Source organism: Oryctolagus cuniculus, chromosome 21 (assembly GCF_964237555.1).
Source record: "Oryctolagus cuniculus chromosome 21, mOryCun1.1, whole genome shotgun sequence".
Classification (NCBI taxonomy): Eukaryota; Metazoa; Chordata; class Mammalia; order Lagomorpha; family Leporidae; genus Oryctolagus; species Oryctolagus cuniculus.
The window spans coordinates 16,682,614-16,751,675 of record NC_091452.1 but is presented as its reverse complement, the minus strand read 5'-3'; the positions used below and the strand labels follow the sequence as shown (position 1 = coordinate 16,751,675).

At 54.0% G+C, this 69,062-nt stretch overlaps 3 protein-coding genes across 4 annotated transcripts; all 3 read right to left on the bottom strand.

The window, feature by feature from the left end:
* Positions 1-8,649: 8,649 nt before the first annotated feature.
* On the bottom strand, positions 8,650-22,383 carry ACADS (acyl-CoA dehydrogenase short chain). The gene is made up of 10 exons (XM_051835850.2): positions 22,227-22,383; positions 21,107-21,270; positions 11,362-11,511; positions 11,108-11,219; positions 10,594-10,745; positions 10,184-10,354; positions 9,961-10,098; positions 9,734-9,829; positions 9,539-9,595; positions 8,650-9,410 (listed from the first exon to the last, which is right to left on the bottom strand). The coding sequence occupies exons 1-10, from the start codon at positions 22,270-22,272 to the stop codon at positions 9,258-9,260; spliced, it is 1,239 nt and encodes a 412-aa protein (XP_051691810.2). The 5' UTR covers positions 22,273-22,383; the 3' UTR covers positions 8,650-9,257.
* Positions 22,384-26,674: 4,291 nt separating this feature from the next.
* Positions 26,675-39,976, bottom strand: UNC119B (unc-119 lipid binding chaperone B). The gene is made up of 5 exons (XM_051835841.2): positions 39,685-39,976; positions 35,109-35,222; positions 32,015-32,126; positions 31,715-31,887; positions 26,675-30,131 (listed from the first exon to the last, which is right to left on the bottom strand). Exons 1-5 carry the CDS (start codon positions 39,926-39,928, stop codon positions 30,019-30,021), a joined length of 756 nt encoding a protein of 251 aa, XP_051691801.2. The 5' UTR covers positions 39,929-39,976; the 3' UTR covers positions 26,675-30,018.
* Positions 39,977-48,129: 8,153 nt separating this feature from the next.
* MLEC (malectin) lies at positions 48,130-65,595 on the bottom strand. Of its 2 annotated transcripts, none has more exons than XM_070066009.1 (5): positions 65,406-65,595; positions 56,168-56,346; positions 55,145-55,321; positions 54,984-55,041; positions 48,130-53,423 (listed from the first exon to the last, which is right to left on the bottom strand). In XM_070066009.1, exons 2-5 carry the CDS (start codon positions 56,330-56,332, stop codon positions 53,194-53,196), a joined length of 630 nt encoding a protein of 209 aa, XP_069922110.1. In that variant the 5' UTR covers positions 56,333-56,346; positions 65,406-65,595; the 3' UTR covers positions 48,130-53,193. The 2 variants fall into 2 exon arrangements, with proteins under 2 accessions (XP_069922110.1, XP_002719841.1); XM_002719795.5 differs by lacking the exon at positions 65,406-65,595 and adding an exon at positions 64,945-65,341.
* Between the last annotated feature and the right edge of the window lie 3,467 nt (positions 65,596-69,062).

Sequence of the window (69,062 nt, the reverse complement as noted above, 5' to 3'; positions counted from 1 at the left end):
GGAGCTAATGGTTTTGCTATCATGTTGTAAAGTAATTCCTTTATTGTACATTTCACTTCAAGAGAAAAATAAAATGCAAACATTTACATATCCAAACCTATAGAACCTATTCTGACAAAATCCAAAATCCACATAAGTGGTTGGTTTTACAGGAAAATTAATAAAATTAACCCAAAAGGGGTCAATGTTATGGCAAAGTGGGTAAAACTGCCACCTGCGACGCCGGTATCCCATATGGGCACTGGTTCAAGTCCTGGCTGCTCCACTTCCAATCCAGCTCTCTGCTGATGTGCCTGGGAAAGCAGTGGAAGATGGCACAAGTGCTTGGGCCTCTGCGCCCATCTGGGAGACCCAGAAGAAGCTCTGGGCTTTAGCCTGGCCCAGCTCTGGCTGTTGCAGCCATGTGGGGAGTGAGCCAGTGGATGGAATATATCTGTCTCTCCCCCTTTCTCTGTAGCAAAAGAAATAAATCTTTTCAAAAAAATGAATCCTAAAGAAAGCAGAAAAATAGACCAATGTGTCCAGCACAAATCAAAAAACCAGCAGAAAAAAAAATCTGCCCTTGTAAAAGGCTCCTGTAGCAAGCCCGGCAAGAACGCAGAGCAACTGAAAGTCTCTGTGGGCAGGAGGGGAACCGGCACAAGCACCACGGAGCACTGCTCACCAGTACCCTCCACAGGTGGGCCTCCAGGGCCAGCAACTCCGCCTCTAGGCCCACACCCAGCAAAGCAGCACTGGTGTCCACCGAGAGCCATGGCCAGGACTGGGCACCACAGCCTCCTCTAACAGGCAAGCACTGGAAACAAGACAATCCAGCAGCAGCAGAGTGGGTGAGACAGTGGCAAACTCCTGCGAGACCAGAGCCATGAAAAAGTGAGGTACAGGCCACAAGCGAGTAACACAGCAGACCGCATGAACACAATGCTGAATGCAGTTACACTCCAGAGTGCGTGTTGGGGGGCCGGCGCTGTGGTGCAGCGGGTACAACTGCCGCCTGCAGCACCAGCATCCCATATGGGCGCCAGTTCGAGTCCCAGCTGCTCCACTTCTAATCCAGCTGTCTGTTACGGCCTGAGAAAGCAGCAGAAGATGGCCCAAGGGCTTGGGCCCCTGCATCAGCATGGGAGAACTGGAAGAAGCTCCTGGCTTCAGATTGGCCCAGCTCTGGCTGCTGTGGCCATTCAGGGAGTGAAAGAGCAGATGGAAGATCTCTTTCTGCCTAATTCTTTCAGATAAATAAATCTTAAAAAAAAAAAAAAAAACCACGCATGTTGTGGGTTCGTGCTGTGGCACAGTGGGTAAAGCCACCACCTGCAACACCAGCACCCCACATGCGTGCATGTTCCAGTCTGGCTGCTCCACTGCTAATCCAGCTCTCTGCTAAGGACCTGGGAGAGCTGCGGAAGATGGTCCAAGTGCTTGGGCCCTTGCGCACACATGGGAGACCTTGAAGAAGCTCCTGGCTTCGCCCTGGCACAGCCCTGGCCCAGCCCTGGCTGTTGGGGCCATTTGGGTAGTGAACTTGCAGATGGAAGCTTGCTCGCTCTGCCTTTTGAATACATCTTTTTTTTTTTTAAGTGCATGTTGTATCACTGCATTATCTGAAGTTCAAATACAGGCAAACATCAACCGACGCTGACAGAAATTATGACCGTGGTTACCTGGAGGGCTCCCGATAGGCACAGGGGAGCCTTGCGGGGCCCGGGACATAGTTCCTATTCTGATCTGGTCAGTGGTTCTTCTAGCACGTCGTGTGCGACAATTCACAAGGGCTGTATACTCACAATGACACCCAGTGGGCACGAGGGCAAGACACAGTGACACGGCGATGTGGGAGCTGGGATTTAGGACGCAGGGGTGGGCACTTGTCCTCGCCGGTGAGAGCTGCTGAGCGCACCCATGCTGGAGTGCCTGGGATGGAGTCCCGCCTGGGTGTCTGTCTCCAGCTTCCTGCCGATGCACACCCAGGAGGCAGCAGGTGATGGCTCTAGTACTTGGGTCCCAGCCACCCATGTGGGAGACCCAATTGGGTTCCAGGCTCCTGGCTTCTGCCTGGCTGTTGCAGGCGTTTGGGGAGTGAAAAGACAAGCAGTGTCAAAGATGTGGAGAAACCTGAACCCTCAGGCGCTACTGGCAGGAACACACGCTGGGGCTGGGGCTGTGCAAACCAGTAAGGTGGCGGCTCACGAAATTAAGACTACTCTAGGGTCCAGCACTTCACTTGCAGGTGTATACACACAAACGGAGCAGACGCTTACCTGTACAGAGCAGCCCTGACCCAGTAACCAAAGCTGGACGCAATCCCAAAGGCATGGTCTTTATGGAATGTCACACAGGCTTGAAAACAAATGCAATTCTCGGGGCGAGTGCTTGTGGCGTAGCAGGTAAAGCTACCACCTGCAGTGCCGGCATCCCATATGGGTACCAGTTTGAGTCCTGGCTGCTCCTCTTCCAATCCAGTTCCCTGCTAATGCACCTGGGAGAGCAGCAGAAGATGGCCCAAGTGTTTGGGTCCCTGTACCCACATGGGAGACCTGGAAGAAGCTCCTGGCTTCTGACTGGCCCCAATCAGGCCACTACAGCCATTTGGGGAGTGAACCAGCAGATAGAAGACCTCTGTCTCTCCCTAACTCTTTCAAATAAATAAGTAAATCTTTAAAAAAAAAAGAGAGAGGAAAAAAAAAGTAATTTTTAAAAGATTTTTTATTTTATTTGACAGGTAGAGTTACAGACAGTGAGAAGGAGAGACAGAAAGATCTTCCTTCTGTTGGTTCACCCCCCAAATGGCTGCTACAGCTGGAGCTACGCCGATCCGAAGCCAGGAGCCAGGAGCTTCCTCCTGGTCTCCCATGCGGGTGCAGGGCCCAAGGACTTGGGCCATCCTCCACTGCCTTCCCGGGCCACAGCAGAGAGCTGGACTGGAAGAGGAGCAACCGGGACTAGAACCCGGCACCCATATGGGATGCCGGCACCACAGGTGGAGGATTAGCCAAGTGAGCCACGGTGCTGGCCCCCAAAAAAAGGTAATTTTGACACCTGTTCCAACAAGGCTGAACCTTGAGGTCATGATGCTAAGAGAAATAAGCCCACCACAAAAGGACCACTCTGGATGATTGCTATAATTTTTGTGGTCAAGGACATGGAATATAAATTAATCACTGGGGTGGGGCCGGTGCTGTGGCATACCAGATAAAGCCTCTGCCCGCAGTGCTGGCATCCCAAATGGGTGCTGGTTCAAGTCCCCGTTGCTCCACTTCAGATCCAGCTCTCTGCTATGGCCTGGGAAAGCAGTGGAAGATGGCCCAACTCCTTGGGCCCCTGCCTTCATGTGGGAGACCTGGAAGAAGCTCCTGGCTTTGGGTCAGCCCAGCTCTGGCCATTGTGGCCATCTGGGGAGTGAACCAGCAGATGGAAGACCTCTCTGCCTCTCCTTCTCTCTCTGTGTAACTCTGACTTTCAAATAAATAAATCTTTAAAAAAAATAATCAAGGAAAAAACACCAATAAACATTCGAAAAGATGTTCAAACTCTTGGGAACGACAAATCAGGAAGTCAGGTCATATCTTCTCCCCAGATCAGCAAGGATGGGATGCTTGCCAATGTAGGAAGGAGGCACCTCCCGACAGCTGGCGGGAGGGAACTGGAGACATCAAATGAATGCTTCCAAACAGTTAAAAGGGGGCTGGGTGCTGTGGTGCAGCGACTTTAACTCTGGCATCCCATATGGGCGCTGGTTCCAGGCCCGCCTGCTCCACTTCCGATCCAGCTCACTGCTAATCTGCCTGGGAAAGTAGTGGAAGATGGCCCAAGTGCTTGTGCCCCTGCACCCTTCTGAGACTCCTGGCTCCTGGCTTCAGCCTGGCCCAGCTCTGGCTGTTGCAGGCATTTGGGAAATGAGCCAGTGCGTGGGAGATCTTTCTCTGTCACTCAGCCTTTCAAGTCAATAAATAATTTTGAAATAGGTACGAAGACGGGTCCTCAAACGTACTAAGGCGGGAACTTGCAAAGGGGAGGACAGGAAGCCTGGTCCCACACACTGCACTGGCCCCATCTGTGGGGTGAACTCGGGAGGTGTTTGCAGATCGACAGGAAAGGTCTGGAAGGAGGTCCCCAGGCTGCTCCCGAGAACATGGAGCAATTTGAAACATTTGCACAATACAGATAAAACTGCTAAAACACTTTCTTCAAATGAATATGAAGATGTAAACCCATTTAAAAAGACAGTCACGCTGAGGGCTTTTCCAGCTATGCAGCTGACAAACCAGCAGTTAGCACCCCGGACGGCCACATGGGACAGGTACGAAGCAGGAAGGAAAAGCTGCCCCCAGGGGAGACACACAAACAGCCGCGCCCAGCCAGAGCCACAGTGGTCCACGAACACGGGCAAAGGCGTGCAGTTCCTCCAGCGGAAAAACCAGAGGTGGAAGAAAAGTTGTAAGATCTGATGGCACCCAGGTCTGGGGAGAATGAGGCGTCCCAGACACACGGCGGGTTTCTGCTGGTCCGGCCTCCGCAAAGGGCGATCCGGCAGTGTTGGGTCCTACAGTAACGAGAGCACCTGGGATGAGCCCCAGCTCCCATCCGACTCCAGTTTCCTGCTACTGTGCACCTGCAGCAGCAATGATGGCCCAAGTAGCTGGGTCCCTGCCACCCACCTGAGATCTGGATGGAGCTGCTGGCTCCCAGTTTCTCTGTGGGTGTTTGGGGGAGTGAACCAGTGGATGGGAGAGCTCTGTCTCTCTGCTTTTTAAATAAATAAAATCTTTTAAAAGTTGCTGCAGGCCGGCGCCGCGGCTCACTAGGCTAATCCTCCGCCTAGCGGCGCCGGCACACCGGGTTCTAGTCCCGGTCGGGGCGCCGGATTCTGTCCCGGTTGCCCCTCTTCCAGGCCAGCCCTCTGCTGTGGCCAGGGAGTGCAGTGGAGGATGGCCCAGGTGCTTGGGCCCTGCACCCCATGGGAGACCAGGAGAAGCACCTGGCTCCTGGCTCCTGCCACCGGATCGGCGCGGTGCGCCGGCCGCAGCGCGCCGGCCGCGGCGGCCATTGGAGGGTGAACCAACGGCAAAGGAAGACCTTTCTCTCTGTCTCTCTCTCTCACTGTCCACTCTGCCTGTCAAAAAAAAAAAAAAAAAAAAAAAGTTGCTGCAACACAGAGTCGAAGGCTCAGCAAGGCCACTGGGTAGACGCTCAGAGTTCTCACGTGAAGACACACTCCAGAATGTTCACTGCACTGTGGTTCGTAACAACACAACACTGGAAGCTTCTACGTGCAGCAGTCACGAGGGGGTGGCACATGGCAATCCAAGCCAGAGACCACGGCGACCCGCATGGACGCGGACCCCAGGACTCTCAGATAACGGTCAGTTTCTACAAAAAGCAGCAGGAGCACACGAGGCAAACCTGGCATACTTCAAAGCACCTAACGCAGATGTTTTGAGACCACGTATGAAGGCAGAAGCCAGTAACAGCAGGTGCGGAGTCTCCCCCGTCGGGGCGCGGAGAGCGCTCCAGGGGTGCACGGCACTGCAGGCGTAGCAAACTCTCGCTGTGAGGCCACTCAGCGCCACGTGTCCCCGGAATTCTTAAGCAATCAGTCGCAGTAATCCCCTAGGAAAATCTCGCGTCACCACCACCATGACGGACTTGGGAAAGCAAGTGATAGACAAAGCAGACACGTGGAAACTTAAAAGACGCAAAAGCCACTGTTAGAGGCAGAAGCGTAGCTCTGAGTTCATTTACTATAAGGCAGACGTCCACCCCAGGAAGCTGGAAAAAGAACGGCAAATTAAATCCATAAAAAAGCAGAAACAAACACAACTCAAGAGTTTTTCCTTAAAAATTTTTTTTATTTGAAAGATAGAGTTAGGAAGGGACCACGAGATTGATCTTCCATCCACTGGTTCAGTCCCCAAACAGTCACAACGGCCAGGACGGGGCCAGGCTGAAGCCAGAAGCTTTATCCAGCTCTCCCACGTGAGAGCAGGGGCCCAAGGACTTGGAGCACCCCCCACTGCCTTCCCAAGCGCATCAGCAGGGAGCTGGATCAGAAGTGGAGCAGCCAGACTGGAACAGGTGCCCACATGGATGCCGGAGCCACAGGCAGCGACTTTACCCGCCTTACCACAGCACCGGCCAGTCAAGATCTTCAAAGCAATATGGAATATCAAAAAAACCCAAAGTTGAATCTTTAGAAGGACTAGTAGGGTTGATAGACCTTAGGGGATTAATTAAGATGGAAAGCAAATGACCATTTCAAGAAGAAAAGGAGGCCAGCAGGGGTAGGTGTGGTGGTAGGGGGATGGTTAAGCCGTCACGGGGGACACCTGTGTCCCGTACTGGAGTGCCTGGTTCAAGTCCCAGACACTCAGTGCTTCAATCCAGCCTCCTGCTAACGGCCCAAGAGGCAGCCACTGCCGGCCCCGGTACTTGAGCTCACGGCTCCTGGCTTCAGCCTGGCCCAGCCCTGGCCGTCGTGGTCATTTATCAAGTGACCCAGCAGATGGAAGGAAGGACGATCTTTCTCTCTCACCCTACCTCAAGTAGATCCTTATAAAAACAAGAGGACATTACTGCATCATTTTGGCAATAGCAGAAAACATATCCCATGATTGTGTCAGGAAGGAACCACCGCACGAATCTCGGAGCAACAGTGTACAAAAGCCAGCAGCCGGGCCGGTCACACGGGAAACGTCGTGAAAACCCAGTCTAACTAGGGAGCGTCCCAGATCCTAGGAGCCCGACAGTCTCAACACAGCCCACAGTCCTGGGCCTCGAGTCGATTTCTGGGCTCAGCAGATGCGAGTTTGCCGGGCTTAGAGGCGATGCCATCTAAGCAAGTGTCCGCGTTCCCAGGACACGCACGCTGCGACCGAGCTGCCAAGGGGCACCGACACCACAGCCCACGTCCCCGTGGCTCAGGACGCGCGGAGCCAGGGCAGGGACCAGGAGCGGCTTTGACTCCCAGGCCAGAGGATATGTGCACACGACTCCACCTACACTGGAGACTCCGCCCACATTGGTGAGAGCCGGGCCTCCGTGCCATGACAGCTTCTCAAAGCACCCAAGACAGAGCGTGCAGACTAGACCTTGGCTCAAAGCCCTCGGACAGGCCCGTGGCCCTGGGCTCTCCTGCACGGTCTGGGAAAGGCACCGGCAGCTCCCAGCAGCAGGAACAGCTGAGATCCACTTGGAGCACGCTGCCCACTTCTTGGCCCCAGAGAACACGGCGTGGCTCAAGCTGACCTCTCAGGCCCTTGGAGGCCCAGCACTCCCGGTGGCAGCTGGGTCAGAGTCCTGAGCAAGGAGCCCTGGGCCCCCAGGCTGCACTGCCTGCGGCTCAGTGGGGTGCCTCCTGCACTCTCTTCTGAACCTCGGTGCCTCGCCCCCTCCCATGGCAATGGCCCCCAAGACAGCTTCAACCCCAGAAACTGATCCTCCCTCCCTCCCTGGGCCAGGAGCCGGACTGCCGAGGCTGGAGGGGCCCCCGGTGCCCTCTGAGCACCTCCCCCTGCTGCTCCTGGGCTCACAGCGGAGCTGCCCCACCCTGGGCTTGCCCTTAGCCCCGGTGGGAACAGGCAGATCTAGGAAGCCCAAGAGGAAGGCACAGGCACCCGAACATTTGCGAGCTGCCCAGGCCACTGCCCACCTCAACAGTATCGCGGGAAGTTGCTCCCAGAAGCCACAGGTGTGCGACGTCAGGAAGACGGCACCTGTGGGCCCTGCACGGCACACCACGCGCTGGCTGGCAGAGCCCACCTGGGCAGCGGGCCTGACGCCCCACAAGCACGTTCATCCCTGCCCGCCCAGGCCCTGACCTGCGGCACCGCCTCCACCCACTCATGCAAGGCCAGGGGTTCTCTCCCCGCCCCGTTCCCCAACAGCGGCCTCTCCCGTGGGAGCTCCTTGTGTAACAGGCAGGGCCTGCAGGGGGCGCAGTGCAGGTGGGGCTGGCGGCTCTTGAGTCTTGGGTGCGAGTCCTTGGCAGGGAAGACACCACCTGTCAGTCCTGAGCGCCTGCCCCCCCGCCGCCCCGCCCGTGGTGGGGGGAGGGCGGAAATCAGGACCTCAACTTTCTCCAGGAAGCTTCTCCCACCGTGGGAACCCGAGGCCTCACACAGCGACCCCCACGCAGCAAAGGCTGGGCGGGGGTAGCCCAGGTCCCTGCTGACCACGCCAACGGGCCCGGGCCCCTCCCCCTTCCTCCCTGCTCTGCGAAGCTGCCCCGCACCCTTCTAAATCCTCCGTGCTGCTCGTTCTTCCAGATGCGCCCTTCAGGTCACCGACGCCAGCTCTGGCTTTGGAGGAGGTGGCTCGCCCAGGGCCTGTCCTGCCGGGCACCAGGACCTGCGCAGGTCCGTCTCACTGGCGGGCTCAGGGCTGCCACTGGAGCACTCAGACAGCAAGCACTCCCCTCACTGCAGGGCTTGGCCGGCCGCCCCTCCCCCAGCACATGGCGCCCTCCTGGGCAGGGCCTGGCAGGCTGCCCTCCCTGCTGGCCACTCTCGCAGACACTCACCCACAAATGGAGCCTCCGCGTCTTCCTGAGCAGCCAGCCCTGTCTCCGGCAGGAGCCCGGGGCTCTCCCAGGGCAGGGGGCTGCTCCCCAAGGACCCAGCCGGGTAGACGTGTCGAACAAGGTGCGCACAGACGGAAGACCCGGCGGCCCGGGGCCAGGCGCGCTTTATTAGCCATGGTCGTCCCCACACACCTGCATACACTTGGCCTTCAACAGCCGGCCCTTGGCCCCACCCCACCGCAGGCCTAAGACTGGGGCCAATGCATCTGAGACCACAACTGCTGCCGCTTTGCCAAAGGCTCTAGCCCCTCCCCCACTCCTCCTCCTGACCCCTGACCTCAGGGCAAAGAGCTGCTCCTCCTGGGCCTTCCTGCCAAGCAGCAGGCCCCGGGGAACAGACTTGGGGGTGCCATGGTGTCACTCAGCCCCCTCCCCGCAGTCCCTCCTCCAGGAGGCTGCGGCCACAGACGAAGCAAATGAGGCACGGTCGGTTAGCAATGGAGAAGAGGCAGCCAGGTCCAAGAACAGCTGCAGGCGGCCTGTTCCAGCACTCAGGCCACAGCCTCTGGCCTCGCCTCTCCTCCCCCTGAGTCTTATTCCCGCCTGGTTTGATCTGGAGTGGGGTGGGACCAGGGGGGCCCACCCTGGCGCCAGCTGGTCTCTGGCTCTGAGTCCTGCTTAAGGCCCGGTGGCTCCAGCCCTCCCCCCGGCCCTGGCTGGCTGGCTGGCGGCCCTGCGAGGCTCAGCCCCGGTAGCTCTTGAGCAGCTGCCCGGCGATGACCAGCCTCTGGATCTCGCTGGTGCCTTCGTAGATCTCGGTGATGCGGGCGTCGCGGTAGTGCCGTTCGGCCGGCATCTCCGACACGTAGCCCATGCCGCCCAGGATCTGGATGGCCTACGAAGCAAAGTGAGCAGACCCCTCACTGGTGGGCAGGACAGGGCAGGGGCGGCCACACAGAAGCAGCGGCTGGGGGCGGAGGCGGCTGGCGCCCTCGGGGCCCTGGTCCACGCAGAGACACTCACCTGGTGGCTGATGGCGGTGGCTGCCTCCGATGCGGCCAGCTTGGCCATGGCTGCCTCCTAGCCACGGGGACGGCAGAGTCAGCGCCTTCACCTGGAGTGAAGCCCCCTCCCAGCAGCAAGAAACCCACGGGCCCATGGGAGAGGCCCCCCAACTCTCCCTCAAAGGGCCCCCGGGGAGCCCCTGCCCATGGGTACCTTGGTGAAGGGCTTCTTATTATCCTTCAGCATGGCGGCGCGCCAGGTCAGCAGCCGGGCGCTCTCCAGGGCCAGGGCCATGTCTGCCAACTTGAACTGCAACAGCCCAGCCCCACCCCCTGTCAGCAGCCACCCCTCCCTGCTCCGAGGTGGGGCGGGGGGGGGATGACAACAGGATAAAAGGCCACGCCTCCCTCCCTCAGGTGCCCTCGGCTGCACCCTCTCACCTGGACGGCCTGCAGCTTGGTGAGCGGCGCCCCAAAGGCCCTGCGGTTCTCGGCGTAATTCACAGCACAGTCGAGGGCAGCCTGGGCGATGCCCAAGGCCTGGGCGGCGATGCCAATGCGGCCCATGTCCAGAGTTTGCTGTGGGGACCGCCCTGGTCAGCAGCTGCCGGCCGGGGCCGGGGCCGGGGCCAGGCCCAGGGCCCCACCCCACGGCCAGGCTCACCATGGCTATCTTGAAGCCCATCCCTGGCTCCCCCAGCAGGTTGTCCCTGGGGATGTGACAGTCCTCGAAGATGAGGTTGGCCGTGGATGACGCCCGGATGCCCAACTTGTCTTCCTTCTTCCCCAGGGTGAGCCCAGGCGTTGGCATGGGCACCAGGAAGGCACTGATACCCTGTAAGGCCCCAGACAGACCCAGCGACTTCTCAGAAGCTGGCCAGGGGAACAGAGGCCCTCCAGCCACCCCCAGACCCCACACAAGCCCCTGGGGAGCCACTCCGCCAGCTTCGGAGGAAGGTACAGGCTGCAGCCGTGCCAGGGAGGGAAAGGGGGAGCCCCTCCCCCAGCACCAGGCGGCCACAGCCCCGCAGGGCCGAGGAGAGTCCAACACGGAAGCTGGATCGGGAGCCCCACCTTGTTCTGCAGGGCTCTGTCCATGCTGGCAAAGACCACGGTGGCCGAGGCCTCCCAGGAGTTGGTGATCCAGGCTTTGGTGCCGTTGAGGACCCACGTGTCACCCTCCGCCCGGGCTGTGGTGGACGCGGCTCCGGCGTCGCTGCCGTTCCCTGCCCCGTGCACAGACTCAGGACCCCGCGCGTGACCCCACTGCCACCAATGCACCAGGGACCCCAGTCTCTCCCATCCCCGCCCCGGCTGCTGAGCAGGAAGACCCAGAGTCAGGGTGCTGGCTGCAGCACGCAGGCCCAGGGCCGCCCTCCAGCCTGGGTTTGCAGGCACCCTGGGGCCCAGGTGGCAGGCAGGAGCAGGGATCATCACGGCCAAGGGGCTCCAGGCCAAACCTGCAGCTCAGCTGGGCCACAGAACTCTCTCTGGCCATGACAGGGAGCCAGGCTCAGCCCACAGAGGCAGCCACGCCCCGGCCTCAGGAAGCCACCAGTGGCAGGTCGAGAGGGCATGGGGCAGGTACCTGGCTCGCTGAGGGCGAAGCAGCCGATCTTGTCGCCACCAGTGAAGGGGGTGATCCACTGCTGCTTCTGCTCCTTGGAGCCAAACTTCAGGATGGGCCCCAGGTAGAGGGACTGGGGGGACGGAGGGGAGCAGCTGGAGGCCTTGGGGCCTGGACACATTCTGTTTACCCGCTGGCCGGCAGGCCCCACCCAGCAGGACCAAGTGCCAGGGCCCGCCCGCCCCGCCCACCCAGGGGCCCAGCAGGGGCCTCACGTTGTTGACGCTCATGATGACGCCAGCGGAGGCGCAGCCCCGGCTGATCTCCTCCATGGCGATGGCGTAGGCCAGGTAGTCGAGGCCGGCCCCGCTCAGCTCCTCAGGCACGTCCATGGCCAGAAGCCCGAGCTTGCCCATCTCCTTCACCTGGCCCGGGGAACAGTGTCACGGGGAGGGGCTGCTGGGGGCCGGTACCCGCCTTCCCCAGCCCCCACCCCGCTTTCCCTGAGCCACCGCCTGCAGACCCACAGGCCAAGTGACCAGAGGACGCACCCCGTGATCCCGCAGTCCAGACACGGCTGAGGGGCGCATTCCTTCCAGCTGTCCACCCCCACCTGCCACACCAGCTCACCTCCCTGTCCACAGCCAACCAGGGAGCAGGCAGAGGGCACAGGAAGCCTTTAGGGGACTAGGAGGTAGGAGCGGGCCAGCACTGAGCCTCGTGGAGCTTCCTGCAGCCCCCTAGGCACACCCGCATACAGCCCCGGCCAGCGCTGGCTCCCCTTTCGGCACGGCCCCAAGCGCTGGCCCTTCCTCCCCTCCTCCTGCTCTTGGCGCCAGCTCTCCTCGCTGGCCTCACCTCTCGGCCCGGTGACGCACGCTTTCAGAGCACACCTGGGCTCCTTTGCAGGCCTTACTATGCAGCTGGGATTTCACAGCTGTCTTGCTCATTTTAAAAAAGATTTATTTGGAAGGCAGAGTGAGAGAGGGAGAAGGAGAGGGAGAGAGAGAGAGAGGTCGTCCACCCACTGGTTCTCTCCCCCAAATGGCCACAGCAGCCAGGGCTGGGCCAGGTCAAAGCCAGGAGCCAGGAGCTCCACCCAGGTCTCCCACACGGGTAGCAGGGACCCAAGCACTTGGGCCATCACCTGCTGCCTCCCAGGTGCGTTAGCAGGGAGCTGGATGGGAAGCAGTGTGTACAGCTGGGACTGGAACAAGCCTCTGCTATGGGACGCCAGTGTCACATAGCCCACGGCACCACAACACCACCATGCTGTCCTCATTCTGGTGACAAAGTCTTTTCTCTGACCAGGATGGGGAGGAGGAGCTACTGCCCTCCCGAGGCCCCACACAGGCAGTCACCCTCGCGGACGGCGCCAAGACCAAGACCTCCGGTAAATGCCAGAATCCTCACAGGCACAGTCCCTTAGACTGGTGTCGCACCGCATATGACCTGTGCCCATCCTCCATATTTTATTTTCAACCCACTGTAGAGAGACAGAGATCCTTCATCTGTTGGATCGTTCCCCTAAATGCCCACACAGCCAGGGCTGAGCCAGGCTGAGAGCAGGAGCCCAGAACTCCGTCTGGGTCCCCCCCCTCTTGGGTGGCAGAGGCCCACGTGCTTGGGCCCTCAGTGCTGCCTCCCAAGGTGCCTGTTAGCAGGGAGCTGGAACCAGAAGCAGAGCCAGGAGGTGGGCTTCCCCAGCGGCATTTCAACCACAGTGCCAAACACCCAGTCCTGTATATTCTAAGAGTCTTGCTCAATTTTTTAAAACGTCTTATTCACTTATTTGAAAGGCAGAGGAAGAGAGAGAGAGGATTTTCCACCAGTGATTCACTCACAGATGCCTGGATTCAGGTAACAAATCTGCTCCTCAACTGTGCACCCTGTAGGGCAGCAGTGACGGTGCAAGTCCCTGAGTCCCTGCACCCATGTGGGAGACCCAGCTGCCAGAACATTCGAGGGGAAAACAAACACTGGAGGGGAGGCCATGAGGGTGGCAGCGGACACACCAGTTAGGGGCGTTCTGAAGAGGGGATGCCTGGGGAGACCAGCAAGGGAAAGAAAGGGCTCAGACAGAAAAGTCACAATGGCCTCCCAAAGAAGAAACGGGGCAGGCACACTGCCTGACAGTTAGATGCTGACTTAAATGCCTGCGTCCCGCACCCACAGTTTCGGGTTCCAGCCCTAGCTCTGGCTCCTGGTTCTAGCTTCTTGCTAATATAGACCTGGGAGGAAGCACTGATGGCTCCAGGAACTGGGCCCCGCCCCGCACATGGGAGACCTGTGCTGAGTTTCTGGCTCCTGGCCTTGCCCTGGCCCAGTCTCAGCCGCTGCAGGCATCTGGGGAGTGGGCCAGTAGATGGGAGATCTCTCTCTCCCCTCTCTCTGTCTCTCTGCACGCTGGAAGGTGGCAGCACAGCTGCCTGGGTGAGCCCACTGGTCTCCACGCGAACCCAAGAGAAAACATGAGCGCTGGCAAGCCCCTTCCAGCAGTGGTGCACCGAGCAGGCCTCCAGCAACGCCACCGTCAGTCTGGGTAACAGTCCAGGGGCATTTTTAACAAGATGGTGTGACATGGCATGAACAGATTAGTTTATTTTGGTGCAAAAAAAAAAAAAAAAAACTGAAATTCATGAATACGTTTTTCATATGCATTTTCCATGAACTTTTAAGACTCCTCTATATAAGATTTCAAAATTTTTGCACTAATACAAACATCCCTTAATCTCATTTTTCCATGCACTTTTTTTTTTTTTCAAAGATTTATCTGAAATGGAGTTACAGATAGAGAGGGGAAAGACAGAGAGAGGGGTCTTCCATCCACTAGTTCACTCTCCAAACAGTTACAATGGCCAGGGCTGGGCCAGGCCGAAGCTAGGAGCCAAGAGCTTCATTGGGTACAGTGGTCTAAGTAGTCGGGCCATCTCTTGCTGCCTTCCCAGTCCATCAGCAGGGAGCTGGAGAAGCGGAGCAGCTGGGATTTGAACTGGCACCTATATGGGATGCTGGCAATGCAGACGGCAGCTTACCCACCACGCCACAATGCCAGACCCTTCCATGAACTTTTTTTTTTTTTATTTGAAAGACAGAGTTAGAGAGAGAGGTCTTCCTTATGCTAGTTCACTCCCCAAATGATCACAATGGCCAGAGCTGAGCCTATCCAAAGCCAGGAGCCAGGAGCTTTTTCTGGGTCACCCACGCGGTGCAGGGGCCCAAGCACCTGGACCATCTTCCATTGTTCTCCAGGCCATAGCAAACAGCTGGATCAGAAGTGGAGCAGCCTGGACTTACTCCTAAGGGTAAAGCTAAAAACTTGCCATGGGACTCCAAATCCCATTAAGTGGCAGGTACCAATGTCATCTTACTAGTAAAAGTGATCAGTTTAAGTTCATAACTGATCATAAAGATAGGAATAAGTGTCAAAGGGATCATATAAATAAGACCGAGTATCTTCTAATAATAATAAATGGAATTAAAAAGGAGAGAACATAGGAAGCAGGCCACACAGCAGACTCATAGAATGACAAATGCCCTAAACAGTACTCTGGCCTCAGAATCAGCCCTTAAGGCATTCAGATCTGCTAAAAAGCCCAGAAGAGCATTTCAGGCTTGGAAAGCCAAGACACTGAGGCAAAAAATGACCTACATGACCTACATGAGTGAGATACTGGTGGAAAGAATGGGCCATCAAAGAAGGAGGTACCTTTCTCTAAAGGGAAGAGAGAACTTCCAATTTGATTATGGCCTTGTCTACATAAGGTTGGAGTTTGTGAACTCAAGAGGCTTCCATAGCCTTGGCAGCTCATGACAAGAGCCTTGGGTGATCACTGACATCATAAATGAGTGTCAATTGAATCAACAACAGGAGTCACGGTGCACTTGCTCCCCATCCTGGACCTCTGTCCTTAATGAGTTGTACTATGAAAATTAACGGTAACACTAGTCTTCAAACAGTCCTTTATACTTTGTGTGTCTGTGTGGGTGCAAACTGTTAAGATATTTACTCAGTATAGAGCTGATCTTCTGTACATAAAGATAATTAAAAAATTAATCTTGGCCAGCACCATGGATCACTTGGCTAATCCTCCACTTGCGGCGCCGGTACACCAGGGTTCTAGTCCCAGTTGGGGCACCGGGTACTAGTCCCGGTTGCTCCTCTTCCAGTCCAGCTGTGGCCCGGGAGGGCAGTGGAGGATGGCCCAAGTGCTTGGGTCCCTGCACCCGCATGGGAGACCGGGAGGAAGTACCCGGCTCTTGGCTTCGGATCAGCGCAGCGCCAGCCATAGCGCCCATTAGGGGAGTGAACCAGCGGAAGGAAGACCTCTCTTTCTGTCTCTCTCTCACAGTCTATAACTCTCTGTCTCTCTCTCTCTCACTGTCTAACTCTGCCTGGCCAAAAAAAAAAAAAAAAAAAAGAATCTTAATGAAGGATGGGATGGGAGAGGGAGTAGGAGGTGGGACAGTTTGGAGGTGGGAAGGTGGGTATGGGGGGAAGAACCACTATGATCCAAAAGCCGTACCCATGAAATTTATATTTATTAAATAAATGCTTTCTAAAAAAAAAGAAGAAGAAGAAGAAGTGGCGCAGCCAAGACTTGAACTGAACTGGCAACCATATGGGATGCCGGTGCTGCATGCTGGGGCTTTAACCTGCTGTGCCACAGCACCAGCCTCTCCATGAACTTCTAAAAAAATTATTTGAGAAGGGAGCCAGCATTGTGGCGTAGCAGGTTAAGCCATCGCCTGCAGTGCTGGCATCCCATATGGGTGCTGGTTTGAGACCCTGCTGCTCTACTTCTGATCCAGTTCTCTGCTATGGCCTGGAAAAGCAGTGGAAGATGGCCCAAGTCCTTGGACCCTGCACCTGTGTGGGAGACCCGGTAAGAAGCTCCTGGCTCCTGGCTTCGGATCGGCGCAGCTCCAGCCGTTGCAGCCAATTGGGCAGTGAACCATGGGATGGAAGACCTCTCTCTCTCTCTGCCTCTCCTCTCTTTGTGTAACTCTATCCAAATTAAAAAAAAAAAAAAAAAAGAAAGAAAGAAACGAAACAGTGGTGAGACAGGCCACACACGACAGGGTGGTAACCACAGCTAGAGAAGCCTAACTTACAAATGGACACTTCTGGGACCCAAGAAGTGTGATGTGGAGAATCAAGAGAGGGCATTCAGGGGACACTCCCAGGGTGGAACCAACAAGGAGCAGTGGGCCAGAGGGCAGAGCAAGCTGGGGTTTGGCTCTGGAGGCTAACGAGGCCAGGGGTGACACCCATATCTGGGATGGGACAAGAGGAGGAAAGACAGGTTTTGCGCTTGGCTCTGTAACGTGGTTCAGTATTTACTGAGTAAATGTGAAGGACTGGCTTCGGTTCGTATGTGACAGTACATCACGAGAGTCATGGGAAACGGAGTTAACAGATCAGCCTACGTGGTGCAGAACAATCCATAAGTCCATGCCAAGCTTTTTCACAACATGCGTCTTGCACGCCCTGTCTGAGGCGGCCTCGGGTAACCACATCTACACAGGGCGAGGCTGAGCAGCCCGCGGCAACCTTACACAGAACGGTAGGGGCAGCCTTCTGGTTCTGGGTTCCCTTACAACAGAACGGCGCCGTAAACTCACGAGTGCTTCTTCCACTTGGTGGTTTGGACATAAAAAGACTAAAGTTCAATTAAGGTGATAAAACCAGTCAAGCAAGCCTTCCACCCAATTCTCGGCCCACCCTCTGCTCAGCGCCTCTCCCCTTGACCCTCCCCCTGTAAGCCCACTTTCATGCCAGTGCGGGGTGTGTGTGTGAGAGAGAGATTACTCAGAAGAAATACTAGAAAGCATCAACTAGGGACCGGGGCTGTGGCGCAGCTGGCTAACACCCTGGCCTGCAGTGCCAGCATCCCATATGGGTGCTGGTTCAAGTCCTGGCTGCTCCACTTCCAAACTAGTTCTCTGCTGTGGCCTGGGAAAGCAGTACAAGATGTCCCAAGTCCTTGGGCCCCTGCACCCGCGTGGGAGACCCGGAAGAAGCTCCTGGCTCCTGGCTTCGGATCAGCGCAGCTCTGGCCATTGCAGCCAACTGGGGAGTGATCCAGCGCTTGGAAGACTTCTCTCTCTTTCTACCTCTCCTCTCTTTGTGTAACTCTTTCAATTAAATAAATAAATCTTTAAAAAAAAAAAAAAAAGCATTAACTAAGCACCTACTATAGGCCAGAGGGGGCCCAGAAGCCTCTGCCTGGCTCCTCCAATCATCAAGCGTGACTTACACAAGCAACCACCTCTGGCTCCAGCTCCCTCATCTGGACACAGAGGGGATTGGGTGCCCACCTCGCAGGGCTGCTAAGGGTAAGGGCTTCGGCACGTGCACGAGGGGTCTTCACAATGTTTAGGGAAGGCAGAATTAAGACACCCACTTGATGTGCAAATGTGATATCCACGTACGTTCTTTTCATAACACGCAGTTTCCGTGAACTTTCTGAACATGCCCCATATGCATGGATTTCAGTGTTTTGTTTTGTTTTTGCACCAAAATAAACTTATCTTTTAACTCCACTTTCCACGGGCTTTTTGGAGCCTCCTGTAGAAGCGTCTGGGACACGGCAACCTCTAACTGTTAGCTATTGTTGGTATTACTGCTGTGGCCCTGAAACAATGTGGAATCTCACAGACATGTCGGATTCCCTGCCTATGTCTAACTCTTTCTTGTGATTTAAGTTGTCAGAGTGAGACAAGAGACAGAGCTCCCATCTGCTGTTCCACTCACCAATGTCCACAACAGTCAGGGCTGGGCCCAGACCCCACCATGGCGTCGCACGCGGGTCTTAGCAGTCCCCTGCTGCCTCCCAGGTGCGCAGTAGCAGGAAGGCGGGCTGTGCAGTGGAGCTGGGACTTGAACCCAGGCGCCCTGCACTGGCTTGTGGGCGTCCCAAGCAATGTCCTGACCTCCACGAGAAACGCCGGCCCTCGACTGCCCGGTGCCCGCTTCAGCCCTGGATTCCCCTCTGGAAGCGACAGCTTAGTGCTGCACACAGGATAGGGACTTAATCCTCAGCTAAGAGAAGCACACAGGAGTAACGGGTGCGCGTGTGTTAACGGGAAGGTGAGAAGTCCTGGCACTTCTCCCCCAGCGCTGCGGCCCGAGGCAAGTCAGAGGCGGCCAGGAGAGCTGCCAGGCACAGCGAGACTAACGCAGCCAGAACATAAGCACCTGGTGAGCAGGAAAGCGGGACACAGATGTCCCCGGCTGCTCTCGGCACTGCTCTTGGCGCTCAGGAGACCCCACCGAGCAGGGCCCAGGGGCGGGGGGGGGGACGGGGGGCAGCCTCTTCCTTCAGCACCACTTCTGGCACCACCTGCGAGGGCTGACCTGCACCGTGCAGGCAGGAGCGCACAGAGCACGGACTAGCACCGCCTGGCTTCCCTGCACGGAGCCCATCTCTGCCCGAGGCGCTGTAACAGCCTGCGGGCGCCCACAGCGGGACGGGCTGGGCCGGTGCAGCCACCGGGGGGTGCCTCATTGCTCAACTCCTTCCTCACCTCACAAAGCCCTGGGATTGCACAGCTCCACTGGTGGTGCTGAAAGGCGAGGTCACCAAGGGTGACATCTACGGAGGGCAGGCCGAGCTGGAGGCCACTTCTCCCAGCTGCGAGGCGGCTCCCTGCCGGACAGGGGGCCTGGGGAAGAACACGTGGCCCGCGGCGGGGAAGGGTCCATGGCCCACCTGACTCCAGTTCCACACACCAGGAAGCCTTGGGAAGTCACGTCACCTACCTAGGAGTCTATGTTCTCAACTGAATAATTTTTTTTTTCTTTGACAGGCAGAGTGGACAGTGAGAGAGAGAGAGAGAGAGACAGAGAGAACGGTCTTCCTTTGCCGTTGGTTCACCCTCCAATGGCCGCTACCGGCGCGCTGCGGCCGGCGCACCGCGCTGATCCAATGGCAGGAGCCAGGTACTTATCCTGGTCTCCCATGGGGTGCAGGGCCCAAGGACTTGGGCCATCCTCCACTGCACTCCCTGGCCACAGCAGAGAGCTGGCTTGGAAGAGGGGCAACCAGGACAGAATCCGGCGCCCCGACCGGGACTAGAACCCAGAGTGCCGGTGCCACAAGGCAGAGGATTAGCCTAGTGAGCCGCGGCACCGGCCTGAATAATTTTTTATTATTATAGTTTTTATTTTTATTTTTATAGTATTAGTGGTTGCCAGGGCCGGCGCTATGGTGTAGCAGGTAAAGCTGCCATCTGCAGTGCCAGTATCCCCTATGGGCACCAGTTCCAGTCCCAGCTGCTCTGCTTCTGATCCAGCTCCCTGCTAACACGCTTGGGAAAGCAACAAAAGATGACCCAAGTGCTTGGGCCCCTGCACCCATGTGGGAGACCTGGAAGAAGCTCCTGGCTCCTGCTTCAGCCTGGTCCAGCTCCAGCCATTGAGGCTTTTGGGGAGTGAACCAGCAGATGGAAGACCTCTCTCTCTCTCTCCGTCTATAACTCTGCCTCTAAATAAATAAATCTTTAAAAAGTACCAGTAGCTGCCAAAGCAAGTGAACTCGGGATAGAGTCTCTCACTCGACCCTTGCCATCCTTCGACATAAATTAGACAAGGACGCCTTCAAGGACCAAGCAAGACGGCCCACGCCTCCTAGCTAAGCTGCCCAGCTGACCTCAGTGCCCAGAATGCTCCTGGCTTCTGCTCAGGTACCTGCACGGTGCAGGCATAACACCAAAACTCCCCACACACAATATTCCACTGGGCTGGAAGAACGGCCCCAAGACACGTAAACGGGGACACGACGCTTGAGTGTGTCAGGCTGAAAAACAGGCAGGAAGAGGTGAGGAAACTTTGCCCTTTCAAATATTTGGCTGAACAAGTACCTGCTGCGTGTCTGCACCACGTGCCAGGACCCTCGCCAGCGGGAGGCAGACAGCAGCAACGTCCTGACCCGCAGGTGCAGGGACGGGAAGGCACATCAAAGAACCCAGGGGCCCAGGAGGACCTTAGGGTCCGACAGAAGCAGAGCTGACGGCGCTGTGGCGCGGCGGGTTAAGCTGCCACTGGGGACACCAGTGTCCCATATGCAAGTGCCCACCCACCCGTTCAAGTCCTGGCTGCTCCACTTCCAACCCAGCCTCCTGCTGATGCAGCCTGGGGAGGCGGCAGAAGACAGCTCAGGTACTTTGGCCCCTGTCACTCTCGTGGGAGACCCAGGTGAAGCTCCAGGCTCCTGGCCTCGGCCTGGGCTGGTCCTGGCTCTCGTAGGCATTTGGGGAGTGAGTCAGTGGATTGAGGACCTCTCTCTCTATTGCTTTGCTTTTCAAGCAGATAAAAATGGCCATTACCGGGGCTGGCAATGTGATGTAGCAGGCAAAGCCGCCGCCTGCAGTGCCGGCATCCCACACGGGTGCTGGTTCAAGTCCCAGCTGCTCTACCGATTCAGCTCTCTGCTGTGGCCTGGTAAAGCAGTGGAAGATGGCCCAAGTCCTCGGGCCCCTGCACCCACATGGGAGACCCGGAAGAAGCCCCTGGCTCCTGGCGTCGGATCGGTGCAGCTCTGGCTGTTGCAGCCAACTGGGGAGTGAACCAGAGGATGGAGGACCTCTCTCAATCTCTCTCTCTGCCTCTCTTCTCTCTGTGTAACTGCCTTTCAAATAAATAAATAAATTTTTAAAAATCTATAAAAAAATAAACATTACTTAAAAAAAAAACACCTTAGTTTAGAAAGGAAAAAAGAGCTGAGTCCCAGCCCTGGCTCTGCTGACTGATTCCATGACCTGAGCGCATTACTCGCCCGCTCCCCAGAGCGCGTTTCATCAGGTCTGCAGTGGGGTATGCGGCACTAACACCTCACATCAGGAGCACACAACAATGCCTAGCACGTGGCATCAGCACCCACCACTCACTGCTACTGTCCCCGAAGCTCACGGACAAGGGAGACTTCCAGAACATTCTCTGGGGTCTCGCTGCCCCAGCTGTCACTGCCGCCACTCGTCCGGGAGTCAAGGGCAGAGTGCCGAGGCCGGCACTCTCACCTGAGCCGCGGGGAAGAGGTGCTCCTTGTCCACCTGGGCCGCGATGGGAACCAGCTCCTTCTCCGCGAAGTCCCGGCACGTCTGCCGCAACATCTGGTGCGTTTCGGGCAGTTCCACGGATTGGTAGACCGTGTGCAACCGCCGCCAGTGTCGGGCGCACAGAGCTGCCGACGGGAAGAGCAGGAGTCAGTGGAAGAAGAATGCAAGAGATCTCAAAAAATAACAGTTATAGGGGCGGGCGTTGTGGTGTAGCCGGTTAAGCTGCTGCCTGTGACGCCAGCATCTCATACTGGAGTGCCGGTTCGAGTCCCCTGTGCTCCACGTCCACTCCAGCTCCTGGAGAACCAGCAGAGGATGGCCCAAGTGTGACCCATATGGAGTCCAGGCTCCTGGCCCTGCCTGGCACAGTCCCAGTGGTTGCAGCCATTTGGGGAATGAACCAGGAGATCGAAGATCTCTGTCTCTCTGTAACTCTGCCTTTCAAATAAACAATTTTTTTTTTTAAGGCTCAAATGCCCAAGGCAGTTTTGAGAGCCAAGCGTGTGCTGGAGCAGGAACTCCTGGGTAGGAGGCAGGGACCCAAGTATTTGAACCACCACCCGCTACCTCCTAGGGAGCACACTGGCAGCAAGCTGGAGAGGGACTGGAACCCAGGCGCCCTGGTATGGGATCACTCAGGGCGAGCGGCTCTGGCTGGAGACCAGCAAGACGGGAAAGGGCCGTAGTAAACACTCAGCAACAGCTAAGTCCGCCGCGCCCTGAATCCTCGGATCCAATGCTCCCAGCACGTTCGCACCTCCCCGCGGACCCCCGCCGGGGCCAGGTGGGCCTGGGCGCCTCGGCCAAGGTCACAGAAAGAGTCTGGCCCCCACCCCGGGCCCGGGTCCTCCGCGGGGGGTGGGGGTGGGGTGAACGAGTGGATGCCCCCCGGAGAAGTGGGCGGGAGGACGGACGGGGCCAGTCCCGCGGCGGGCCGGGGTCCGGGCAGCCTGGGGCGCGAGGGGCAGCCGCCCAGGGGCAAAGGCCGCGGCGCGCCCGGAGGGGGCCGCGCCCGTCCGCGGCGGCGAATCGCCGGCACCCGGACTTGGCCCGCTCTCCCGCGGGGCCCGCGCGCACTCACCTCCGCGCAGGGGGCCTCCGGCCCGGCTGAGCAAGGCGGCGGCCATGGACGACACACACCCGGCGGGGCCTCTCCCAGCGACCTCCGGCCGCGAGCTAGCGCGCGCAGTTCTGGGCTCCGGGGGCGGGGCTGACGCGCGGGAGGCCACGCCCCCCGGGCGCCAGGGGCGGGGCCGAGACGCGGCGCTGCCGGGCCGTGGACGGGGCTCCCCGAGTCTGCCAGAAAGTTAGTGAAATCTGCGAACAGGGCAAAGCCAAGGACGGAGCCTCGCACAAAGGTCTGAGAGCTCTTGTCGAAGCGGTCCTCCGCTGAAAAAGTCTTTGTGGGAAGACCCCTCTATCCGAGACCCGATGACGTCCCCTGTAAAGCTCGCGGGCACCTGCCCGGGCCCCCCGCCCCCGCCACACCCGGCAGCGTCTCCCCAGGACTCCCGGCTCGCCGCGGCCCCCAGGCCTCTGCTGCTGCTGCCCCCGCCCGGGATGTTCGCTGCCCTGCGCGGATCGTGTACGGTCTCCCGCCCGCACCAGTCTCGCTGGCTTGCAGGCCTGAGGACCGGGGTTGCGGGGTGGGGGGAGGGGGGCTGCCGGCGAGCAGAGCTCCGTCGGGAACAGGGGGCGCCGCCCTGTGCGACCGTCAGTTAGATCCCACGTCCCGGCACGAGTGGGCGCCAGCGACTCCTTCCCCAGTCCCCGCACCCCAGGTGCATCTGAGCCCAGCACTGACCCACATGCCAAAAATCCTGTTCCTCCAAAAATTTGCTTCACTTCGGAGAGAACAGTCAAAAGATGCAGTAAAGTCCTTAGCTTTCATTTTTACATTGTTTTTTAAATTGATTTTTTAAAGATTTATTTTATTTGAAAGAGTAAAACAGAGACAGGAGAGAGAAAGAGAGGTCTTCCATCTGCTGGTTCACTCCTCAACTGGTCACAATGGCTGGAGCTGGGTCAATCCGAAGCCAGGAGCCAGGAGCTTCCTCCAGGTCTCCCACACCGGTGCAGGGGCCCAAGCACTTGGACCATCTTCTACTGCTTTCCCAGGCCGTAGCAGAGAGCTGGATCGGAAGTGGAGCAGCCGGGACTTGAACCAGCGCCCATATGGGATGCCGACACTGCAGGCGGCAGCTTTACCAGCTATGCCACAGCACCAGCTCCATTAAAATTTGATTTTTTTTTTTTTTTTTTTTAGAGTCACAGAGAAAAAGACAGAGGTCTTCCATCCATCCACTGATTCACTCCCCAAATGACCGCAGTGACTAGCGCTGGGCCACGCTGAAGCCAGGAACTCCATTCTGGTCTCTCACGTGGATGGCAGGGGTCCTACCACTTGGGCCATCTTCTGCTGCCTTCCCAGACATGAGTAAGGAGCTGCATGTGAAGAGGGACAGCCGGGACTTGACCTGGCTTTCGGATATGGAATGCTGGCACTGCAAGCAGCAGCTTAACCAGCTGTGCCACAATGCTGGCACCACAGCTTTCATTTAACAAAAAAAAAAAAAAAAAAAAAAAGGCACTTAAAGTACATGCACAATACTGTGACTGTGAAGTCCAGAACAGCCGCCAGCAAAGGCTCCGGGGTGGTCCTCACCTTTCAGTCAGCCCAGCTGGGCACCAGCCGCAGGTGGGGATACAGAGCACAGAGCACATCAAGCAGGCCCTTGTTAGGACTGCATTGTTTGGTTGGGATGGTGAATATGAATGTGAGTTACCTTTTTTTTTTTTTTTTTTTTTTTTTTGGACAGGCAGAGTTAGACAGTGAGAGAGAAAGACAGGGAGAAAGGTCTTCTTTCCGTTGGTTCACCCCCCCAAATGGCTGCTGCAGCCGGTGTTCTGCGCTGATCCGAAGCCAGGAGCCAGGTGCTTCTCCTGGTCTCCCAAGCGGGTGCAGGGCCCAAGCACTTGGGCCATCCTCCACTGCACTCCCGGGCCACAGCAAAGAGCTGGCCTGGAAGAGGGGCAATCGGGACAGAATCCGGCACCCCAACTGGAACTAGAACCCGGAGTGCTGGCACCACAGGCGGAAGATTAGCCTAGTGAGCCACACACCAGCCATGAGTTACCTATTAACAGCATGCAAGTTTCCCAGTAGAAACAGACCCAGAATTGGAACAGAGGGAAGGAACTGGCTGCTCATAGGAACTCAAGAGAACTTTTTCAATGGGTGTTGAACTTTGAAAAGTCCATGGGAGCTGGCAGTGTGGCCCAGTGGCTTAAGCTACCTGTCATGTCGGCATTCCATACAGGAGAGCCAGTTCCAGTCCCGGCTGATGCTATCTGGGAAGGCAGCAGAAGATAGCCCGAGGCCGGCGCCGCGGCTCACTAGGCTAATCCTCCGCCTAGCGGCGCTGGCACACCGGGTTCTAGTCCCGGTTGGGGCGCCGGATTCTGTCCCGGTTGCCCCTCTTCCAGGCCAGCTCTCTGCTGTGGCCAGGGAGTGCAGTGGAGGATGGCCCAGGTGCTTGGGCCCTGCACCCCATGGGAGACCAGGAGAAGCACCTGGCTCCTGGCTCCTGCCATTGGATCAGCGCGGTGCGCTGCCCACAGCGCACCGGCCGTGGCGGCCATTGGAGGGTGAACCAACGGCAAAGGAAGACCTTTCTGTCTCTCTCTCTCACTGTCCACTCTGCCTGTCAAAAAAAAAGAAGATGGCTTGAGTGGTTGGGCCCCTGCCACCCACATGGAAACCTGAAAGAAGCTCCTGACTCCTGGCTTTAGCCTGGCCTAGCCCTGGCTGTTAAGGCCATTTGGCGAGTAAACCAGTGGATGGAAGATGGATCTCACCCACCTTTTTTTTTTAAGAGTTATTTATTTGAAAGACAGAGTCACAGAGAGGCAGAGGCAGAGAGAGAAAGGTCTTCCATCCGCTGGTTCACTCCCCGGATGGCCGCCACTGGTCAGAGCTGTGCTGATCCAAAGCCAGGAGGCTCCGGGTCTCCCAAGCAGGTGCAGAGGGCCAAGGACTTGGTCCATCCTCCACTGCCTTCCCAGGCCAAGCAGAGAACTGGATTGGAAGTGGTGCAGCCAGGACTAACTGGTGCCCACGTGGGATGCCAGCACTGCAAGTAGCAGCTTTACCCGCTACACCACAGCGCCAGCCCCTCCAGCTTAAAGTTAATGTACACCCTGGGAGACAGCAGCGATGACTCAAGCAGTTGAATTCCTACCACCCACATAAGAAATCTGGATTGAATTCCCAGCTCCTGGCTCCCACCTTGCCCAGTGCTCCTGGGGGGTGAAGCAGCAGATGGGAAATCTCTCTCTGCCCTGTCCGCCCTGCCTTTCAAATAAATAAAAATGAAATTTTTTTTAAAAAAAGTTCATTTTTTTGCAAAACAACTGAAATCCATGCATACAAGGGGCTATCAAAGGTTCATAAAAATGCTTAAGAAGAAACTATGCATAATTTCAGAAATTTTTTGCACCAAAATAAACCTGCCTTTTCATTCCATTTTTCACTAACTTTTTGAAGTACTTTGTATCATGGTTGTGATGAGGGTAAGAAGTCTATATATCTGTCAAAGTGTATCAAACTGTTCTCTCACATGACATGAATTTTGGGGCCAGGGTCCTGGCGCCGCAGGTTAAGCCCCCACCTGCAATGCCAGCATCCCAATGGGCACTGGTTTGTGTCCCAGCTGTTCCACTCTGATCCAGCTCCCCGCTCATGTGCCTGGAAAAGCAGCAGAAGCTCCTGGCTTTGGCCTGGCCCCACCCTGGCCATTGCAGCCATTTGGGGAGTGAACCAGCAGATGGAAGATCTGTCGCTCCCTCTCTCTGGGTAACTCTGCCTTTCAAATAAATAAATCCTAAAAAAAAATGAATTTTACTAGTGTAACATATACCTTAATAAGCCCTTTTTTTTTTTTTTTTTTTGACAGGCAGAGTGGACAGTGAGAGAGAGAGACAGAGAGAAAGGTCTTCCTTTTGCCGTTGGATCACCCTCCAATGGCCGCCGCTGCAGCCGGCGCACCGCGCTGATCCGATGGCAGGAGCCAGGAGCCAGGTGCTTTTCCTGGTCTCCCATGGGGTGCAGGGCCCAAGCACCTGGGCCATCCTCCACTGCACTCCCTGGCCATAGCAGAGAGCTGGCCTGGAAGAGGGGCAACCGGGACAGAATCCGGCGCCCCAACCGGGACTAGAACCCGGTGTGCCGGCGCCGCAAGGTGGAGGATTAGCCTATTGAGCCACGGTGCCGGCTAATAAGCCCATTTTTAAAAGAATGTATGTAAACTTTCAATTCTCAAAGCCTCCTGGCAAAATATAAATAAAAATGATAAAAACTGCGAGCACAATGCTCTTGGCCAAGCCACCCTAGAAGCCAGAAATCCCAGAAACATGAGATAGCTTACAGAAAGGCCGTGTGAGCAGACAAGACAACCGTGGGGCACGCCCCTCCCTGCTCCTCCTGCAACACCAGGGCCCAGTCAGGAGACGAGACAGGTTGACACAAACTGAGAAAATCTTTCTTTTATTAGTGTCTCTTGTGGCAAAATAACATTTCATACAAATAAGTCAGCAGCCAACGGTCGACACAGACAACACAGACTGGAAGGAGGACCTGGGGGCAGTGGGCCAGAGGAGGACAGATCAGGTCACTGAGGCTTCTTCTATTCTGTGAAAAATAGACTCGCAGGGAAAAATATAGATTCGCACAACTTCAATGACTCTACATGATCTTTTGTAAAACAAGGGAGCACACACCCCCCCCATCCTCCTGTGGCTGAGATGCTGGGTGACGTGGAATGTGAGTGACGCGAGGTTCAGCAACTGGGCTCCCACGCAGGCACAGCGGCGCGCTCCATGACAGGGCTCCCCGGGCTCTGCCGAGGGTTTACAGAGCAGACAGAGCAGACTCCCTCACTGATGTGTGGTGACGCTGGCCACCAGAAGGTGACTTCACAGAGAAGGGACGCCGGGAGCCTCCCGGGCATGGCAGGACACGCTAAGGCAGGGCTCACCTGATTTGGCATGAGACACAGCCTACTAATTCCACTCCAGAAACAAGTCCCATTTCAACTGAAGAGCAAGTTGAAGATCGCCCAGTCACTGCCGGTGAGGGGTTAGCCTCAAACATCCCCAGCACTGTCCCTGTGCGCTGAAGTCAGATGGCCCGACTGGGGCGTCTGCAGGAAGAACGGCCCCTGAAAATGCTTTCTCCACCAGGAGGCAGTGTGGAGCCACCGCCATGAAAATGACACCAGCCATAGCCTCCTCGACTCCAGCGGTCATTCCCTACACCTGCACGACAGCACATGGAATGAAATAAGCCAGGGTTGTCTTTGGAGAAGCTAGAAGGGCACCTTAGCCCAAGGCTGTTCAGGAAAAGAGAGGTCCCCTCTGGGAGATCCCGAGGCAGAGGGGCTGGAACAAGGCCAGAAGGAGGGGCTGCAGGCAGTGGGCCCTGTGGCACCCAGTGGGCCTGCTGCCCTGCTGGGACGTGGTCCTCCAGGAGCTGCCCCTGCGACGCCAGCTCTAACAGAGGACATGGTCTCCCCAGGCAGCTAGCCTTTGCTTTTTCCCTCCTCTGCACCACCCACAAGAAACTTACTGTCAATGGCCAAATTCCTTAACAACCTGGCCTCCCGAAGGAACTTGTGACTGGCTCCCTTACTGTCAGAGAGGGTCTGACTGCCAGCTGTCACCTCAAGCTTGCGCTTCAAACTCATTCCAGCGAACAGTCCCCAGTGGTGACGCGGCTCCAGATTTCCTGAGCAGCCAGACCCAGGAACACACAGCCCCACAGGCACAACAGGAGCAGACTGGGCAAATTCCTGGCCTGCGGGGCACAGGTTGAGCGCTGGGCCTCAAAATGGTCCCCAGGGAGCCCCAGGCAAGCTACCAGCAAAGGAGACCCAGCACTACTCAGGCCACAGGGCCCCTCCTCCCTCCTCAGGGTGCTCATCCTAGCACAGGCTGCCACTGCAGACATGGGCAGCCCACCAGTGCGCAAGATGCAGCCTGCTCTGGCCATGTCCAAGACACACTCAACGGCGTCACTCTAGGAGTTCCAGAAACCACGCTTAATTAAATGTCACAGAGCAGAAACTCCCAACTGGGCCCCTGTCACAGAGAGAAGGGATGGATCATCCTGCAGCTCGTCCCACGAGGAGCAACGAGAAGCAGAAGGTCAGGGGACAGTGCCGATGACTGTCCACGGTGAGGGGGGATGATGGCCGCGCAGCTCGTCCCTGCAGCCTAAGGGACAGAACCACACTTAAGGCACCTGGATTTGTGGTCGGCTCCAGTTCTGAGAGTCATGTCTGGTGATGAGGCCCCATTCTGCAGCGGGGCGTCCAGGGCCAGCACACAGCGGTAACCTAGGGCTTTCTCAGTGAGAACGCCGCCAGCACATGGCATCGCCAAGACTCTGACCTGGCTCAGAGGACTGGGCAAAGGTTCAAGGCCACTTACACTCTGGAATCCAAACAGGGAGCAACAATGGTCAGTGGAGGCCCAGGGGATCCGGGGGGCAAAGGCTGGCCCTCCTTCCCTTGGTCCCATATGCCCTTTTTCCCCCGAGTACCGTGGGACACAGCTCTCCTGTCTCAGGCACTGTGACTTAGCCCACACTTGGGCCCTTGCTACAGACACTTTTTTACCTACACTAAACAGGCCCTGACCACAGGACACTCTTCTCAGAAGGCCATGGGTCTGGGCTGAGCGCCTGCAGCCACCCACACAGACAAGCTAGGGCACTGAGGTGGCAGCAGCCTGTCCACTGAGGGCCCCGGATACAGGCACCCACAGGATGTGCGTGGAAGTTTTCCTGAGCCTCCGTCACCCTTTCCAGACAACCAGAACAGCTCCAATAGCAATAGGAAAGGCAGACAGAAACACTCTAAGAAATCAATCCAGAGAGTTTCAGAGGCAAAGCCAACCCCCCCGGCGACGCTAGGTGGAGAAATCAAATCCCCGCTGCAACACAGCTCTGTCTCCCCACACGCGCCAGGCCAGGCCTGGGGGCCCGAGCAGGACCATCAGAAGTTCTAACCACACACCACACATGCCAGGAATACCACTGACATTTCATCAAGCCTCCCCAAAAGAAGTCTGGAAATAAAAAAACCAAAGTACAACGAGGCCCACTCTGGCCTCAAGAGATCGGACACTTTCTGTTTCAGATACTCAGAAGTTAGGAGCCAGGAGCAGCAGAGTGAGCGCACTTGGCCTCCACAGTGAGGCCAGGAAGGCACTGCCAGGCGAAGCCTTGGTCTATGCCCAGGATCCTGCCAAGGACCCCTGAAGGCCTAGAGAAGCCAGCCTTCTGCGTGGGCAGCCCCGCAGAGCCCCAGGTCCTCCTCCCTCCCGCTTCGAGATTCTTCCAGCTGGTTTTAGACTAGGCACAAGCTGAGGGCAGCTGTGCCGATGGCAACACTGGCAGTGAGAGGAGGAGTCCCTGGCAGAGGCAGACCCACCTTTCAGCTTCCCCGGCACCCAGAAACCTCTCGGCCTGGCAGAGCGATGCCTGGAGAGACCAAGTTGTCAGAACAACCAACAGACAGCTAGAACTACATGAAAATAAACTTCTTTTTTAATCTGGGTTCCAGGCACCTTACCCTAATCTTTTACTTTACTCTAGTACCTCTGGGACCTAAGGGGAGGGGCGCTGGGGAGAAAAAGTACTGGGGAAGAAACAGCACTGCTTGGCACCTCCCTTGGAGCACAGGAAACTGCCACCCCAGCTCTGGCTTCCTGGGGCCGGGTTCCAGACGTGTGGTGACAGACAGCAGCATCGAGCCCGTGGGCCAGGACCTCGTGGCCGCAGCCGAGCGCCTCCCTGTCCACTCCTGCCGCGCTTACTGGCCTCCGTTATAGGCATAGTCAGCCTTGTTGTGCATTATCAGCTTGTTGTCCACAAAGTAGAAGCTGTCAGAGCGGGTCTCATACGGATTTTCAATCATCAGACGAACTGCAAGTCAGGGCAAGAAAAAAGGCGGAGTGAGTGAGTCTGCCCCGGGACCAGCTGGGAAAGAGGCCGCATCCCCTGCGAGGGCCCTAAGAAGCGCTTCTGGAGCATGGGGGTACTCCCTGCCAGGACAATGAGGCGAGGGCAGAGGGAGCCAGCCCCCACAGGCAGGGCCCCACCCTGCCGCGACAGCCTCTTCCACACAAGAGGGGAAGCAGCTCGCAGCTGCCCCAGCCTGGACTCCTGCGGCCAGGGCCCCAGGGAAGTGTGCTGACCTCTTGCCAACAGGAACCACAGCCACTCACTGACCCGGGCAGGCCCTGGCTGCTGGCCCACTGGCCACTCTAGACACTCCTGTCCAGACCCAGAAGGCTGCCAGCCCTGTGCCCACTTCCTGTGAATGCCAGGTGGGGATGAGGGCCGGGGAGCAGAGCGCACAGAGCACAGAGCCCTCTCCAGAGACGGCTCAGGACTCGCTCACAGATGACCCAGCAGCGGCAGGCCTGCTCACCTTGGGGTCTAAATGTGATCTCCCAGCGGTTCAGACAACCACCCCGACCTCAACCACACAGGGCAGGGACGTGACCTCGGCCACGGTCTGAGTCAGTGAAGCCACGCCACTCAGAGTCCTCAGAGGTCTCAAGTGCTCTCAGTTCCCACTGTGCTAAAAAGGTACAACTCGTTTTTAAAAACGCTTGAACTCATCCAGGCCAAAGTTACCTGGTGTATGTCCAGACCTCCAAACTCTTGCTGCTCACTGGGTTTCAGAGGTAAAACTCGGAAAGCTTGTAACCTTTTCATGCAATAGCCACTCACTGCAGCCTGGCTGGGGAGGTCCAGCCAGCACAGACTGTCACAAACACCCTGCCTCACATCTCTGCCCTCCCACCCTGACCTGAACGGTACTCCACACAAGCAGAGAGCGCATGGTTTTCAACAGGACAGCCTTGAAGAGCCTGGGACTCTAAGACACCAGCCAGTGTACATGCACCCTCCCCACAAGGCAGCTAAAGCCAGGCACTGTGCACAGGAGTCCACTCACTTCCCCCAGTTACCAGCTGAGGGGCCGGGACAGCCAGGGCGAAGCCCCAGACACAGAAAGGCTGCTCCTCCTCTCCAGCTCAGCCACGCTGCAGCTTCTCTCTCAGGTCCCGCCCCGACTCCACTTCACCTAACTGCAGGCCTAACATCTTTTTGCTTTTTTTTTTTTTTTTTAATGTATTTAAAAGTCAGCATTACAGAGAGAGACAGGGAGAGACATACAGAGTGAGAGATCTTCCATCTACTGGTTCACTCCCCAGATGGCCCCAATAGCCAGGGCTGGAGCAGGTCAAAGCCAGGAGCTTCTTCCAGGTCTCCCACACGGATGGCAGGGGCCAGCTTCCACTGCTTTCCCAGGTGCATCAACACAGAGCTGGGTCGGGAGTGAAGCAGCCAGGACTTGAACTGGCACTCCCCTGTTGGCACTCGCTCAGGCACACACTGATGTAGGCATTTAGGGAGTGAATGAGCAGATGGAATCTGTCTGCCTCTCTCCCTTTCAAATCTTTTAAAAAAAATTTTTTTAAGAGTCAAGGGATACATACTGACGTCCTCAGAGAGCTGGGGAAACTCATAGATATGTTCACAAGTGTTCCTGCTGCTGGGAATGCAGAAGCCGAAGTCAAAGTCAAAGTTTTTCAGCAAGCGCTCACGGAAATAGTGCCGTTCGATCATCCGGAAGTTGGACACAGGTTTGTCTCCCACCGTGAACTCCACCCTGCAAGAGAAATCTCTGTGACTCCCACGTGGCCTCCTCCCTCCTCCTCGCCAACCCCAAACCCAACCAAGAACATTCCTCCAGGTGAACCGGCAGAACACTCCCCTCAGGAAAGAGTGGTACTCACGTAGCCCCCACGGTCCGGAGGCGGAGAAACGCTGGTGTGAACTGATAACGGACAAAGCGTCCTGCGCTGATGTCCACGTCTCCACCTTCTGCCTCCTCGTCCTCCTCCTGGTCTGAAAATGCACCCAGAATCTTCAGTGTGCCCTTTCCACACCGCCAGCCAAACCCCATGACGACAACCGATTTGCAGTACCACCTCCCACAGGGTGGGCGGCCAGTGTGTGCTGCACACCTGCGAGACACCAGGCCCTGGCTACATGCTTTGCACAAACCCCTCCACCACCCTATGAGGCAGTAGCACCTCCACCAGCCAGAGCAGGAAGCCCAAGTTCAGAGAGGTTGAAGAACACGACCGAAGCCCTTCAAACAGCAGATGAAGGAAATAGGGATTTGAATCCAAGTCTCCCTGACTCGAAGCCTGGCTTAAACACTGAGCTTTTTGCTCTTTATATAACTGGGGGGCTTAAGCCTTATCCTAAGAGTGAAGCTGGAAACAGAGCTGCAGTACTAGCCACTGTGCAAAAGAAAGAGGCCACCAGGGCCAGCACTGTGGGACAGCAGGTTAGCAGTTGCCTGCGATGCCAGCATCCCATATGAGTGCCAGCTCAGGTCCTGGCTGCTCCACTTCTGGTCCAGCTCCCTGCTAATGTGCCTGGGGAGGCGGTGGAAGACGGCCCAAGTGCTTGGGCCCCTACCACCTGCATGGGAGACCCAAATGGAATTCTAGGCTCCTGGCTTTGGTCAGGCCCAGCCCCGGGCATTGCAACCATTTGAGAACTGAACTAGGGGATCTCTCCCCTCCCTCCCTCTTTGTAACTCCCCCTTTCAAATACATACATAAGAAACTAGCAGTGGGTAAAGCTACCACCTACAGTGCCATCATCCCATATGGGCGCCAGTTTGAGTCCTGGCTGCTCTACTTCTGATCCAGCTCTCTGCTATGGCCTGGGAAAGCAGAAGATGGCCCAAGTGCTTGGACCCCTGCACCCACATGGGAGACCCAGAAGAAGCTCCTGGATCCTGGCTTCGCATTGGCCCAGTTCTGGCAGTGGTAACTATTTAGGGAGTGAACCAGCGGATGGAAGACCTGTCTCTTTCTCTACAACTGCCTCTCTGTAACCCTGCCTTTCAAATAAATAAATTTTTTTAAAAAAGGCGGAACTAGTCAAAAAGTTCTTTCTGGAACATAAACACTTCTGTTTGCTTCAGAAATTATTTCAGAATTATGAGAAATTATTTTGTTATTTACTTCGAAGCCTTGGAGTACTGTACTTCCTGGGACTGAGGTCTAGTCAAGGCCACTCTAGGCCCAGCCCTCGAGCACCTGGGCGAGGGTGAAGCACGTGAGTGATGGTCCAACGTGTATGGCCTCCACCAGGTGAATGCTGGCCTGCTGCGGAACATTCCTAAACCCAGATCCAAGTTGTAAAACGGACTCGAGAACCGTTCTACTGTGACCAAGGCACCAGCACCCTCCGGGTCTATGCTGAACACGGACCTTCTCAGCATCAGCCATCTCTGCCAGCGACACCTCCAGAGTGGGCAGCCACACTGAGGAGGGTTCACACCTGCAGATTCTAGAGCCCGGGCTCCAAGACGGGATTCCAAGAGTGAGACCAAACCTTCTCAGGGGCTTGAACTCACCAGAACAAGGGCAGCAGGAAGGTGGTGGCTACTCCACGTGAGTGAAGATCCTCAAACAGAGACTGGAGAGTTTGAGAATGCAGACACTTTCTAGTATCTGCGGTGGCCCTCCTGACAGAGGTCAGTTTTGTCTGAAATGACTACTCTGTGCCCAGTCTAATCCAAAGCCACACAGCCATGGTAGCCCTGGAATCCCTGAGACATCCAAAGTACCCGGATGAGCGACTTGGGATGAGAACACCACAGACCCAGGAAGCCAGAGGCCCTGACCTTAGGCATCTTGGTCAGAACCAGCTTACGACAGCATAAAGGACATCAGATGGGGGCGAGACCAGGGCTTTAAAGTTGGCACTGTAATTACTCTGAGCTGAAACTCTCAAGAAAGTCTTTTCACTTCTCTGAGATGCTACTGCCTGCCTTGACAAATTTTCTGGCTCTTTCTCAGTAGCAAATCAGGTAAGAAAAGCTTTGCAAATACAAGCTTTCATCTGAGTGGATACCACATAGGCGCTGTGTATGGATGTTCTAACAACTAACTCCAGGGGGCGCCAAATCTCCAGTGAGGCATTCCAAAGACTTGTAACAGGGTCTCCTGGCCAAGTATGAATCACCCTGGAAATGCTTCAGAGGCACAGGAAGTGCCCAGTCAAGCCTAATTTAAGGAATCCTAAATAGGTAAGCTATAGGTCTCTTCTTCCAGAAAAAGGCAGAGATTAAAACCAAAGCACTATGTAACGGAGAGCAAGACGAAACTGCCTTTCGGTCTGGACTGGACCCCTCAGTTTCAGGACTCCGGGCTCAGGTGAGTTTTCCTCACTGCAGTTTAATTGCAAGGAGTCCTTTGCTAGCTGGGGCAATATGATAAGAGAGAGAAGGGCTGGGTGTCCGGGCTAGGGTGAAGACACTGATTAGGACCGCTGTCTCCTCTCCAGGCAGTGCCTGGACTCAAGGCCTGGCTCCAGCTCCTGATTCCAGCTTCTTGCTAATGCAGAACCGAAGGCAGAGGTGATTGCTTAAGTAACTGAGTCCCTGCCACCCACCTGGGAGACCCAGAATGAGTTCCTGGCTCTTGGCTTCAGTCTAGCCTAGCCCCAGCCACTGTGGACATTTAGAGAGTGAACCAACAGATGGGAGATCTCGGAGTGTCTAGGTCTCACTCTGTCTCTCAAATACATACATTTTTTAAAAGATGAAAGAGCACAGGACCTTAACAAGATACCATTTGGGAATTCTGGGCCTCTGTTCATTCTCTGTGAAACGGGGGCGACAGCTCGTCACAGGGGTGTGAAGACCACACGGGCAGAGGAGCAGCGAGCCACTCAGGAAAGTTGCCAAGCAGCCCTCCCGGCAGAAGGTGGATGCGGGAGCCAAGAAATGAGCCGCGACAGCACACCGTTCTGGATTCAGACCCCTCGGCCCTGCCAAGCGGGCACCACCACCTCGAGGCCTACCTGAAACGCAAGGCTTGGCAATCTCAAAAAGCACCGTCCCTGTCTCCAAATCCCGAATCTTGAAGCGGGTGAAGTCAATACTGTAGATGTTGTCCTCGGGTTTACATAAATAATCTGAAAATGAGAAAGAAACCACTGCTGGTGAGGAATCTCCCAAATCCACACTCCAGTTGAGAAGCCAGCGCGGGTATTTTCCCTCTACAATCCACCTGCTACAGCCCCTGGGATTTCTCTTGTGTCATCGTAAGCAACAGCTGTGTGAAGAGAATCAGGGGATCCAAAAAAGCAAAAACGGGCAGGGGCTTTGCATGATGGACGGTCAGCAAGCTTTCATACAGGGGACAGGAAAGGGATTTCTCTGGAAACATCTACAACGCTTTCATTATCAACGTGGTGTCACAATAGGACGGAACTCCTTTAAGAAATCCATTTCAAAACATTTATACTGATTTAACAGACAGTATGATTGCTGCCTTATTTATAAGCCAAACATGCATATGAGAAAGCAGGGGTCAGCAAACTCTATAAAGGGTGAGACTATGATTTAGGCCGCGTACACATCTGGCCTAGCAGGTAAGACACAGGTTAAGCGAGACACCTGCCTCCCACAGCGGAATGTCTGGGTTTGATGCTGGGCTCTAGCTCCAGACTCCAGCATCCTGCTAGAGCAGGCTCTTGGAGGCAGCAGTGATGGCTCAAGTATTTGGGTTTCTGCTGCTCATGTAGGAGACCTGGACTGAGTTCCTAGCTCCTGGGTTTGGCCTGGCCCAGACCCAATCACTGTAGTCATTTGGAGAGTGAAACCAGTCAATGAGGGCTCTGTCTGCTGCTCAAATTATTTAATAAATTGGGGCTGGCACTGCGGCAGCAGGATAAGCCACCTTCTACAGTGTCAGCATCTTATATGGGTGCCAGTTCAAGTCCTGGCTGCTCCACTTCCAATCCAACTCCCTGCTAATGCACCTGGGAAAGCAGCAGGGAAGAAGGCCCAAGTGCTTGGGCCCCTGAACCCTTGTGGAAGTCCCAGATGAAGCTCCTGGCTCCTGGCCACTGCAGTCATCTGGGGAGTGAACCAGGGGATGGAAGATCTCTCTCAATGTCTCTCCCTCTCTCTAATTCTTCCAAATAAATAAATCTTTAAAATAATTATTTAATAAATTAAGGCACTGTGGCCACATGGACTTTGTCAGAACCACTCAAATCTGTCTTCACAGCACAAAATCATCCACAGACAATACACAAATGAATAAGTGTGACCCTAGTCCAATAAAATCATATTTAGCGATGCTGAAATACGAATTTTATACAATAACCACATGTCACCAGATTTTAATTTTTTTAAAGATTTATTTATTTTACTTGAAAGTCAGAGTTAGAGAGAGGCAGAGAGAGAGAGAGGTCTTCCATCCGCTGGTTCACTCCCCAAATGGTTGCAATGGCTTGAGCTGCACCAATCTGAAACCAGGAGCAGAAGTTCTTCTGGGTCTCCCCCATGGGTGCAGGGTCCCAAGCACTTGGGCCATCTTCTACTGCTTTCCCAGGCCATAGCAGAGAGCTGGATCGGAAGTGGAGCAGCTGGGACTTGAACCAGCATCCATATGGGATGCTGGTACTGCAGGCAGCAGCTTTACCCACTACACCACAGTGCTGGCCTCCCAGATTTTACTCTTATTGTCTTTGTCCAACTACTTAAAAAGGAAAGACCACTTTTAGATTTTTTTGATTGTGTGGGTTACACAAAACTATACAGTAGACCACACACGCTCAGGCACCAGGATAAACTTGCCAGTGACGGCATTAGGTCCACATCATTAAAACCTAAAACCTACAACCTGAGCATCACAGCAAAATAACACTGACCACAAAAATGTCACTGACTGGGGCCAGAGCTGTGGTGCAGTGGATAAAGCCAACGCCTGTGACACCAGCATCCCACATGGGAGCCAGTTCCAGTCCTGAATGCTCTGCTTCTGATACAGCTTCCTGCTAATGCACCTGGAAAAGCAGCAGAAAATGGCCCAAGTCTTTGGGCCACTGTACCCACATGTGAGACCCTAAGGAAGCTCCTGGCTTCAGTCTGGCCCAGTGCTGGCTGTTGTGACCATTTGGGAAATGAAACAGCAGGTGGAAAATCTCTCTCTCTGTAACTCTACCATTCAAAAAAAAAAAAAAAAAAAAAAAAAAACACCTGGGGCCGACACTGTGGCATAGCAGGTAAAGCCACTGCAGTGCTGATACCCCATATGGGCACCAGTTCAAGTCCCGGCTGCTCCACTTTGACCTAGCTCCCTACTGATATGCCTGGAAGAGCAGCAGAGGATAGACCAAGAGCTTGGGCCCCTGCACCCACATGGGAAACCCAGATGAAGCGCCAGGCATAGGCCTGGCCCAGCCCTGGCCATTGTGGCCATTTTGGGGGAGAGAACCAGCAGATGGAAGTTTCTCTCTCTCTCCATATATTATATATATATATATATATATATATATATATATATATGTATATGTCCGCCTTTCAAATAAATAAAAAGATTTGTTTATTTATTTCAAAATCAGAGTTACAGAGAGAGAGAGACCTTCCATCCACTGGTTCACTCCCCAAATGGCTGCAATGACCAGAGCTGCTGAGCCAAAGCCAGGAGCTTCTTCTGGGTCTCCTATGTGGGTGCAGGGGCCCAAGGACTTGGGCCATCACCTACTGCTTTCCCAGGCCATAGCAGAGAGCTGAATAGGAAGTGGAACAGTAGGTCTCGAACTGGCATCCATATGGGATGCCAGCACTGCAGGCGGCGGCTTAACTGGCTACACCACAATGCCAGTCCCCTCAAATAAATAAGTCTTTAAAAAGTAAAATCACTAAGCCGGCGCCGTGGCTCATTAAGCTAATCCTCCGCCAGCACCCCAGGTTCTAGTCCAGGTCGGGGCACCAGATTCTGTCCCAGTTGCCCCTCTTCCAGGCCAGCTCTCTGCTGTGGCCCGGGAGTGCAGTGGAGGATGGCCCAAGCGCTTGGGCCCTGCACCTACATGGGAGACCAGGAGGAAGCACCTGGCTCCTGGCTTCGGATTGGCGCAGTGCCGGTCGTAGCAGTCATTTGGGGGGTGAACCCACAGAAAAAGGAAGACCTTTCTCTCTGTCTCTCTCTCTAACTCTGCCTGTCAAAAAAAAAAAAAAATCACTGATTTCCTTCCATGACAACTCCTGAACAGCATCTTCTCCACAACTCATTCTGACACCTTATATTATGTGTAAGTTGTTCTTGTTTTACAAGCTGTCTCTTTAGAAAAAAACAGGCACACTGGGCGCGAGTGAGTATCTGGTAACTGCAGAGAAGGCTGTGCTGCCAAGCCTCTAGAGAAGAACCTGCTTAATCGAACAGACAAGATGTGGACGAGACCAAGAGAACCCAGGGGTCACGGCGTTCTCTCTGTGGCTTTCTCCAAAAAGCTGCAAAAGCAGGTTTAGCAATGGCACCACTCCCAAGCCCCCAGAGAGACCTGAGTGTGCCCCAAGAGCGATGCGCAGGGCCAGGCCCTGGAACGGCCTGGCTCACCCGTATCAGGAGAAAGCGCAAGGTCATAGGTCAAGGGCCGAGCATTTCTGTCCTCTCAAGAGACTGAAAATTAGACTGGGTGAGAACGGAAGCTGAACGGCAAGACTGCAGATCCACTCCTGTGCACAAAGGACAGCTCTGCCCCAAACAGTGGTGGACACTGGTGACATGACAACATTCCCAGTACAACTACTTTAGGAGCCGGAATTCCCTTTTGCACAGGCTGGACCAAGGCCTACTTCCCTCAAACTCCCAGAACACTGAGCCACCTGGGATCAGGTCGGCCTGATCACAGCAGGGGTCAGCGGTCTGCAGGGGTGGGGGTGGGGGCCTCAGCAGGTGACTGCAAACTCCTGGGCTTGGCTGAAGGGAACAAGCTGGGGAGTGAGCACCGGGCTCCCTCCCAGGAGGGCTGCCTTTTCCGCCAGATGCGCATTTTCTAAAGAAACGCCAAGCGCAGGATTCACGTGTTGGAGTTTGTACCTAAACTGCAACTTTATTAACAACTTCTGTGGATGGGGCGGCACAGCTCTAAGTGTGCACGACGACATGCCAAGGCCATGTGTTCTGAGTTAGAAAGAGGCCACCAGCACACAAAGGGGCACCGCCGGCGACCCAAAGAGGGGTGGGGTGGGGGCGGGGCTGTCAGGGGCCGGGGCGGAGGGAAGAGCAGCGAAAAGCAGGTAGGGGCTCCGGCCTGGCAGCGGCTGCGCGAGCTGAGGGAGACCGGCGAGGACGCCTGGCCCGGCGGGAACTTCAGGGACGGCTGGGGCGGGGCGGGGCCGCGGGGTCGAGGCTCCGGCCGGCCCACGACCCCTACTCTATCGGGTACCGCGGGGGCGGGGATGGGCCCGGCCCGAGCGGCCTGGCCGGAGCCACGCTCCCGGTCCCCCCTTCCCCACCGGGTCTCGGCGAGGGTGGCGAGGGCAGTAGGGAGCGCGGCCTGGGCCGACCGAGGGGGCCTGGGTGGCAGACAAGGGGCGCGGGGGCCCGGCGCGAGGGGAGGGCGCGGCCCGCCCGGCACTCACTCTCGGTGACCCGGCCGAGGCGCAGGACGTGCTCGGGCCGGATGGTGTCCAGCGCCAGCAGCTCCTGCTCCGTGACCGCTGTCCCGATGCCGTCGTCGGCCGCGTGGTGGGGCGCCTGCCGCCGCGCCTTGAGCCTGTTCAGGACGCCGCCGCCCGCCTTCTTCTTCTCCTCCTTGCCAGCCACCAGCCCCCCGGGCCCCGCCGCCGACCCCGCGGCCGCAGCCTTCGGGTTCGACCCGTTCATCGCTCCGCCGCCAAGATGGCCGCCGCCTCCACAGCGCCGTAACTATGGAGAGCGGGGGCGGGGCCGGCGGCACCTGGGCGGGGCGGGGCCTGGGCGGGGCGGGGCCTGGGATGGGCGGCCTTCCTCCGGCCGCGGGCCCGGCAGGTGGTGCGCCTCGGGGGTCCCAGGGGTTTCTGCGGACTCGGCACGTGGAGATGTTTTTTAATATCTCCAGGAGAGAATGTCCATTAGAAACCGCGCTTTGCAATGCAAAGGCCCGTCGAAAGCAAGCTTCCGGAACAGACTCATTTCTGAGGCCTGCCTCCAGTGCCTTGGGCTGGGCCTTGTGCAGTAAGGACGCAGGCATGAGGACAGGGATGAGGCTCCCTTATTCACCACTGTATCCTGGGCAGCTTGGTAGGGGCTCCATAATGTAGGTGAGAGTGAGCTGTTAGTGAAAGTCTGAGCGGCCCCAGCCTGAGAGGGGGGGACTTCATATACTTCTGTGACATACATCACTCATTATGGGGACACGTTCCCTGGACAAGCCAGGTGGGAATCAACGAGAAAACAAGACTGCTGACTGCAGCAAAGGTGCCAGGAGAGCGCCCAGGAGTGGCTGGGCCAGGCCCAAGCCGGGAGCATTTCTCACTATCTTCTCAGGCACATTAGCAGCAGCTGGGACTTGAACCAGCGCTCAAGCATGGGATGCTGGCATCACAGGTGGGCACCCCCGCCCGCTGCACCACAGTGCCGGCCCCCAGGTTGTTGCGTCCCCAGGGAATCAGGATCTGTGTACCTTAGACCCCAGGTTGTTGCGTCCCCAGGGACTCAGGACCTGTCTACACTCCTCTCTGTCGAAAGCCTGGACCTGAGTCTGCTAGTCTCAGCCATACATACATGGCCAGGGTGAAACTCTACCCCTCCCTCGATGGGCAGCCTCCAGACCCGACTGCTGCCAGGCTTGGTGGGTCCCTCTCGCTGGACGTGAGGGGCGAAGGAGGAACCGACTGGCCTCGCCTGGTCCCTAGACAAAGTCTAAACGTGCCCTTGCCCCTGCCGCCCAGCTGGGTGGAACAGTCTGTGGCCCAGTTCCTATCTAAATGCTGTCCTGTATTTAAGAGATTAGCTTCTGGTGGCACTCACCAGACCCACTCAGGGGGATTCTAGTAAATGTGCTCAGAGACTTTGCAAGCAGCTCTTTTTGAACCGCTCAGCACTGAGTGGCTGCTGATCTGCTAGTGGATTGTGAACCACCAAGAGGGTGGTCCAGCACGCAGCTGTCTCCCACGGTCTCACTCACTCTCACTCCAACCTTGTTCTCCAAGCACCTGGACCACAGCCACCTGCTCTCTTCTTTCTAGGGAGGATGACAAATGTGCTAACTCGTTTACACTCAGGAATTCAGTCCACACGTATGCACGATGATTACTTCAGGGCCATCTGAAACTGACATATTACAGTAAATTACATGTGGGGCCACTAATGTTGCAAAGAATGAGATTGATCTATGCATGTACACGAGTACGGAAAGATGTCCAAAATATATTAAGTGGTTGGGGGGAAGCAAACACAGACTCTCCTTTATTTAAAATAAAAGGTATAGTCCTGCACTGCATTTCAGTCAACAACCAGCTGTCCATAGGATTAGATGGCCCTGGGGCCAGTGTTGGGGCGCAGCAGGTTAAGCCATTGCCTGCGACTCCAGCATCCTATACCAGACTGCCAGTTCTAGTCCAGGCTTTCCCGCTTCCCATCCAGCTCCCTGCTAACACACCTGGGAAAGCAGCAGAGGACGGTCCAAGTACTTGAGCCCCTGCCACCTACACGGGAGACCCGGATGGAGTTCCTGGCTCTCAGCTTCAGCCTGGACCAGCCCAGGCCTTTGTGGCCATTTGGGAAGTGAACCAGTGGCTGGACAATCTGTCTCCCCCCACCCCTCTCTCTTAAAAAAAAAAAAAAATATATATATATATATATATGGCCTACAGATGTTGTAGCTTAGTTTGTGTAAATACACGCTATATTTGCATGACGAAATCACCTAATAACGCAGTGATCAGGATGTTCTTTCAGTGATGCGTGGCTATCTCTGAATGTGGGATGTGTTTCTGTAACCGTAAAGGAGGCCTGCGTGAACCCTGAAGTGTTAACCGGACTTCATCTCCTCTGGGCGGGAGCATACTGGGTGGAGCTGGAAGGCATTTGTTCACTGCTGACACCAGAGTTTCTTCCATACTGTTCTATCACAAGCATATGATCATGGGCTGCTTGTGAACTTTTAGAGAGAAAATACCTTAGGATTTATGTCTGGAAGGCAGACACTGCCAAAGTAGCCTTATTTTCAAATGTAAAATCAACCTCAAACTTGATCACCCTTTTCTGCTATTTTGAAAAATTAAATACTGCCATATTGAGTGTCAGGGCCTGCCTGGTCACTGCCTATGATCTGTGGTGAAAAAGAAATAGACTGTCCTTAGAATAGAGCGTGTGCACACACACACACACACACACACACAGAATAGAGCACTGGCATTGTGGCACAATGGGTTAAGCCGCTGCCTGCGATGCTGGCATCCCACGAGTGCTGGTTCAGGTCCTGGATGCTCTGCTTCCAATCCAGCTCCCTGCTAATGTGCCTGGGAAAGCAGTGGAAGACGGCCCAAGTGCTTGGGCACCTGCCACCTGGCAGACCTGGATGGAGTTCCTGGCTCCTTCCTGGCTTTGTCCTGGCCCAGCCCTGACTGTCATGGCCATTTGGGGAGTGAACCAGCAGGTGGAAGATCTCTTTTTCTCTCTCTTTCTGTCACTCTGCCTTTCAAATAAAGAAATAAATATTTAAAAGAAATATATAGAACACATAAAAAGAAATTATGTAGAGGGCATATGATTACATTTTTTAAAGGTATAGAAAAAATCAGGCCTGTAACCTCCAATGTATCTTTCCCTACCAAATCCTCCTAAGGTGTGAGAGTATTTTTTAAAGTTTGTAGAGAATTGGAATTAAAAGATAAGTTGGGGTGAGCATTTGACCTTGTGGTTAAGCTATGGGTTGGGACACGTGCGTCCTGTATCACAGTGCCTGGGTTCAAGTCCTTGCTCCTCTTCAGATTCAACTTCCTACTCACGCACACTCTGGGAGGCAGCGGTGATGCGGCAAGTACTTGGATTCCTGCCACCATGTAAAAGACCTCCACTCAGGTCCCTGCTCCTGGCTTCAGCCGGGCCTATTCCCAGCAATTGGAGGATTTGGGAAGTGAGCCAGCAGACAGGAGCTGTCTCTCTCCCCCTCTCTCTCAAATTTATTTTGGTGCCCAAAAAACCTGGAAATTCCTTTATAATTTTTTGATACTGTGCATTTTCCATAAACTTTCTGAAGACTCCTCATATGTTAAAGGCTCTTTAAACATGTTGTTTGAAAATTACATATACTAACACTGTGTTTGGGGGAAGAAGGAAACCAGAATTAGTGTACTAAACAGCAACTCAGGATTTCCCTGGGCTGGGCGAGGCTGGCCTCCCTTTCACCCCAGCTCTATGACTCCCTACGGCTGGTTGTTTTCTTGCCTGGAAAAGGTATGACAGTGGCCCGTGTCCAGGGCAGACCCACAGTAACCCTGCAGTCTGCCTCAAATTAAGGTAGTCAGGTGGGGCCTGCAGCTGGTGCAGTCAGAGGCGAGCGAGACATCAGAGGGCCTCTTTCTGCCAAGCTGGAGAAGTGCACTGCTGCTTCTGCTGCCTCCCTAAGACAGCATGCATAGAATCAGCAGGGCATGGCTAGGACTGCAGGCAGGCCTTGTGGCCTGGGGCTAGGAGCTAGCAATTTCCCTCATACCCAAGTCATTTCACTCCCTGGCTGAGGGCTGGTTTTAAAAAGCACTAATTTACTATTTATATCCTACCTGGATATAAAAAAAAAATCTGTAGCAAATTCCAAAGTCATAGAGCACAAGGTTGGTAAGTAAAAATCCACAGAGCCTTGTGGATGGCAGTGCTTCCAAAGTATGTATGTATGAGCATGTTTGTTGCAGCAGCTTGTACTGCTAACAAAACATGAATACTACCTTAACATTCACCAGTAAGGAACTGGTAAACTATATTACAATCTAACCATAAGATACCGCACAGCCCTGGAGATAGAAGAAAATCTCCACGTACTGACCTGTCGGTATGCACAAGCTCTCTAAGACATACTAACGGGACTGGCACTGTGGCATAGGGAATAAAGCCGTTACCTGCAGCACCAGCATCCCCTGTGGGCACCAGTACCAGTCTTGGCTGCTCCACTTCCCATCCAGCTCTCTGCTATGGTCTGGGAAAGCAGTGGAAGATGGCCCAAGTCATTGGGCCCCTCCACCCTCATGGGAGACCCAGAAGCTCCTGGCTCCTGGCTTTGGATGGGTGCAGCTCCAGCCATTGTGGCCATCTGAGAAGTGAACTAGCAGATAGAAGACCTCTCTCTCTGCCTCTCTGTAACTCTGCCTTTCAAATAAAATAAATCTTAAAAAAAAAAAAAAAAGACATACTAAGTAAAAAGTATGGTGAAGAATGTGATCTTGTTTAAAGACCACATATATATATATATACACATATGTATGTAAATACATATAAAAGATACCTACCAGGTCATCACCCATAAATCCTCTAGGGATTACAGGGACAGTCATGAAAACCATTTTTTTACATTTTGTACTTCATATAATTTTTAAAAAATATTTTGTGTATATCATTTTTTAAAAAAGGTTTATTTTATTTTTTTGAAAGACAGAGTTACAGAGAGAGGTAAAGCCAGAGAGAGGTCTTCCATCCACTGGTTCACTCCCCAGATGACCACAACAGCCTTAGCTGAGTTGATCTGAAGCCAGGAGCCAGGAGCTTCTTGAGTCTCCCACGTGGGTGCAGGGGCCCAAGGACTTGGGCCATCTTCTACTGCTTCCCCAAGCCATAGCAGAGAGCTGGATCAGAAGTGGTGCAGCCAGGACTTGAACCAGTGCCCATATGGGATGCTGGCACTGAAGGCCAGGGCTTTAACCTACTGTGCTAGAGCACCGAACACTATTTATATGATCTTTTTAAAGGATTTATTTATTTGAAAGGGAGAGTGACAGAGAGAGAGATCTTCCATCTGTTGGTTCACTCCCCAAATGCCCCCAACAGCCAGGGCTGGGCCAGGCCAAAGCCAGAAGCCAAAAACTCCATCCAGGTCTCCCATGTGAGAGACCCAAGTACTTGGACCATCACCAAATCTTAAAAGGTTATTCTCTTTCTCAGAAAGAATGGGATAGACCCCCATGATATCTTAATCAGTTATCAGCATTCTAAAGGCTCCTTTTAAAAAACAGTACAAAAGATTAAATTGTAATTATGGCATTAAGAGGGCAAGTTTAGCGCTCAGACAGGGCCGGGTTCCAGTCCTTGCTCTGCCATTTACCAGCTGTAACTTCGAGCAGGTCATGACTCCCCCGAGCCCTTTCCAGGAGTGTTGTGAAGAGATGCAAAACAGCAACGAAAAAGCACTGCACCGATGCCAGGGGGTGTCTCATGAACACCCGCCTTTTTCTCCAGGCCCATGCCAGGGGCAGGCACACTGAGCCAGAGGGGAGAGAGCTGTGACTGAAGAGAAACCCTCCAGTAAGAGCTGAGAGGAAAGGAGCCAGGGACCAGGCCTTGAGGACTGACCTACATGGATTCCAGCAGAAGCAGTGAGGGAGCCCCAGGGCCTTCATACAAGGCAGGCCTGAGCTAAAAAGCAAGCGAGGCTGCCTTCTACTAACCTAAGTGGTTAGGAACAAACAGAAAACTAAGATGCTTGGGCCTGCTTGCTCTGAGCCCTCCATGCCCCGCCCTCTTCTGCCCTGACCCCTCACCATGGCTAGAGCAACAAGCTTTCCAGTAAGTGTTGGAAAATTTCATTTCTCTTCCTCTTTGGGGGATGGGAGGGCTACTAAGTTTGGAGAAAGGTCTGACACACCGGCTCCAGCCACCCGGGAGCCTGATTTCCTTAGCAAGATTAAGATCTGGACCCGAGGAGTGGTCCAACCCAACCCCGGGACTTGGCCCACGCTCTTTGGTCAGACAGTTTCCCTCCCTGCAGCTCCCTGGAGCAGGGCTTCTTCAGGTCTCTTCCCCATCTGGCAGCTTGTGTGAAGCTACTAGAAATAGTAACAGCTAAATCTGAAAGAGTAAAGAACTCTAGTTATGGGTGGGCTCAACCTAAGAAAGAGGCTCTGTGGGCCTCTCGGCCTGTTGGGGCCCTGAGGACAGACTCCATCAACACTGGCCTTATTCTTGGAGCCCAGAACTGACTTCTGCTCTCAAGGGGTAACTGATGGGGGCAGGCCAGACTCCCCTCCACTCTCCCTCCCCAAAACCAGTGGCTTCCATTCCTGCCTGGAGAAATACAGCAGGTAGATTCTGGAGCCATGTCACATGGCATCATGGGGTCACTTGGATTTCATTAAAATGATCAACTTAAAACCTCAGTCTACTGTAGATGTACTGAATCTGAGTCCTGCCTGCAGCTGCAGGCATTCCCCACCCCTGAAGTAGATAAGAGTGTCTTGGTTTAATGTCCCAGCTCTGGGGGCTGGCCCTGTGGCGCAGTGGGTTAAAGCCCTGGTCTGCAGTGCCAGCATCCCATACGGGCACGGTTCAAGTCCTGGCTGCTCCACTTCCGATCCAGCTGTCTGCTGTGGCCTGGGAAAGCAGTAGAAGTTGGTCCAAGTGCTTGGGCCCCTGTACCGGTGTGGGAGACCTGAAGGAAGCTCCTGGCTCTTGATCGGCGCCGCTCCGGCCATTGTGGCCATCTGGGGAGTGAACCAGCAGATGAAGACCTTTTTCTCCTTCTCTCTGCCTCTCTGAACTCTGCCTTTCAAATAAATAAATAAATCTTAAAAAAAAAAAAAAAAAAAAAAATCCCAGCTCTGGGAGTGGGTATTGGCAGAGCGGTTAAGATGCCACTTGGAATACCTGCAACTTCTACGAGTGCTGGATTCCCAGCGTCCTAATGTGCACACCCTGGGAGGCAGATGATGCCTGATACTTGAGTTCCTGCCACCCACGTGCAAGAACTGAGTTCTGGAGCCCTGACTTGGGCTTGGCCCAGCCCTGGCTGTTGCAGGAATTTGGGGAGTAAACCAGCAGATGGAAAAATCTCACTGTCCCTCTGTCTCTCTCTGCTTCTCAAAGTGAAAATAAACAAAAAATCCTAGCGCTGCCTGTGTGGCCTTGGGCGAGTCACCTCACCTCTTACAGGGTGAGACTAACTGGTTTATGGAAGACTAAGCACAGATACCATCTCTAAAGGGCTTGGCTCTGGGCCCAGCTCATTTTAAGGGCTCAGTCAAGGATAGCTATAATGATTATTTCACAGCCTTAGAAACCATGGGTTTTGATGGCAGATAGACTGGGCTTAAATTATTTATTTGAAAGGCAGAGTTAGAGAGAGGCAGAGGCAGAGGAGTCTTCCATCCACTGGTTCACTCCCCAAATGGCCGCAACAGCTGGAGCTGAGCTGATCTGAAGCCAGGAGTTTCATCTGGGTCTCCTATGTGGGTGCAGGGGCCCAAGCACTTGGGCCATCTTCTACTGCTTTCCCAGGCCACAGCAGAGAGCTGGATTGGAAGTGGAGCAGCCGGGACTAAAACTGGCGTGGCTTTACCTGCTGCGCCACAGCGCTGGCCCCTTGGCTTCACCTTTCACAGATCAGCCATGGGTTAGTTACTGTGCTTTTTGGTTTCATGTTCCTCAGCTGTAAAATGTGGCTAATACATTCCAGTTAAAAATTCCTTCCCGCATCCTGCCCAACCCACTGTATGCTCACCAGTGAGAGCGCACCAGAAAAAAGGGAAAGGAGAAAGCAGAGGAAAACATGCTGTGGCTCAGCTTGTCCACAGGCTGGCTGGGAGGATAAGGGAAACAGTGCCAGAGGCAGTGACAGGCCTGATGTACTTACTTCAGGGTCTGGTGTGCCAGTGAGAGTGGAAACAAAGTAACTGTTTTTATCCCTTGAATTTGCACTCACAGATGAAATGGCCAGCCAGGGTTTTACTGTGTAGCAATCATTTCCCTGACCAGGATGAAAGAAAAGCAATAGACACGCAGCTAAATGCACAGTAGCGCCCAGCCTTGACACAGGAGGAGACCTCCTCTTGGGTCTCCCCTTTTCCCATCCCATCATGTGATTCTGCAATAGAAAGTTCAAACTCAATCCCAACACTGAGTGTCACTGCAAATTGTTTATTAAAACACAAAGCAATGGACAGTGAAAAACATCCTGATTTTTTACTTTTTGGTGGGAGTAGGGTGGGGCATGGAAGGGGTAGGGACAGACAGAGACAGCCCAGAAAAAAACAGCTCTATCCACCCCTACTTCTTCCCTGGCCAGCCAGGTTCAAAGCCCCTCAAGTACATCTAACTGTGCCGTGGGAAATGCGTGTTGTGGCTACAGAGGGTTGGTCTGACCTCTGCAGGGAGAGGACGGAACCTAGAGAAGGAGCTACAGGGCTACTAAGAACTTGACACCTTGTCTCCAATACTTGGTACAAAACAGAGAAGCCAGGCTCAATCTGGAGGGTGGGGTTGGTTTTTCTGACAAGCCAGATTAGGCTAAAAATGGTCAAAAAGGCTGTCCTGAGCTCAGAATGGGCAGCTGATCCTACATGGGAGAATTCCATGGAAAGAAAAGGTGAAGTCCCTTAAATCCCAGGAGGGACCTAGCCCAGGGTCAAATTTCTTTTCATTCCCTGGATCACGACACACCAGGAAAGAGAGGAGTCGAGAATGTCTCTCCCCTGGTTTTGCCACGGTGCCTCCCTGCTAATTCTCCCCTCCCACTGGCAGCTCAGCTCCCCTCCCCGACAGCTGTCCTTTGAAAGGACGGAAAGCACACTTCAGTTTGTTGTTTTTTCTCATACTGAAATAAAGCACTGCCGCTCAAAATAGAGGTGAGAGTGGAGCTCTGCCTTTCCCAGTGCCATGTGCCCCCACCTCACACGACTGCCTGGATCAGGAGGTGCCAAGGGCCTCTGCCAACTCGAACAGGCACTGTTTCCCTGGCTGCCAGTGCAATCCTAGCTCCTTGTTTTATGCTCCTGGGTGGAACTCGTCCCGAGATCCATCCTGCTCTTTTCCTGCCAACCCGACCAGTCCCCAGATCATCTGTTCTTGTCAAGATGACTTGGCCACCCAAACAACTGGGGAAGGACAGGCCAGAGGGGCAGCAGCCACACCTGTGCAAGAAGAAACACGCCCTCCCCAGCAGCTGACCCTCCAGTGCCCAGCAGCTCGGCCAGGACACGAGGATGGCCAGCCTTCTTGCCCCAGAAGTCAGGAAGCAGGAAGAGTCCTCGCTCGTGCTGAAAGGGAAAACTGCACTGCTTCTCTGAAGCGCTAATGTGAGGCTTCTTTGCAATTTTCCTGGGGCTCTTTGATCCCTAATTGTATCTTCCACAGGAGAGAGGCAGATGTCTTGTCAGATTTCTGAACAGACCCTGGGTGCTTGTGGCCCTGCCTCCGTGCACTAGCACGTAGCCCTGCCCCAGCCTCTGTCCTAAGGGCCACAGCAGGAGGGAGCCCCAGACATCCCTCCCCCCATGTCTTTCTTAAAAACAGGAGCATCAACTGGTCTCTCCCTTGGGAAAGCTCACCTGCTCTCCTAGGTCCCTTTGGAGAGGCATGGAGGACAATATTCCATGTTGCCACTTGGTGCCATTAAGGCTCCTCAAGGCAAGAAGACACTTGAGTTACGTCAGAGGAGGCCAGCAAAGGGGAGAGGGAGGGTGGGGATGCAGCTGGACCCCTACCCAGACCTGAATCTAGAGGGAATGCCCACCCTGGCGCAGAGCAGGAGAGGAAAAGGCACTGTGCTGACCAGGGTGGGTCCTTCCCCAACCCCCAGGGAGGGTAGGGAACCTGCTAATCCTTTCCCTGGGCTTCCCAAGGTGAGCAGATTTCTAGGGAAAGGGATATAAGTGCTAGGAAAGGGAAATACTGCTGCCATTCCTGAAGTTCCCAGCTGAGATTCTAGAAGCCAGAGCCAGGCCTTCTGAGAGGCTTAGAGGCAAGAGAGAAAGGAAGAGAAATTCCTTAAAACAGAAGCTTCTCCAAAAGAAAGCTGGGCCAGGCAGATTGCAGGCACAGAAGGGGGAGGTAAACTTGACTCAGACTGCACCCTCCTCATCACAGCCTGTGAGCGCTCATGTGATCCCAGCACTCAAGAGAACACAACTGCGCTCTCACACAGACAGGCGGCCTGCAGCCAGGGAGTCTACCACCACTGCCACCTCGAGATGACCGTCACTCAGATCCCAGAACTCGGTGTGCCCTGAGCAGCTTCTCCTCAACAGTGGAGACTCTTCAGAAAAAACGGATTTGCTTTAGGGGACGTGGACCCCCACAGATATTGTCTTGGCACGATGTTTCAGTCAGTTAGGGTGACAGCCAAAAAAAGTCCCATTGGAAAGCGGATGGCTTGACCCAAACCCGGCCTGGGCTGTGCACACTCGGCTTATCTCCAGCAGATGTCTCTGCACAACCCTCCGAGGAACTGACCTGAGCCACGCTTCTAGTGAAAGGAGCTGCCCCCTGGCTCTGCTCTTGTCTTCAGCCGGCTGAGACAGTCAGTGCAGCCGAAGAGCCCAGGCCCCTCCTCCCCACCTTGGACTGGCATCACCCATCACCTCCCGAGACCAGGCACACACCCTGCAGTGCAGTGTCTCAATCCTAGCACTAGCTCAAAATACAGACGGGGGAATAAACAGTGCAAAAAGCAAAAGATGAACAACAGAGTAATTCTTGACACACGCAATTAAAAAAAAAAAAAAAAAGAGTGCCCTATCCCACCCCTTTCACCTAAACTTCATGTACCTATATCTTCTGGGAGGAGTGCCCCACCTCAAAGGAAAAAATAAAAATAAAAAAAGCTTTCAAGTTCAGCATCATGAGCCAGCTGTCGCCAGCCCTAGGCAGCTCTTGCTAGCCCGGTGGGCTTGGCTCCAGGGGAATCTACCCCAGCCCCCACCATGCTTTTTCCTGTTTCCTTCCATCCCCTTCAGTTTTTGTTAGCCTTAGAAAGATGTTCCTTCCTTTCAGTCACAACCAAAGAGGAAAGCATCCATCCCTACCCCTGAGTCCAGGGGAAAAGGGTGGGCTTGGAAACAGAGGCAGAAGCAAAGCTGCTTGGCTTACAGTACCGTTAGGAAATGGCCCCAGGAGTCAGGGTTTCCTTCTGAGACTCTGAGTCACCAAAGGGATGGGCTGAGGTGAGGCAGGATCCCCTCCTTCCTCAGAGAAACCCAGGCAAACTAACAAACAAGGCAAAACGCAGACAGTACTGGGTCCTTGATCAACTTGTCTAATCCACTGGCAGTGGCCCATGCTTTTGGGAAGTTGTGATGGAGCAGGAACCAAATTCACTGTCAGAAGCCCAATTAGATGCCCACTGCCCCAGACAGGCTGTCCTTAAGACCAAGGCTAAAGTATCATCCTCTAGAAGCAGGGGCACTTAGGGAAGCACTCCAGGAGTGTTCCATAACCATCCAGCCGCCTGACTCCATACCCTAGGACCGACATCCAAGTCACAGCAAAAATAAAGGGCCTTGATTCTCAGAGGACTGAATGCAGGCCTAGAGTAATCACCAAGAGCCCAAGAGCTACTTACTTTGTCAGATAAGGAGTAGTTCAAATATATGGGGCTCTTAAAGAACACATCTAGTAAGGCAAACTCAAAATTAAACACATACAAGAAAGATGAGCCTGGCCTGAGCGTCTCTGGTGCTCAGCCCAAGCCGAAGCTAATTCTGCTGCCTCCCAGCCACAGAGTTCCCTTTAACTTGGCCAGGTCCTCCCTCACCATTACCCTCACTGGGAAATGGATGACCGTGATCAGAAAGGAAGGCACAGGGAAGCTTCACTTCCTGCAGCAAAGTTTCCAGGGAATTCGAGACAGACACTTCGTCGCCAAGGTTAGCTTCAGAGCTGCCAGGTCCATGGCTGACTGCAGCCCATCACAACCAAGAATCTGACTGCTACTCAGGAAGGGTAAAGGCCGAAAGCCATACTATTCAGTAAGAGATGTCACTGGGCCAGTTTAGCCAATCAGTCTAGTTCCTTGGGGCAGTCTAGATGTCAACCGAAATTGGTTGAAGTGTGACACAGAAGGACATGGGGAAAAATGAACGTCATATAGGAGACACTCTAAACAGTGGTCAGTCACTTAGTAGGGCTCAAGTCTCTGAGGTTGCTCTTAAATTATGCTAACATAAGCCTTTCCTAATCTAGAGATCAGAAGAGACTTTTAAGGTCAAGTGTTCTGTTGCTGCAGGCTGGAAAGCATCCCTGCCCCCTGGCAGGGAGACCCTAGAAAGGGGCCAGTGAAGAACTGCTGGCTCAGAGACCCAGGGAGGGAGGTACCAACAACGTGAGGCAGCAGAGGGTAAGACATTCGAGCCGAGAGAGCCCAGACCCCCATGTCTTCTTCCCTTCTTGTCAATAACTTAGTGGATGGTAAAGAGGGAGAAGAGATTTCAAATGAGCGAGAGTAAGAAACAAATTGACAAGAAATCAAGTCCCCAACAGGCACTAAAATCAAAACAATCTGTTGTGGTACCGTGTCAGAGGCAATCTGAGGACCTGACAAAGTAATCGCCTTGGATACCAGACAGTCCTCTCACTGGCACAACAACAAAGTTCAAATACTGAAGGTGGAGCAGCCACCGGACTCATCCAAAAAGGCTTCAGGTAAATGCTGACTTTTCTTTTTTAAAAACATCCTTCTTTCTTTTTGTCTTTACCTTGCAAATTTACACCTTGACACACATACTCTCTCAATCCCAGGATATCTGAAAACTTATCTGGATATAACTTTAGAATTTCCAATTCCCAGTGCTGGTCTTCTCAGGCAATAAGATGACAGCCCCCTGCTGTTAATTACTAACCTAAAAAGAGGAACCACCACTGCTCTAGTTCAGAGTCCTTTCCACTAGGTATACAGACATGGACCCCTGGACAGGAAGGGTCCAATTTACCCCAAGTACCCTAGAAAGGAAGAAACGGTTGGGGCCAGCCACAAAGAGAGCACTAGGACTGAAGCAGGTCTGGGACCAAGTGGTGGATGAGGGCTGCTCTCCACTCAACCCCCCTCTTTTCGTTTCCTTTACTTTTTGTGTGTTTTTTGTTTTTTTTGGGGGGGTTTTTTGTTAATCATTTTGAAAAATACAGAAACCAAAACCAATATGTTTGGTTTCTTTCCCACACCCTTCCATCCTGTTCAGGATGGTCATTTATTCTCACAACCGGCAGAGGCAGAAGAGGGTTGGAATGAAGACTCCAAAGGCCACCAGGATGGGAAACATGAGGCTGCTGTTGTCCGAGGCATAGGGGTTGGGTGTGCGGGGGCCCGACTGCACCCGGTTCTTATTGGTCTGTCTTTTGAGATTAGACCCTTCATCATATTCTTCTTCTTCCTCTTCTTCTTCTTTCTTCTCTAATCCTGGATGAGGCTGCAGCTTTGGTACATCTAACACAAGACAGAAAAAACTTGTTAACTAAGACTGACCATGTGTAAGGGAGATTCCCTCAGAGCAACAAATGAGCAACAATAAAGAGGCTCATGGAACCTGAACCAGGGTCTCAAGGAAGGAGCAAAAGTCCCCAGACTACAGAAGAGCAGAGTGTTGCAAACACTGGTCTTCAAGTTTACTTCAAAGTAGCAAAACCCCATCCTTAGGGAGGCTCCCAATCTTCCCTCCTTGTCCTACTTCTTCAGAGTCCCAAGAAGACCAGACTGGACAAGGACAATGACCTGAGGTATAAAACTTTCCAAATTCCTCTTCCTCAAGCCCACATTCCCTTTTAATTCACATAAACTCAAGAGCTGATCCACAGAGTTCTGGGTTCTCAACACACACTACCCCTCTGTCCTGCCACCTCCTTAGGGACCTGTTTGGTGGTGATACATCATAACATCAGCATGTGGGGTAACGACAAGACAAGAGGATGAGATTGTCAGTGTGTTCAAGGTAAATTAAGGGTGGGCATTTGACGGAGTGGTTAAGATGCCACTTGGGATGATCACACCCTTGTATCAGAGCAGCTACGTTCAGATCCTGACTCTGCTCCCAATTCCACCTTCCTGCTAACATGAATTGTGCAAGGAGTGCTGATGCCTCAAGTGCTTGGTCCCTGACACCCACAGAGACCGCAGATTGAATCCTGTGCTCCTAGCTTTGGCCTGATCCACCCTGGCTGTTGCAAGGATTTGAGGAGTCAATCAGTGGATAAAAGCTCTCTCTCTCTCTGCCACTCTCCCTTTCAGATAAATAAATGTTAAATAAATAGATAATTTAAAAATATCTTGTTTAAAAAGAAAAAAAATGGCTGGCGCTGTGGCTCACTAGGCTAATCCTCCGCCTGCGGTGCCGGCACCCTGGATTCTGTCCCGGTTGCTCCTCTTCCAGTCCAGCTCTCTGCTGTGGCCCGGGAGTGCAGTGGAGGATGGCCCAGGTCCTTGGGCCCTGCATCCGCATGGGAGGCCAGGAGGAGGCACCTGGCTCCTGGCTTTGGATCAGTGCAGCGCGCCGGCTGTAACAGCCACTTGGAGGGTGAACCAATGGAAAAAGGAAGACCTTTCTCTCTGTCTCTCTCTCTCTGTCTAACTCTGCCTGTCAAAAATAAAAAATAAAATAAAATAAAAAAAGATAAGAAAAGGCATCAAGGCGAGACAGAGATGGAAAGTCACTAAGACACAAATTTTCTCTGCAAAATTCAGCCCAGGATGCAGCAGCTGGGTCGTCTAAACCTGAGAACGAGCTATGTGCTAAGGCTGGACCCCAAAGACAGGGAGACACTAATAAGCAAAGCTCTGTTCCAGGGCAGTCCAGCAACGCAGGACACTTCCAGAGCATACCAGAACTCTAACGGACTCCTCCGTTTGCCTTTTTCTCCTAAGAAATAGATGTTGAACAACGAAAACAGAAACACACAAGTTTTCTTTAGCAATGAGCTAAATTATCTCCCAAGGGTTTCTTCAATCTTATCCTTCAGCAGAGTCAAAAACCAGGTCCAAAGCAGCACCTACCATCCACTGTCCCAGCCAGGATGTAGAGTGCACAGACTTTGGGATTGTCGTAGTAACCCTAGGAAACAGAGAACAGGGTCAGCCCCACACCGCAGCAAACACCTTCCCCACACCCACTCTGAGCCCTTCCTGGGCTGTGAGGTATACGACAGGGGAGTTACCTTGACGAACTCAATGTAGAGTTTCCCTGTGAAGGTGGACACCTCCCCCTGGACACTCAGCTTCCCCTTTCTGATGCTCATAGGGATGATTTCATCGTGAGCTGTGCTGTGCCCAACACGGTCAAAGATATCCAAGTCTTTCACCACGACATGGCCATTCAATCGTACATCAAATACCTTTCAGGGTTAGAAAAAGAAACATCAAAATCGTCAGCTTCACATACTTTTAGGCAGTGGAACATCACGCTCCTGATCTAAAAGCTAAAAGAAATGACGGGTCTGGATATACTCCAGGGTGACTGGAGTCCCTGACCCAGGCCAAATCAAAGCCACATCACTCAGGGCAAAAGAAGTCTCCTGGGGCCAGCGCTGTGGTGCAGTGGGCAAAGCTGCAGCCTACAATGTCGGCATCCCATACAGGCGCCAGTTTGAGTCCTGGCTGCTCCTCTTCCAATCCAGCTCTCTGCTATGGCCTGGGAATGCAGTAGAAGATGGCCCAAGTCCTTCGGCCCCTGCACCCACATGGGAGACCCAGAAGAAGCTCCTGGCTCCTGGCTTAGGATTGGCACAGCTCCAGCCTTTGAGGCCACTTGAGGAGTGAACCAGTGGACGGAAGACCTCTCTCTTTCTCTACCTCTGCCTCTCTCTAACTCTACCTTTCAAAAAAAATAAATAAATCTTTAAAAAAAGAAATAAAAAAAGAAGTTTCCTGCTGAAGAATCAAAGAATACTAACAAAAAACTCAATGGGAAACAGGGAAGTGCTTTGAAGAGAATAAGGCTAAAACAAGACAGGGAGGGCCTTAACAGGACCAGTAAGCTGCCAAGAACAAGGACTCTGACACTGCTTTCTGTCACCAGCCCCAGAGGCAACAGAACATAATTTCTCTAGAGGCAGAAAGAATCCAGCTTTTCCTATAAGTTCATCATCTTGTGGGGAGGCTCTTATACACTCTGGTGCCACAGCAGACTGTCCAACAGTAGCCACGTCCAACAGTCAAGCAGGGGCCTGACCCCGCCTCACCTTCTGCTGGGACTGTGCAAAGTAGACCTCAGCAAATTTCAACACCAGCACATAGTCCCCCTCCTCCTTGATGGGCACTTCATAGCCAAATGTCTCCTCATTGTACCGCTCTGTCTGATAGAGGATCTGGTCCTCAGGGTTGGAACGCAGGATTGGCAGTTTCATGCCATAGTCTGAGGCTGGGGACAAACAACAAAGAGAAAACACATCAGAAGCAAGACAGAAGAGCAGAGAGCCCAGAACTGCCAGGGGCATTTCCAGGGCAATGCTAATAACCCTTTCGGTAGGAGACCCACCCTGCTGCACCTGGCTCCACACAGGCAGGAATCAGAGAGCTATTACCCAAGAATACAACAAAGAATAAACACTAATCACCCCAACAATCCCCAAAACTTTTTTTTTGAAGCACTATAATGGCTTTCCACCCTGACTGCATGGGGAATGATGAGAGCACAGGCCTAACCTACTACCTGAAGAGCGGACTACACCACAGCCCCCGGTTCCCTAAGAAGGACGGCTTCCAGGGAGAGGGCCAGGAACTCTACACAGGATAATTCAGTCCAAAGAATGATTTTTTTTTCCTCGTTCAGAAAAGCTGAGTCAAAACCAAACAGGATATCTGGATAGGAAAGTCATTTTTCATTATCTTTACTACAAATACGACACCAACATTAGTCATTTTCGCACAATTCTCAGTCAAAAAGTTCCAAGGCTGATAAACAGGCTCATAAAAAGAAGGGTATAGGCTGGCGCCATGGCTGAATAGGCTAATCCTCCACCTTGCGGCACCGGCACACTGGGTTCTAGTCCCGGTCGGGGCACCGGATTCTGTCCTGGTTGCCCCCCTTCCAGGCCAGCTCTCTGCTGTGGCCCGGGAGTGCAGTGGAGGATGGCCCAAGTGCTTGGGCCCTGCACCCCATGGGAGACCAGGAGAAGCACCTGGCTCCTGCCATTGGATCAGCGCGGTGCGCCGGCCACCGTGAACCAACGGCAAAAGGAAGACCTTTCTCTGTCTACGCTGCCTGTCAAAAAAAAAAAAAGGGGGGGGGTGTAGATGCTCTCCACTTGCCTTTAGGTCTGTGTATCTTGCTTCCCACAGACTCACAAATTCCTACCTCGTTCTCTCTTGGACATTTCCTCAGTTTAAACTTCAGAGGAAAGAGTTCCTACCCTATCTCCAGAGCAAACACAGGGATGGTTTGCTGGGAAAGGCCTGCGAAGCAGGGAAGCCAAGCCATTCCCTCTGTAAGGTAAAAGTAGCCTGCACACAGAGAATCTGCCAAGGTCTTCTGGCTTAAGATATCCAAGTTACCAAGGAGGCCACCCTTCCTGGTTCACAAACTGACAAGGAATGACACAAAAATAAAAAGTGACTTAAGGCCAGTGCTGTGGCTCACTAGGCTAATCCTCCGTCTTGCGGCGCCAGCACACCGGGTTCTAGTCCCAGTCGGGGCGCTGGATTCTGTCCCGGTTGCCCCTCTTCCAGGCCAGCTCTCTGCTGTGGCCAGGGAGTGCAGTGGAGGATGGCCCAAGTGCTTGGGCCCTGCACCCCATGGGAGACCAGGAAAAGCACCTGGCTCCTGCCATCGGATCAGCACGGTCCGCTGGCCGCAGCAGCCATTGGAGGGTGAACCAACGGCAAAGGAAGACCTTTCTCTCTGTCTCTCTCACTGTCCACTCCGCCTGTCAAAAAAATAAAATAAAATAAAATTAAATTAAAAAAAAAAAGTGACTTAAGTCACGTCAGGAAGAGCCAAACGTCTACTGCTCCTGTTTGTGGAGATCAGTGTGGGGTTACTTAACACTCCTAGCCCTCTCCCAACTTGGGGGGGATGAGCTGTATCCATGCTTGCTTGCTTTCTCCCACACCACACACCAAACTGGGGTCTTTGCCCAAATATGACATTTCCTTTCAAATGGTTAGGTTTCCTTCTAAAGAAAACAGCCCGATTCCTTTACCCTATGAGCATTAGGAAGCTTCCAGAAATCTATTCCCCAACTTTGGATGCCCCAGTGCTACTATAGTCTCTCCTCCAGCACGGCACTGAGATTTCAGGACTGCCCTCCAATCTCACCAGGTGGCACTGAAGACACTGGGCACCTACATCCTTTGGGAGATGCCTAAGAGCAGCCAGCCCCTGAGTGTTCCCTTCTAAATCATCAAAATTTCAAGAGACACGGTAAAAGATTAACTGAAAGATCCAGGGGCTGAGGTCAAGCCCTCAACACAATAAACAAAGCTGCTAACAGTTCCTGTAAGTGACATTAGCCATGAGATCAGATGAACTGATGAGACAATGGGACGGAAACTCAGGGCACTTCTGTCTGTAGACTTTTTTCTTTTCTCCTCAAGAAATCAAAGAAGTGTAGCTGAGTGGTACCACAACGGATGTACCTCTAACATGCCCCAGACTCTTTCCCAGGCTCAAAAAAAAAAAAAAAAAAAAAAAAATTGCCCTCAGTCAGGAGCCTACAAAGAGTTAAAAAAAAAGTGCTAATTCTCTTCCAAGTGAGCTCTAAGAATTTCATCCTTCCACGTGAATTGTGGTCCTGACAAATGTGGAACATTTATTAGATCTGATGTACTGATATACAGAAAAGCTTACGCACGTGTGGGGAAAGCAAGCAACTGGCAGTAATATAATCCGAGGCAGTGCCAGTTCCACAGCGAAGGAAATCCAGTCATGTGAACAAAATTACTTAACAACCCTGAAATTCCCTTTAAGTATTTCCCTTTATTTTTAAAACATTTATTTATTATTTATTTTCATTTACTTGGAAGGCAGAGAGACAGAGACAGAGACAGAGATCTTCCATCCTCTGGCTCACTACCCAAATGCCCACAATAGCCAGGGCTGCACCAAGCCAAAGCTGGGAACACAGAGCTCCAGCTGGGTCTCCCACAGGGGTGGAAGGAGCTGCCTCCCAGGATGCATCAGCAGGAAGCTGAACAGGAAATGGAGGAGCCAGGACTTGAACCACCACTCCCATACAGCGTGTACCCATCCCAAGTGGCAGCTTAAGCTGCTGCACCACAACACCCAGCATTATCTTCCCTTTAGCGATCTGCCACACGCAAAGTTAAATTTGCCCAAGTCCCAAGAGATGCAGCAGCAAAGAGGATTTTTGTTCCCTCCTTAGCCTTTATGCGTTTGCAACTAAACAGATCCCTTTAAAGGACAATGCAGCGTGCTGTCAGCTCAGCCAGTCTACGGAGAAGGAACTGCTTCTCAGTTCAAGACAACAGAGCAGCCAGGTTCCCTGCAAAATTCCGCCCAGGTTTTAGAGTAAGACAGGCCTGGATCTGAATCCTGGCTCTGCCACCTATTAAGTGACGCTGAACAGGTAGTTTTCTTGAGGTCTATTTTCTCACCTATTAAGTAGGGATATCACCTGTCCCACAAAATTGTGGTGAGGATAAAAACATCTATAAAGAGTTTAATACAGGAGCCAGTGTTGTGGTGCTATGGGTTATATTGCTGCCTACAACATCAGAATCCCATATAGGCGCCGGTTCATATCCTGGCTGCCCCGCCTCTTCCAATCCAGCCCCCTGGTAATGCATCCACGAAAGCAGCGGAAGATGGCCCAAGTGTTTGGGCCCCTGCACCCACGTGGGAGATCTGCATAAAGCTCCTGGTTTCAGCCTGGCCCACCTCCAGCTGATGCAGCCATTTAGGGGGTACCAACAGATGGAAGATCTCTCCCTTTCTAACTGCCTTTCAAATAAATTTTAAAAATCAGGAAAATAGTTTCATTCAGGGCCCAGCATTGTGGTGTAGGAGGTAGCTACCACCTGCAATGATCCCATATGGGCACCAGTTTGAGTCCGGGCTGCTCCACTTCTGATCCAGCTCCCTGCTAATGCACCTGGGAAAGCAGCAGAAGATGCTCCAAGTCCTTGGGCCCCTGCACCCAAGGGAGAGACATGGATGGAGTTCCAGGTTCCTAGCTTCGCCTTTGTGGCCCTTTGGGGAGTGAACTAGCAAATAGAAGCTGTCTCTTTATCTCTTCCTCTCTCTCTCTCTTTGTAATTCCTTTTTTCAAATAAATAAATAAACCTTAAAAAAAAAAAAAAGGAGTTGGAGCTGGTGTAGTAAGCAAAGCCGCTGCCTGTAATGCCAGCATCCCGTATTTGGGCACTGGTTCATGTCCTGGCTGCTCACTTCTGATCCAGCTCCCTGCTAACAGCCTGAGAAAAGCAGCGGAGAATGGCTCAAGTGTTTGGGCCCCTGCCACCCACATGGGAGACCTGGATGAAGCTTCTGGTTCCTGGCTTCAGCCTGGTCCAGTGCCGGCTGCTGTGGCCATCTGGGGAATGAACTAGCAGATGGAAGATCATCTCAATCTCTCTCTTTCTCTTTGTAACTTATTTTCAAAATAAATAAGTCATTTTTTAAAGTCAGAATTACAGAGAGAGAGAAAGAGAGGCAAAGAGAGATCTTCCATCTGCTGGTTCACTCCCAATTGGCTGCAACGGCCAGAGCTGCACCGATCTGAAGCCAAGAGCCAGGAGCTTCTTCCAGGTCTCCTACACGGGTGCAGAAGCCCAAGGACTTGACCATCTTCTAATGCTTTCCCAGGCCATAGCAGAGAGCTGGATCAGAAGTGGAGCGGCTGGGTCTCGAACCAGTGCCCATATGGGATGCCGGCACTGCTTTAGCTGCTAAGCCACAACACCAGCATCAAAATAAATTAAAAAAAAAAAGAAAAAGAAAAAAGAGCTCAAAACAGTGCCTGACAGAAACAGACAGGTATGCTAGTCAGACAAGGAGATGCATACAATAAGCACTAAATAAATGCCTCCAACCTAGGGAATTAGGAGAATAGACAAAAAGGAAGAAGCAGCAATAAAACTCATTGAAAACTGCAGCTGGGAAGCACAAGCACGCAAAAAGCCAAAATGAGTGGAACCAGGTGTATGTGAGACGCGCTCCCTGGCACTCCACTCTGCTCAGCGCGCCAACATGAGGCCTCTGACCGCCAGGTTTTCTTCTGCATCACTTCTTTCTCAGTGAGGTCCGTTCCTAAGGAATCCTTCCCAACGGACAGAGGCAGAGAATCCAGGACTCGGTGCACTTCTGCCACCTGCACACGCAGCCCGTCGGGCAAGAATTCTAAACAGAGGTCACGGTTATAAGTGAACCAGAGGCAGCTCGCCCTGTCTCTGTCTCGTCCTAACTTTCCAGCTGTTATCGTCACAATCTCCACAGGGTAAATCCTTCCCCAGGTCAGATGAAAGTGGTCCCCAGGAAGGAGTCTCCCTGGGGAGACTGAAGGCACCAATGTGCTAGGCGAGGGTCCCTGCCATCCTTTCCCCCGCTCTGGAGCCAGGTTCTGCCCAATTTTTAATTCCAAGTAAAAGGTCACCAAGCAAAGAAACACGCAGTGACACTTTAACCTACTCTTGCCAGGGAGTTTTCTAAAGCCTAAGTTTTACTGAAAAGGAAAACAAGGCTCAGAGAGGCAAAGCAAGTTCCTCGAGGTTATAAAACTTCAGCGACTACGTTTCTACGAAGAGCAGAGTCTTCCCCTGAGCCAAGCCAAGTTGTGTCCTCAGGTCAAATAAGCGGGCCTTTTCCAAGTCAAAGTCAAGAGGAACCAAACATGACCAAGTGAGCCCGGACCGCGCAGCAAGCCCCAAGGTAAAGCTTGGGAAGGAAGGCGTTCGGCAGTGCTACTTCCCTCTGAAGCACGCAGCTGGGAAAGACATTCCCGCGCTGGGAACGCCAGCTCTCCTCCAGGCAGAAATGAAATCCAATAAACATTATGAAGTGCCTTGGAAAGCATAAGCCACCAGGTGCCCTGGGCCACTCACCACTTGCAAGAATGCTGAACTACAAAGGAACTACAGAGAAACAGCAGGTTCAAAAGCAGGCCAACCCCTTATCTGGACTAACTTGGCAACAGACAGTTGAATTCATTCAATACAAAATGAACTTTCCTCAGCATACTGGAAATAATGTCCCAAGCATGGAAGAGAAACAAGGCACACGCTCCTAAGGCAGTTAGAACAAAGGGCTGCATGAGACAGGGTCTCCCATAACTGGCACACCTGCACCCACTCAGGGCCATAGACCACCAGGTCAAAGCTGCACCGCCTTTGGTGAGGCCGACTTCTAGGCAAGCAACGCTGGGGTGTAACAGGTTAAAAACCCCCTGCAGCGCCAGCATCCCATATGGGCGCTGGTTCAAGTCCTGGCTGCTCCACTTCCGGTGCAGCTCTCTGCTAATGCACCTGGGAAGGCAGAAATGGCCCGGGTGCTTGAGCCCCTGCACCCATGCTGCAGCTCCAGAAGCTCCCGGCTTTGGCCTGGCCCAGCCCCAGCCTGCCACATGGGAGGTGGGGACGGAGTTCCTGCCTCCTGCCTTCAGCCTGCTCCAACCTCAGCTCTTTCAGGCATTTGAGGAGTAAACCAGCACTTGGGAGATCTCTCTTTCAAATAGATCTTTTAAAAATTTTTTCCTCGTACCAACATTTTTATTTTGGGGGGCTAGTGTTGCAGTGTAGCAGGTTAAGCCACAGCCTGTGACACCAGCATCCCATATGGGCACTGGTTCGAGACCCCACTATTCCACTTCTGATCCAGCTCCCTGCTGATGTGCCTGGGAAATCAGGGGAGGATGGCCCAAGCGCTTGGGCCCTTGCATCCACATGGGAGACCCAGAAGAAAACTCCAGGCTCCTAGCTTTGACCTAGCTCAGCCCTGGCGCTCCAGCCATTGCAGCCATTTGGGGAATGAACCAGCAGATGGAAGCTCTATCTCTCTCTGTAATTCTGCCTTACAAACAAAAATTAAAAAAAAAAAAAAAAAAAGAAAGAAAGGAAGAAAGAAAAAAGAAAGGCTGCCTCCTAAGCTGGGGAAGCTTAAACACAACCCTAGCTCCAGATCAAATATTTTCAAGAACCTGCTAAGCGCAATGCTGCAACAAACTGGTCCAAGCTGTCTCCCCAAGTCCCCCCACTCCCATGTCTTGTACTGCTACACTTCTTACCCAACTGTGCAGACTAAAGCAGGCAATCTCCATTTACTCCACACCTCCAAGGCCAGTGTCTGAAACAGGACTCCAGCACCCATGCGCCGTAGCGAGTCTCATGTAATTTTACCTGCTACAGAAAACTCGTCCCAAGGAATTGCGACCACGAGCCAACAACCTAAGGACAGACAGCCTGAATGCTGCCCAGGCCCAAAATAAACAAACCACTGCACCAGCAAATTAAAATCAGAAATGCAGAACAAGGACAGTACCTGGAGACTAAACCTGTGTGGTCTTTGCTTTCTCCTCTGCATAGCGGACCTAACAGAGCCATGTTATCAGCTAAAGTGAAAGGAACCATCTGCACACTACCCTCTCTGTTGCTATCTCAAAGGCAAAGTCCACAAACCGTCTCCAGTTTCCTCAAGGGCTCCTTCCTCCCTGCCCACAAGCGTGAAGAAAGAGGAAGGGTTGGTCCAGGATGGTGATGGCAATGACCTCGTGCTACAAAGTCTGGCTTTGGCTGCTGTTACGGCAGTGAAGACCAGAGAGGCCTGACTCAGCTGAACCCAAGCTACCGCGCAACCTACATGCCAGGGCCAAATCAATTCCAAGACAAACAGAGAACTTCAGAAAACAGCCCTGTGCCCCAAGACCCTCACATGGATGAGAGCAGTAAGCTCCTGACACCACAAGGACACGGCAATTAACTTGGAGGAACTGAGTGAGCAAGAAAGTGTTGTCCCCTCGCTGTCTGGGGGTGGCTTGTTGCCAATTTGGCAGCCTCTGAACCCAGCACACAGCACAAATCTCCTTCCAACACACGAAGCAAGGAACTTCCTTCTTAAACCTGCTTTCCTATCCTATCTGGAAGAAACAAACAGTCCAAAACAGACTTTTTTTTTTTCCCCTCCAAAGACTGGTCTGGAGCAAGCTACATCAGAAGCCCATGGTACAGAAACTTGGGTCCCTGCAAGAAAAAAGTTTCATTGATTAGAGCTGGAGGGGAGGCCCAGCAATCTGCATTTTGACCACCTGCCTGGCAACTCCTACCCCTGCTCTGAGATCCCCGCAGCTTTGTCACAACTCTCGTTGCCCACTTCAGCCACAAGCACTTCCCCCCCACCCCCAGGCTGGAATCTCACTCTCCAAGATCACCTGGGGCAGGCTGGACCCACTCTCATAGTCACACCCTTTTACACCGGCTGGCCCAGCCCGACACGCAGCCGCCAGCCCCACGCGCTACTCGGCTTCAACACAACCACCCCGCAGCTTCTACTTGTATGCACACATATTCCTCGCTCCAAAGGAGGGCGGGGAAGGAGGCCACAAACTTTCCTGGCCCATCCTCTGCGAAGATTCCTTGCTACGCTGGCTGAGGACCAAGCCCCGCTCCTGCAGAGGGGCACGGCAAGCGGCCCGATGCTGGGTCGGCAAGAATCTATCGGAACCGTTTGGAGAAGGCAGGGGCGTGCAGCCCGGGAGGCCTCGAGGTGGCGAGAGGCCGCCCGCATCGCCGCTGTCCCAGCCCGGGTGCGGGTGAGGGGTTGAGAAAACGCAGGATGCGCGGTTCAGACACAACTTCTCGCCAACTCTCTGCCTCCACGGCTCTTGGGCGCTTGGAGCCAGCGCCGGGCCCCGAGCTCCGAGCCCAGGTCCCTGAGGAAGCTGCAGAGAAACTTCGCTCCCGCGACGTGGCCCCCGGCTCGAGGAAGGGGCTCAGGACCAGACCGTCCTCCGTCGCCTGAGGCCAGCACGGCGGGCCCGGCATCCCCGCGGCTCGGCCGAGGGGCTCTCACCTCGGCCCACCCGGCCTTCCAAAGGGTCCTTGCGGAAGTGGATCCCGTGTACGTCCACATGGGCCTCGCCGCCCGCGTTGACGGCCCAGATGACGCTCTCGGGCAGCCCGGCCCCCGCCGCGCGACCCACGCCGAGCCCCGGCCCCCGGAGCGCCAGCAGCAGCAGCAGCCGCAGGAGCGCCACAAGGGCTCCCTCCACCGCCCGGGCCCCCAGCATGGCGGCCACCACTGCGGGAGCAGCCCCCGCCGGTTTCTGTCCTCGGCCGGCCGCCAGGCCGCCCCGGACTCAGAAAAACAGCGCCACGAGCCGCTCTGCCTCAGCCGCCGGGGACATGTCGCTCTCAGGCCTCCCCCTCAGCCACGGGTGCCGCCTCCTACCTCAGGAACAACCTACCCCGCCGCCCAGCCCCCAAGCCGCGACGCTGCAGCCAATCAGCACGCGGCCCTCATGAATTACCCACCACCCAGTAGAGAGTCGCGCTCTCATTGGCTGCCAAGCACGGGGGAGGGCGTGGCCATTCCCAGGCGCCGGCCCAACCATCGGGCACGAGACGGAGCGCGCGCAGAGGGAGGGAGTTCGGTTGAAGCGGCGATTCGATGCGGAAGTGGCGGGTGCAGCGCCCAGGCGGCCCCGGAATCCCACAGCTGAATGGGAAAGGTGGCCTGTGGGGGAAGGTTTAGGGGAGGGCGCACTGACACGTCGCCAGCACTTCCGGTGCTCCAGTTCTTGAGACCGAATGGGCTGCACGGGGTGGAGGGGGGGGGCGTTGGTGACTTTCCCGCCCCCTTTTCCATTCTCAGGGAGAGGTATGAGCGTGAGCTCCACTTGAAGCAGTGGACCCTCTGCCAACCCTAGCCGCGAGAGGCAGAGGAATCCTGCTGTCCCCGGGGAGGCCGCAGGCCCAGGCCTGCAGGGCACGAATCCCACGAGGATACAGCCCCGCCCCCACCCCTTCGCGGGCTCGGGACGGGTGGTAGCGTCCAAACGGCCGTCCAATCAGAAGGCTCCAACGCAGCGGAAACGCGTGGCTCTGTGAGGGAAGGGGCTGCAGGCTGCCCGCGTTTCCATGGTGACAGCCTCTGGCCGGCCTCGGCGGCGCAGGGTCCGGGAGAGTGCTGGCCGCAGCGAGGGTCCGTCGCCGGCCCTGCCCAGTCTGGTGGCCTGAGCCGTCCCGCGTGGGCATCGCACGCGCCGTCTCCGTGTTCGGCGCCTCGCCTGGAGCCCCCTGTGCCGCGGTCGCTGCCCGGACTCCCGTATTCCTGAAGGGGAAACTGAGGCCCAGAGAGAGGCTGGGTGTTCCCACGTGGTTTCTCCGCTAGTTTAGGGCTGAACCAAGACCAAACAAACAGAAAAGAATATTCATTTGTTTCACTAGTAGGTAGGGCTATCAGATTTAGCAGACAAACTACAAGAAGCCCGGTTAAATTGAATTTCGGATAAACACATTGAACACAGTGATGCTAAAAGTCTGGAGCTGTGGCGTAGTGGTTTAAGCCCCTGCCTGCGCATCGCACCCCACATGGGCGCCAGTTCGAGTCCCGGCTGCTCCCCTTCTGATCCAGCTCTCTGCTGTGGCCTGGGAAAGCAGTGGAAGATGGCCCAAGTCCTTGGGCCCCTGCACCCGCGCAAGAGACCCGGATGAAGCCCCTGGCTTGGGCTTGGCCCAGCCCTGGCCGTTGTGGCCATTTGGGGAGTGAACTAGCAGATGGAAATGTCCCCCTGCCTCTAATTCTGCCTCTCAAATAAATAAATCCTTTAAAAAAAAAAAAAACCTAAAGTGCCAGTGTAACTGGACGGATTGCATTTTATCCGACAAGCCTGCTTACTATGTGCAAGGCAGTGAACTTTGTACTGCAGTGAGCAGAAACACCCAGGCCCTGCAGAGCACTCTGAACAACCCAGGAATCAGTTATTTAGAACAGTGACTTGTGCCACAAAACAACCCAGGTAACAAAATGGAAGCTATCAGTGGGGGGTTGAATGCACAGAATTCCTTCCCATGCCCCTGGGGTATCTTTCCAAGGCTTGCCTGACAGTGCCCAGGCCTGCAGAGCCCTCAGAGCAGGGCTCCTTGCAGAAGGGAGGACCGAGGCCCTGAGCTGGTGGGCTGCCCTCCCTCCCATGCAGAGGCCTGCAGAGCCCGCGTTCTTGCCCCGCACACTGCACTGCTGCCAGGGGAGGCTAGTCCAGGGGCCCAGGCTGTGGGGTAGCAGGTTATGTGTCCACCTGCAGCGCCAGCATCCTGTAAGGGCACCAGTCTGTGTCCTGGCTGCTCCACCTCCGACCCAGCTCCCTGCTAGTGGCCTGGGAAAGCAGTGGAGGATGACCCAAGTGCTTGAGCCCCCAAGTGCTTGGACCCATGCACCTTCGTGGAAGACCAGAAGCTCCTGGCTCCTGGCTTTGGTTTGGCCCAGCTCCGGCTGTTAGGGCCATCTGAGAAGTGAACCAGCGGATGGAAGACCTCTCTCTCTCTGTCTCTCTCTCTGTCTCTCTCTCTCTCTCTGTAACTCTGCCTCGCAGGCTAGTCCAGGAGATACAGTCACAGAAATGGATTAAACTAGTAGGGAGCCCTCAAAAAGCTGAAAATTGGTCTTCTTTGAATACCCCCCGGTCTTTGATCATCTCGGAGGAGAGGGGGGCGGATGAGATACAATGCCAGACACCATTCATTGGGCTTATTAGACTCCATGCCTGCTTGGGCCACCCAGGTCCCAAGGATTCTGGTCTCCCTTTTTTTTTTTTTAATATTCATTTATTTATGTGAAAGGTAGAATTACAGAGAGAGAGGGCGAGACAGAGAAAGATCTTCCATCCACTGGTGCACTCCTCAAATGGCTGCAATAGTCAGGGGCAGGCCAGGGTGAAGTCAGGAGCCTGGAACTCCATCTGGGTCTCCCATATGGGTAACAGAAGCAAAAGCACTCGTGCCATGGTCCACCGCTTTCCCAGACACATCAGCAGGGAGCTGGTTCGGAAATGGAGCAGCAAGGACTTCAATCGGGTCTCGTATGGAAGACAACAACGCTGCCCTCTTCCTGCCCATCTTCCCCAATTCCCACTGCCTGCTGGTCTCCTTTTTGAGACTGAGCTGCTTGTGGGTCAGACCATCTCTCAGGAGCACGTGCATTCTGAGGCCCTGGAGACTGGGTTCCGTGCCCAGTTCCATGGCTGGCCGACCGTGTGGCCTTGGCCAAGAGACACAGTCAACTGTCACTCACTGCACATGGGTTCTGCATCAGTGGATTCTACCAAACATGGATCAAAATTATTCCAAAATAACAAACTGTACTGAACATGTCCAGCCTTTTCTTCCTCGTCTTTATTCCCTTAGCAATGCAGGGTAACGACTTGTGTTATTGTTTTATGTATTATAGGTTATCTAGAGATGATTTCAAGTATACAAGAGGATGTTTTGGGTAATATGCAAATATACTGTTTGATTTAAGGGACTTGAGTATCCTCGGATTTGGTGGGCAGAAGGAGGAGGTCCTAGAACTAACCCTGGGTGATATCAAGAGACACTGTGCTTTTCTGGGTTCCAGCTTCCTCAGTTGTGAAATAGAGATAATCACAGTTTCTATGTCAAAGGGCAGCTCTAAAGATTAAAGAGGATAATTCAACCAGAGGAGGAAGGAGGAGAAGGTCGCAGTGCACATAATAAAGTCACTCAGCTTCTAATGTGAATAGGTAAATAGGGAGGTTACCGTTTAGATACCCCAGGACGTATATCCATAACCAAAATGTAAGTCATCCTGAGCGCCCCCAAAATGTGACCTGCAGACATAAACCACACACAGGCAAGTTTTTTGTCCTTATCCACGTGATCCAGTGGGACTAAACCAATCGGCTGTAGGCAGTTCAGCTTACACAGCTCTGCCTTTGAAAGAATATAGGACAACCCGTCCGAAAAAAAAGGTCAAACTGTTTCCTCTTGGATGCACTATAAACCGCGCTATCCCTGCTATAAATGGCGACTTCCTGCCACCTTTGGTTTGCCGTCTTCCAGTTCATGGGCTGTTCTTTAGTGTGCATGATCAACTCTTAAAACTGTAGCTCCATCTGGCTTTATTTTTGACAGACTAGCGCTTGACACAAACAAAATGCTCAGCCAATGGTT

Excerpts from the sequence above, each read along its gene's own strand:
- MLEC (XM_002719795.5), bottom strand. The coding sequence starts at position 65,161 with ATGCTGGGGGCCCGGGCGGTGGAGGGAGCCCTTGTGGCGCTCCTGCGG. Across the intron at positions 55,042-55,144 it reads TCTACATTGAGTTCGTCAAG|GGTTACTACGACAATCCCAA; the intron begins GTAACTCCCCTG and ends TCTGTTTCCTAG. Across the intron at positions 53,424-54,983 it reads CCTGGCTGGGACAGTGGATG|ATGTACCAAAGCTGCAGCCT; the intron begins GTAGGTGCTGCT and ends GTCTTGTGTTAG.
- UNC119B (XM_051835841.2), bottom strand. The coding sequence starts at position 39,928 with ATGAACGGGTCGAACCCGAAGGCTGCGGCCGCGGGGTCGGCGGCGGGG. Across the intron at positions 31,888-32,014 it reads CTCCGGACCGTGGGGGCTAC|GGTGGAGTTCACGGTGGGAG; the intron begins GTGAGTACCACT and ends TTTCTCTTGCAG. Across the intron at positions 30,132-31,714 it reads CCAGCTCTCTGAGGACGTCA|TTCGTCTGATGATTGAAAAT; the intron begins GTATGTATCCCT and ends CCTGACTTGCAG.
- ACADS (XM_051835850.2), bottom strand. The coding sequence starts at position 22,272 with ATGGCCGCCGCCTTGCTCAGCCGGGCCGGAGGCCCCCTGCGCGGAG. Across the intron at positions 10,355-10,593 it reads ACAGAGCCCTGCAGAACAAG|GGTATCAGTGCCTTCCTGGT; the intron begins GTGGGGCTCCCG and ends GGGGCCTTACAG. Across the intron at positions 9,596-9,733 it reads ATAAGAAGCCCTTCACCAAG|GAGGCAGCCATGGCCAAGCT; the intron begins GTACCCATGGGC and ends CCCCGTGGCTAG.